This window comes from Haemorhous mexicanus, chromosome 14 (assembly GCF_027477595.1).
Source record: "Haemorhous mexicanus isolate bHaeMex1 chromosome 14, bHaeMex1.pri, whole genome shotgun sequence".
NCBI lineage: Eukaryota > Metazoa > Chordata > Aves > Passeriformes > Fringillidae > Haemorhous > Haemorhous mexicanus.
The window spans coordinates 9,037,674-9,109,762 of NC_082354.1; the positions used below are offsets into that span (position 1 = coordinate 9,037,674).

At 40.3% G+C, this 72,089-nt stretch overlaps 1 protein-coding gene across 3 annotated transcripts; it reads left to right on the plus strand.

The window, feature by feature from the left end:
• The first annotated feature begins 13,840 nt into the window (after window positions 1-13,840).
• On the plus strand, window positions 13,841-52,038 carry CHRDL1 (chordin like 1). 3 transcript variants are annotated; one of them, XM_059859279.1, is made up of 12 exons: window positions 13,841-14,274; window positions 17,081-17,226; window positions 18,907-19,019; window positions 22,912-23,005; window positions 37,622-37,767; window positions 38,527-38,620; window positions 40,696-40,763; window positions 41,461-41,635; window positions 44,881-45,075; window positions 46,798-46,962; window positions 48,068-48,157; window positions 49,425-52,038. In XM_059859279.1, exons 2-12 carry the CDS (start codon window positions 17,121-17,123, stop codon window positions 49,553-49,555), a joined length of 1,377 nt encoding a protein of 458 aa, XP_059715262.1. In that variant the 5' UTR covers window positions 13,841-14,274; window positions 17,081-17,120; the 3' UTR covers window positions 49,556-52,038. The 3 variants fall into 3 exon arrangements, with proteins under 3 accessions (XP_059715262.1, XP_059715261.1, XP_059715260.1); XM_059859278.1 differs by having other exon boundaries at window positions 13,842-14,274; window positions 37,625-37,767; window positions 46,795-46,962; XM_059859277.1 differs by having other exon boundaries at window positions 13,844-14,274; window positions 46,795-46,962.
• Window positions 52,039-72,089: the final 20,051 nt, after the last annotated feature.

Genomic DNA, 72,089 nt, shown 5'->3' on the forward strand with positions numbered 1-72,089 from the left:
TCCTAAGGAAAATTCTCTCTAAAGCTTTGTAAGGATGCACTTAGGAGGGGAGAAGACTGAAGAAAGAGAAAGATCCAGACAAAGCATCCATGTGATTGTTTGGATAAGCTGGGCTCTTCTCCTGAAAAGCCGCAGTGGAGGATTTGGGACAGGTTTTCACCTGAAGGCAATCAAAAGCTCAGTGTGCAAGTTTCACTCTGAATATGCCACTGTGACTGAAGAAAGCTGGGAGTGCAGGAAAAGAGGCTAAAAGCAATAGTGAGGTAGCAGATAGTTCACTACTCACAGGATTAATTCCTTCCTGTCTTTAGAGAGCTACAGAGGAAAATTAATCATGATTATTACACTTACACATTCTGAGCCCCTTTCTGCTCACATGTTGACCTATCTCTATACCAGAAAAATTCTTAGGAGCCAGTCCAGCTTCACCAAATATATCCCAACAGACGGAATCCTGTATATCTAGGATTTAAGAGACAAATCCCCCAAAAGCCCACTGTCTAAGCAGATACAGCCTAGGCAATCGTCAGCAAGCCTCCCAGATCCCTGGCTTACACTGTCTCTGCATGCTGTGCTGGAATAATGGAGCAATGTCAGGCTTTGGGACTCTCAGGAGCAGGTACAAAAAAGGCACATTATATTGCTAGACTCTAGCAGCAGCACTCCCACCAAATGCCCTTTTGTTCATATTCTTGACAATCAGTAATCATGGACCAGGACTGAGACCAAAAAATACTGCTGGCAAAAATAATGTATTGATAGAATGATTTTTTAAAAATCTGAAAGAAGCCATGCAGATAAGTGTGTAAGTAGTCTTACTATCCTTACAAGGCAATTACATCTGTTAAGCTGAACAGATAAATGCAAAAAATGACAAGTCCTCATTTTTAAGTGATAATGAGTTTCTTGCAGGCAAGCTACACAGCTCTGGAGACTGAATCCTCAGGCTATCCATAGACCATGGCTACACAGACAAAAGGGAGCAAGTTTCTCCAGAGCAGTGCCTGAAGCCCAGGAATGCTTTATCCCAAAGGCAGTAAGGAAGCCTGAGTGCCAAGAAGAAAAATTTTGTCTGCCTGTGACAAAATACCTGCCCAAATGCACACCAGCTTTTTTTCATCCACACTAGGAAGTGAAGGTGTTACTTTCTTACAGCATAAGGGTGTCACACAGTGAGCTCAGGACCACTGATGTAAAAGTGAGGCACTCACTGGGGTACAAATTATGTTGGAATCAAGTTTTGTTCTTTTCAGCCTGTTCTGGAAATAAACAAGCTCTGAGTAGTGCTGGCCTTCTCCTTCCAGACTCCATTAGTTTATGTATAATCTCAGCAGATAACCCGAGGCTTTGCACGCCCTGTGCTGGTATTGCCAGCAACAGACATTTACTACAGTGTACACAGTAAGATGAACAAGTAGTTGTGCAGCTATTTCCTAAGCAATACTTCCTCACCACCACTAAGGGACAGTGTTCCCTACATTTCTACTAAAAAGAATGCCAGATCTACAAGTTCAATTTTAATTAGCAATGGTTAATGCTTCCGTTTAGTGCTTGAAGGGTTTTGCATTCTCTGTTAGGTTTGTTTAATAAATTAGTTCTTCACAATGCAGTGAATTACAGGCCCATTTAATGTACTTTCACTACAACTGATACACTGAAAAATAAAATAAAACATATTTAGTGGAGGTAATTCCTCCTATGAGTTCCTAAGCATAAAGAGGATGGCTAGTCTAAAATAAATGGTTAACAGTAAGGTGTCAATTAAAAGGCATAAACAGCTTTGCAAAACACATCCACTTTTGCACATTATTTTTTTCCAAAGACGTAATTTGTGTCTGTGAAAATCTCCTAAACTGTCCTTATCTGTGTTGCCAATGCACATATTGGAAAATCTGTAACATTATGCTCTTTGATAGGTACTGCTTCCTAATCCTTTTACACTAGAGACACTTCTGCCACTGACTTCACTCAGAGTGAAGATAATGTCTACTATATTCAGGGGCAAAACTTCACTATTTCAGTCCCATTTCTCCAGGTATATTTTGTGTTCTGGAAAACAGTTTAATCAGCTTGAAAGACTCTCCTAAATTACCTTCTCTCAGTCTATGTTCCTGAAGAATACTCAGAGAGTCCCACTCTCACCAGAAAGTAATTTAAAAACAGTAAGGCTGTGGCTTATTTACAAAAGGCCAAGTTTTTACAGGACAATACAGCAGAGGTACCTGGTTATCCTTATTTTCACACTCACACAAATAAGAAGTGTCCATGTAGTTGTTACAGTGATAATAAATAACTGTACCAAGCCCAGTGCTGTAAGATTTCAAGAGCACATCCCAATAGCTTTTTTGGTGTCTCAAACACTTAAAGACATTCAAATTTGTTGGCTACAAGATCAAGAGCTGTACACTGAAGCTGGTAGTGTAGCTGTACAACCAAACTTCAATCTCCATTCTCTCTTTAGTGAGAGAAAGCACAAGGCACATCATATCCCATTAATAAAGAACAATTAAAAAAAAAAGAAAACATGAGTCCCATGAACAGAAGGCTTCCCAGATTATGTATTCTTCTGAATAGTACATCTAACCTTATCTGTGCAGATAATCCAGTGCAATTAGCCTTCACTGGTTCTAGCAGGCAACAGTGGCATAGCCAAGAAATAGATATTTTTAGTACCCACCCTCTAACCCTGTCCTGTAATTAACTGCAGAGCCCCACAGATTTCTGCCTGATTAGCTGTTCAACTAATGAGAGGGTCCAGACTCAGCTACCATGAACCTGAATTACCTGCCATTCATGAACAATTCTTTGTGACCCCCAGAGCAAAGCACAGGTGCAGAGCTGTGCTGCAAAAGGGACACAAAGAGGAACAGGGCCCCCATGCAAAGTGTGCACAACTCCTCTGACTCCAGTCACACATATTGAATGTTTTGGATGGTTACACACATGGGAGCTAAACCTGGCAGTTCCTGTATGGTCATTACCCAAGATATAAAATGTTTGGCTTTTAGTTAAGATCTACAATATCAATGTCACAAAATGAGGCTGAAATTACAAGAGCAGAAGCTGATCTGATTGTAAAAAACTCAGCTATTCAATTGAAGGCCAATGCTTGGTCATAACCAGAGAAAAGTTGAGGTCAGGAGTCCAAGTTCAGGAGTGGAGAAAATAAGAAGCTGAAGGAAACATTATATCCTCCAATAATCCTTGCAGGAGATATGATTTCAGCATGAAAGGATGCAGTCCAGCTTTCAAGTCTCTAAGCAAAAATCATTCTACTATAACTCTGCTGTGAGATAAAAGCAGACATGTGATCTAGTAATACTGGCCTTTCCCTGGTGTTTTTATTGGTGCTGCCCTCCATACTAAAGAAAACAAACACTCTGCTTTTAATTTTAAAGACAACTCCAACAGTCTGCTTTAGAGAACTTTTCTGGTTTAATCCATGCCTTGTAATATAGTTAGCCATGTGTAAGTTTGGAAGATGGCCTGTTAAAAAAGTAAGCAGAAGATTGGCTTTTAAAAGACTTCTACCCTGCTTTTGGGGGCTTTGGTTTGAGTGTTACTTTTTTTCAGTATCAGCTGCTTCCCTTTTCTCTTTTAAAGGATCATGGTAGAAGAACAAGTGGTTCTCTGTGATTTCTTAAGTGAGGAAGAGGGAGAAATACCAAAAGCAATGCATAAATACATAAAACAGCATGTTTTTTAATAGAAATATTACTCAGCTGATAGCATACTAGGCCAACACTTGAGACAAGGTCTGTTGTAATTCTGCTCAGAGCTAATGGGTACCTCCACACAAAGCATTACCTCTCACTGTGCCTCAAGTTCACTGTTTCTAAAAAGGATAACCTGAAAAGTCCACAACTCTTAAAGTTTCTTCAGATAAGACTGCAGTATAAGAGCAGTGCCAGCCATGAAATCACTGGATGAGCTAAAGTCTGCTACCCCTCTTGTCAGCAGAGCCTCCGATGAAGCACCTACATTTGGGCAGAGCAATACAGAGCCAAGAGCTGCTGGAAGTCCTGTTCCCTTCTCCCTCTTCATGCCTCTGCATTCAGGTGTGAGGATTGTTAAGGATGCTACAACAATAACAGTTCTGCTCTGTACTTCATTGCTTTACTGTCAGATGGTAATTTTTGTAGAATCATAGAAAGGTTTGGGTTGGAAAGGGCCCTAAAGATCATCTTGTTCCACCACTCTGCCATGAGCAGGGACACCTTTTAGTAAACCAGGTTGCTCAGAACCTCATCCAACCCGGCCTTGAACATTCCCAGGGATGGAGCATCCACAGTTGCTCTGGGCAAACTGTGTCAGGGCCTCATCCCCCTTACAGGGAAGAATTTCTTCGTAAGATCTAATCTGAACCTATTCTGTGTCAGTGTAAAAACATATCCCCTTGTATTATTAATTTTCTTGTACTTAAATCAGATATTGTCAAACATTCCTTAAACCAGTTCTGTCAGGTAGTCAAAAACTGTGGCACAGAAGAACCCAAAAGTGAGTAATTGCTGATGTTAATGAGTTCAAGTAAATTGAACTGGTGCTTTCCTGCCTGCTTCCTCTAGCCATGAATTTGGCCTGCAAAATGTCTCATGATCAATCAGTGGTATAATGTATCTCTGAATGCACAGAATAAGGTGGAACTCTTTGAGGATAGAATCAGGACAGAATTTTCCCCTCACAAAGCCTGAACACACTGACTGGTATGTCACTTTTGTTGCTGGTATAATTCTGCCAAGAGTTTAAGTTATTGAATGTCATTGAACAGAAAACCAGGAAGTCTTGTTAACAATTATGGATGATAGTGTCAGTAGAAGAAAAGAAAGGTGTATTTGCTGAAACCGAAGTTAGAAATATCTTCATTTCTCTTTTTGATGTATGCTTGTCAGCTGCTTGTAACAATGGAAATCACAATTTATATCAATGATGAATCCTTGGATGAGCTGGAGCACAAGACAGGATGCTGTTGTCCGGATCATTTCTGTGACTAAAGTAGGTCACATGTAACTTTGCAACATTAAGGACATCCAGATTCCAGTTTTCCACAATGGAGTCCTCATTACTGCCTGAGGACAGAATTTAACACTATGTATTTACTATCATGACAACAATCTGGGGAGAAGGCAGTTAATTAAAAGTGAAAACACTGAGGAAACCATCTCTTCTTCAGAGTGCCACAGAGTGCCACAGCTGCTGCCCAAACCATATCCTCCTACAGGAGGGGGACAGTGGCCTTGGCAGTTACCCAGACACCAAAACCTTCCTTGGGCACTCCTCCTCCTGAGAGGCACATGCAGATCAGGACAGGCTGTCTAAACACAGCAAGCCTCCTCTCCCTTGCTGGGTTATTTTCTTTCTCCCTAGGGGAGCTCCAGCCAGGGAAAACTATAACAGAGGTGGCTTGGTTTCCTCCCTGTTTTTATAGCAAGAACAAGCTACAAAGGCACCCTTTTGATAATGTCCAGTTCTTCAAAGTCAAGTTCCCTGCAGTACTGAAACATATGAAACTTCAGTTCTGCTTTCACTGCAGTTTTATCTAGCTACTGTATTTCTAACACAGTTGGAACACCAGTACCCCAATTTGAAGTGTAAAGATGTCAAATAGCAAAAGACACCTTATGACTCCAGACTCTCTGCTCATTCCAAGGAAATGCCTAGATCCTCACTCTCACAGCAAATAATGTGTGTTCAACAAGTCAGAGATGCAACATCAGTGGTGACTAGAGACCCAGTCTGGGTTTTCCACCTCTAGGACAGACAGGGACCCAAAGGAATAAAGGTGTCACCTCCTGGGACTTGGGCTCCAAGCAGCTGAACCCCTGCTCACTGCAATTCAGATGCCAGGCCTGAAGGTACTTACAGGGAAATTGTATTGGCATTAAAACCATCAAAATTGGATTATACTTGGACACATGCTGGCAAAGTATTTGCAATGGATTCAGAATAGCTGGAAATTGGCCACATCCACATAATATTCCTAAAGTTGGATAAAATTTAACAGCAGTGAATTAGGAAACTTTGCCAACTCCAAAGCACTACCTCAAACTTGGGCCAAAACGATGCACAGGCACCCAAATGCTCTAGAGGGATTTTTCCCTTCTGCCAAAAACTGTTGATCAGATAAGAGCTGGGCTTTGGACCACGAGGATAGGGATACTGTTTCTCAAGAAGGCTGGGCTTTGGAAAAGAGCCTTTTTGGCAAAAACTAAGGAAGTTACAATCAAAACCCTAAAATATTTGCCGAGCTCTGTGTAGAGGGCAAAGGATTGTGGCTGCTGAGGCATCTGTGTCAGGGAAGAGCCCTCCAGACCATGAATGCTCTCCTTAGTCACCGCTCTTGTGTCTCTCCCTGATGAGTCTACAAAGTAAAATGGAAAACTGAATTGTTACAGTACATAGAAACATTCCTTTCATAGAGATACTTGGAGCACAATGAGAGGTGGGAAGGAGAGGAGAAGACAGAAAGAACAAAAAAGTGTTAAAGGGGTGAGACAAGCTGTTAGTACCACTCTGTTTTGAAACGTCTCAGTTTTAGTGCCTGTCGAGCTGAACTGTGAAATCTGTATTTACATCACAGAACTGGGAAGCTGCTGACAAACAGCAGTGCTCACCCAATGACTTACACAGTGGCCTGCCTGATCCCTGGCACCCCTCAAACCTGGGACACCCTATGCACTCACCCTGGAGAAGCAGCACAGCCTGTGAGAACCCTTCCCTCCACTTCAGGATTGTTCAGTGCAATATTTAAAAGATTCTCCCCATCTCTTAGAAGTGAAGGGGGGAGGATCTGCCTGATTGTATCTGTGACCCTGGCAACTCTTCACAAGCAGAGACAGCTGAGTCACTAATATTTAGAAAAATAACATAATTGACTGTATTCAGGCCTGTGGAGGACCCCTGCTGGGTATTCACAGTTAAGCACTAGCAACTCGGTCATTCCTGGCAGCCTTTGTGAAGGGTTGCCAGGGCTGTGGATTCAATTAGATGACCTCCGACAAACTGATTTCCACTGCAAATATCTTTAAAAAAATACATTAAATCCCCAGTAAATACAGTGAAATTGGAGGAGACAGCCCTTCCTACCTCATTGAATGTCCCAAATCACCCCAGAGCCCCGGCTAGAGGCTTGCTGGGATGTTCTGCATGCCCAGGCTCCATTATCACTGCTGCCTAATGTGATTTAGCCCTGTCTGTGGATTGCACTCTTTAAATCTGAGAATGTGACAATGTCGCGGTTGGATGCAGATTAGGATACAAAATGATGTTGAAAAGGTAAAATATTTTCGTGTATCTTTCTTTTCCTTGTCACTGCGCAGGGGTGACAATTCTATTACCACTAGTTTTTATCTTTAAACAGCTTTTTTCCAGTACTAACCATTGAATTATTTTGATGTAAGGAGAGCTAAGATGAATCAGGTACAGTGTTTTGTACTACCCATTACAATATGCTGCAGTGATACATTACACTGAGCTGGCATATTTTTTTTTTTCTCAGTTATCTATATGAATGGTGATTCATGTACCACTAAGGCATCTAGGAATGAGATTTTTTAATTCTGCCTTATGCACAGACTTTTATGATAAGGCTTACAATAAAACAAACAATGTGGACACTATTTGTTAATACTATCATAATAAAATCAGCTAACACCTAAATTACACTTTGTAGTTGCTTCTCATAATGTCTGCCTCCTCAGAATCCAGGATTTCATTTCAGTCAACATACTCTGCCCTGCTAAATTGCTTCTCAGCCCAACTATTTGTTTGCTTCTTTTCTATCCTAAATAATTCTGAACAACTATCAAACCCTCATCTTTCTTGCACACATGCATATTTGAAGAAATAGAAGGGAACAGAGCAGTGCTGGATTCTCAATATGTCCCTCCAGAGAGAAGTTTAATGAAACAATGCTTTAAAATAATATATCCTATTGTTGGGGTTACAATGAGATATTAATTCAGTAAAAAAAAAAAAAAAGTAACAGGATAACACCTACTATGAAATGGTTATACAGAGAGCCAAGCATTTTCTCACATGGCATTGTAATTATTCTTTCTACATGATGCAAAATATTAAAGTAAGGGTATTTACAGAGAAGAAACTTTTCTTTACATATAATGTAAATTGGTATATGGAACAGAGAACTCATGGAGTGTCATGATTTTTTTTCTCAATGTTCCCTGCTGAGCAGTGCCACAATTAATCAAGCTTTCTAGGTTTTAGTTAATTGCTGGACTCCAATAAATTGGTTTGTACTGGCACTGGTCCAGGTCTGATAATTTCACAGCCTTGCAAACTGCAGCATGTTCACACAAGAACCTTGAAAGCAGGGAGCTGGGATAGAAAAGAATAAAAGAAACTCTTGTTCTGTGACGTTCCATTAATACTTTAAAAGCCAGCCTACTAGCAACAGTGTCTTCACTGTTTGTTTTTCTCCATGTATTTTATACTGATATTTTTAATGATGAAATTAAGTCCCCCCTTTCCTCACTTCAAACTTTATTTTGTAGCTGGCTATTCTCAAAGAGCCATTTCTAATTGCACCATTATCCTCTTGGGCATTTCCACTGTTCCCATCCTCTGTTGAGCAGTCCTTGTGACTTTTTGACACAGCTCAGCTATTTTTTCTGTCTCTGCAATTTTGTTCATGTGAAAGGATTACCATTTTCTGTGAAGGAAAGTTAGGATTGGCTTTATGAACTAGACAAGAGAAAGGAGTGGTGTTCCCCTCTGGCCTAACTCAGTGCTGGTGAGTACCCTCACGGTCAGTCGGACACCGAGGCAGAGCCCGCCTTGGATTTTCCTAAGCCTGCAGTCAGAATCAAGCAGGCTGGCATCACAGTTTAGTGCAAGTCAGCATGTTAGGGTCTGTTACAAGTACACACTATTGTTATTAGAGGGAAAGACAGCTCCACAGCCATTAGTTCATTTTACAACTGAGCTCAGTTACATCAAGGACTTTGTGTCCTCAGCTCTCACTGGTAGCAATGGGATTTGCAAGTCCTCAGGCCCGGGCAGGTTCTGGCTCCATGCTGGCACATATTTGACTTTATTTGAGATCAATCATTTGGCAACTTCAGTTTTACTAATGGGTTTCAAAAGCAATCTCACACCAGCAAATTTCTAAGCAAAAGAATTACATAATGCCCAAGGTGTTCAGAAACTTCGTTATTGTCTTTGGCTTACCAAGGTGAGATTAGCAGCACTAATCACAGTTTATAAAAGTATATTTGAATTGCAATTGGAGCCTCATTCAGCCTGCCTTGACTCCTTCCTGTCATGCATTGGGAGACAGGACTGACTGGGTTTATGTGGTGGATGCCAGCTGCAAAGAAATGTCTCAGCAAGTGGATCTTTATCATGGTATAATTAATCCGTAAGATTTGTTCCAGCATTTTTTCTGCATAGCAGGACTAAGCAAATCACTGGGATTCTTTTAAACTCCTGAAAATTTTTACCAAGTGTGATTCTAGTCAACAATTGCAACAGCAAGAAAGAACTTATGTTGTTTTTATGTGAACTGTGCCACCTTCTGCTGTTTTCAAGAATGTGTGGTAGTGAAAAAACAATGAAGGTGAAGCTGATCCCAGAACTCAGAAATAATCCCTATAATCACTTATACAGATTCTCTGATATTACTTTTCAGTTGCTGAAAATAGCATGTTATATGGATTTACACTTTTCTGGAAGCACTAATTGTGCTGCCCATACAGGAATTATAGATGAAAGTTTGAATTGAAGATTTGAACTTGCTATTCATGCATCTCATAAATGTACCAAAGAAATCTATATTCCCAGAAATTGTCTTAAAGTTTTTATACATGACAGATATGAGAGAGAAATATAGGATCATAATTACAGCTGCACATACACTGTGGTGGTAATAGGTACCTTATAAATATCTGGGATAGATTAGATTAGATTAGATTAGATTAGATTAGATTAGATTAGATTAGAAAAGATGAACACTATGAGGAAATGAGCACATGCAAAATTCAGGAGGGCCTCATCTCTGAGTCCATATATTTATTCTACACATTGGGATTATCAACACCCCACCTAGCAAAGTGTCATTTACTCTAGGATGGAATGAAACACTGTGTGGTTGCCTTCTCCTGCATTTTCATTGCTGTTGGCAGGTTTTGTGAGTCTCTTCTCACTTGTGTATTTGGAACTTAAATTTAAAGAGATATATTTTATTGGCATTTTTTGACAGAACAATGAAAAACTTTCAGCTACTCTTCGGTCCCATCTGAATATATCCACAGCAAGGTAATGAGGAATTGGGCTGCACTTTGACATTTTACATAATGCCTGAATTGAAATTTCAGGCTCACTACATCCATCTGTCTCACTGGCAAATAAAAAAATTAATTTCTAGTGCTAGAGGACTGACAACACACTGTGGATGAAGTCCATGCTACAGAAAAAAACAGGAGGGTGGAGAATGCTCATGACCATCCTATGCCATAATCACAAAATCATGCACATCTGAAGCCCTTTTTGTTGAACAAGTGAAGCCTGCTTGATGAACATCCAGACTGTATTCCCAGTATGATAACTGGAGGGGCTGATCCAAACCACAAAAAGTAATTTAGAGATTTTTATAAAACCCTGGGAATAATTTTTAGCATCTTAAGATACATTTTCCAAAGGGCTTCACTCAATTTATGGGAATGCAGAAATCAAAGGATGCTCATTATTATGCTAAGGATTTCCTTTCATACATTTTTAGAGTGAAAATTTGACCACAGATAAACAGAAGAAAAATAAATAGACAGGAGTATTGTGTCATGTCTCTAATATCTCTCAGAGCTCCATGTCTGTTGCAATTAAGAAAACTCCACATGGTGTGTAAACATGTTAGCATTGGCATGGATCTTTTAGCCTGTTTTTTTTTCCCCTCACAAGAACTGAGAAATAATAGCAGGATACCTTTATGCTGCTCAGTCACTGTGAGGCACAGCACAGGGACATGGATTTCTACTGGCAGTGTCACATTATTTATCTGCTTAATTCCCATTATCTTTAACGAGAATTGCACGGATAAATCTCTGTGCTTATAAAAATTTAGGGCATCCTTCAATCTTTAATGCTCACTATCAGGAGCAATTCTTTCCTGTCTGGACACCAGAATGCAGAGATTTTTCAAGCAGTGAGTTCTGCTTGGCAGCATGAAGCGCAACCACTGTGGATGTGATGCTTCTCCAGAGCTCTCTGTGTCACACATGTGCAGCAGCCCTGAACTCCACAAGCTGCAGTAACAGCCCACTGCTGAGCAAGAGCACAGAGCAAGGGGCTTGCTAAATTGTCAGTGCTGTGTCAGCCCTACCATGGGGTTGTGTTAGATGTGAGACAAGGCAAAGCATAACAGGCTGTGGCGACACACAGAGTAGTGGCTTGTGCTTGTCCTTCTTGGTGAGACTTGGCCGGAGCTGGGAGAAAAGGAACACCTTGGGCATAGGTGAAGCACTCCCAACCTTGCCAGCCCAGAAGGGTCACTCACCAAGAGGCCACCTGTGAACATTCCATTCATGCACAATGTCCAGCATGTGCCACATTCTCCTGTGGCCTGACAACCACAACCCTTGCTGCAGCACTGTGCCGTGGGAAGATGAAGGACAAGAAACAGATGCAGCCATTGTATGTGACCAAGAGAGATGTCAGACTGCATCTTCAGTCAAAGTCCTCAGGGATGTGCCAGCAACTGATGAACAGCTTGAGCAGCAGGACCAGGACTGGGAGTCAGACTAGAGCAGCCTGTCCTTGGAAGTCTGGGTTTCCACCAAGTTGCCAGTTCAGTGAGTCCCAAAACCTCACTTGAAAGAAAGGTTCTTTCAGCCAATTCTCTACAACCTGAATCTGCCAGAATGGATAAAGAACTCCAGTTCAAATATCTTCATACTCAGCAAAGGTCTTGCACCTGAATTAGTATCTCCAGAGACCATCAGACAGCAGCATCTTCTGAAACAGTCTTACAGAGTGCAGTGGAAAGTGCTGGCATCTATAGCAACTTTCCCAAAGCACTCTTCAGGCCAAATAAGGAATTTATTTTCAAAGAATCCCTCTGCAAAAGAATTCAGGTCACACAGTCTATAGAAAATATTTTGCTTCTCATTACTACCACACTGACTAGGCATAAAGAGTACTGCAACAATTACTGTTGTCTTTACACACACCAGACTTTGTATCAGCACAAAGAAAATACATGGAGAAAAAAAATACATAGAGAACACTGACAGAGTTGGGTGGATTGTTCTGAAGGATGTCTCTGCAGTAAAACTGAGCTCTGCCCAGGCCCAAAGCTGTATTTACTAAAGTCATGTAGCTGCTATCAAGCCAAACTATTAAACCTGTCTACAAAGACCTGATTCCTACTCACCAAGATTTGCAGTAGGGTCAGTTCAGTCACACATGTGAGTGTCTGTGTTACTCAGAGGCAATTTATCTCACAGGCTGAGCCTGTACGGTCTAACCCACCACAACACCTAAAGGAAAAACATTCCTACAGCTCCACAATTTAGAAGCACACACATGTGCTTAACTGCTCCATGAGCATGGATATCCCTGTGTGGGACTGGAGCTTGCTCACAGCAGGTTCTCCGCTTTCATGTGCAAGTTACAATCATACTTCTGATTCAGAGTTACCATTTCTTTCTCTGTTTGCCCATCCCTGTTTCATACAGTGGCTGTCCCTAAACTATCAGTCTGCAGCCGTAAGCATCACATTGGGAACTAAGAGCTTTAAGCAATGGTTTTTCCTCAGGAACATGGATTACTGCCTGTGCACAGCAAGACAGAGTGTCAGAGTGACACAGAAGTAGGCATGGAGCAGTGTTTTCAAAATGCTTAGCTCCAGAACTTTCTGTTTTCATTATTTAATATTAGAAGTTATAGAGTTGCATTTGACTGACACACAGCCTTGGCTGCTCATAAAGTCACACTACAAAAGCCTTAGCAAGTCATCTATTCTTTCCTCATGCTAGTATAAGGTTTTACCATACACTGTACTTTCAGTGTTTTGTCCAGCTAAGGTACAATGGAAGAAACGAAAGTTCTGCTCAATTTTCAGCCTTCTGAAAATACCTACTAAGCCTCAGAGGTGTACGACCTCCCAGCAGTGCTTCCCAAACACCCTGGTCCCAAACTAGGGGAAATAGGTTGTAATTTGTTTCTCCACATGATGTCTTTTCATACCTCACCCTTTTTCTCAGATCATTTGTCAAAAGTTCACTGATCTCTTCTTATTAGTTACAGGGGCTACAAGAAGACAGAAAAAGAATGTTTGACCAAGCATATAATGAGTCATGGGTTTAATTTAGTTCCACCAGAATCTCAATGTGACCTTGAAACCTTTTAACACAATAAATCAGACAGAGGGTATCAGCAGAAGGTGTCTGGCAGATCCCAGCGGATGCTAACTCCGTCGGGTCTGCTTCGGGGGGCACCCCGACTAGGAGAAGCCCATTAAAGAACCGTCCCGGTGTGGAGTCCGCTCTCCAAGAAAGCCACCCGTGGAGCTCTGTTCCCGCGGAGGAAAAGTGGCCACGGTCACCCAACCCGCAGCTCGTTTGAAGGCACCGGAGCATGGCCCCACCGCCTGGGCGCGGGTCCCACGGGCCGCAGCTGACTCCGCGGGCGGGAGGGCAGCCCGAAGGGCGGGCTCCGAGCCCCGGCCCCGGTGTCGCCCCTCTCTGCGGCCCCCCATGGCGGAGCGGCTCCACCCCAGCCGTGTCAGTCACGCCGCTGTGCCGGGCGGCGGGCGCGGGACGCGGGCGAGGAGGGGGCCGGGGCGGAGGCGGACGCGGACCTGCTCACCCCGCCTCCCGCCGCCGCTCGCTGCCGGCGGGGCTGCGGGGCAGGACCCGCCGCCGAGCATCCTCCGGACGCGGGGCCTCGCTGCGCTCCTCGCCGGGGCGGCAGGCGGTGGCAGGTGCCCCAGCCCGGGACCTTCCGGAGCGCCCACCCCGCAGCGGCCCGCAGCTCGGGCGTAGCGGGATCCCTCCCTCTCCGCTCCCGTCCATCAGTCGGGGGTCGAGGGTTGGCGGCGGCAGGACCCCGTCCGTCCCCTGCGTGCCCCCCCACTACCCAATCGAAGGAGACACCTAAAAGCCGCGGGAGAAGATTATGGCAACGTGAGTGAGCAGCGGAGCCCTCTGGCCGGAACCCCCCGTACCCGGCGGAGCGGAGCGCGGAGCCGCGCGCTTGCCCCAGCCCGTGCGCTGTTCTCGGCGGTGTCCGAGCGGAGCGGAGCGGCCTCCAGCCCTGCCCCAGGTTTGTGAGCTTTGCCGTCCGAGACGAGGCCCCGGGAAGGCGCGGTCCCGGTGCCGGAGCTACTCCCGAGGCCGCGGCACAGACAGCCCAGCGCGGGGACTCGACGCCTCCCGGGCGTTCCGTCCGTCCCGTTTCGCAGGTCCATGTCCCGTCGCGCCCTCGGGACAGCGCCGGCACCTGGCCCGGCCCCGGGCAGAGGGCAGCCCCGAGCCGAGCTCCCCTCCCGGCCCCGGGCGGGGCGGCGGGCGCTCCCCGGGCCGGCGACCAAGGGGCGGCTGCTCTGTCAGAGCAGCGAGAGCCAGAGCCCGCGGGAGAGCCGCCCGCCTACGGCCACCTCCCGACGGCAGCGGGCGGACGCGCCGCAGGGATAAAGCCTCGGGAAGAGCGGAGGGAGAGGGTTCACGCTGCGGCTGATGGAGGGGAGCGCGGCCGTCGGGACTGAGCTGTCCCCGCCGCTGCATCACCGCAGCCCCGCGCCCCGCAGCCCCTGCCAGCTGCCCACGGCACTGCCATTTTTGGATTTTGCGGGTTTTTTTCAGTAATCGTAAAACGTGGCGAGGCCGGACACCGCCTCTTGTAGTTACCAAGCCGGGCTCTTTGGAGGGAGAGGCGTTAAACAGAGCCCCTTCTGCTTTATTTCACTAAGTAATTAATGTAAGATGTGGATGACTTTAATTGTTTCTACAATGCAGAAAATACACCAATAATTAACAGGTTAATACTAACTGAGATTATTTAAATCCAGGAATATTTTTAGGACATTGCCCTTTGGGGAAATAAAGGGAGTGTCCTAAGAGTGAAAAGTATGTGTTTATATTTGGAGTAACAACAATACAGAAATTAAAGAGAATTAAGAAAGACATCAAAAGTCTCCATCCCATTTCTGTTATTAACTCCTCCATCTCACATTACTGTGCAGCACTTCTAAAAACAAGCAGTCCAAGTTTTGTAATGTTGTTCCTTTTTCAAGACCTGACATTTAAAATGGGTCGATTTCTGAGCCTTTCTATTCCAACTAACCACCCTAGCTAACAGATAAGGTGCTGCACAAAGGATAATTGTGCACCATTTATAATTATTGTTTGCTTAAGCAATGCCTGAGAAGGCTGAAATATTTAAGCATTCACATTTCTGCTAGTCCCAGTGATGTGCTACTGTTGTTCTGAATGCATGCATGATGTCCTGGGACTAAATTATGAGGTTTTAATGTTAAACAGGTTTTTAAAGGATGTTTGGCTTCAAAAATGCCCTATGTGATTTGAATATTGGAAAGGGAAAAATTACTTAAACTCTTCTTCTGAAATTGAAACATTATCCTCAACTTGCAAAATAAATGGAAAGTTATGTTTTGTTACTGAATAGGGACTGTGCTTTAAAGAAGGGGTTTCTTTAAACATTTTCAGAGGCAATTTGCATTGTTTTGATTGAGCTTACTGAGTACAGAGTAGTGGCACAGGTTTAGTTAGTTAAGGAAGATGTCCATTGTGGTTGTGGTTTGGGAATACAGAGAATTTTTGAACAGTGAAGGTAATGAAGCTGCTGATAAAATCAGATCACACACCCTTTGTTACAGTATCCTAGGTCTCAACAGTCTTAACAGGAAGATCTTCATTTTAACAGCTTCTTAACTTACTGTTTAGTTTCTTTAAGTTATCCACCACCTTACTTATGCCTATATAAATTATTATTTTTGCCTTGATTATCTGTAAGTTTGAACATATTTATATACAGTTCTGTTATTTACATGAAATCTGAAGAGGCCAAATTAGTTTACAAAACAGACTGCTCATTTTTCCAATAGTGACTCTTTTTGGGGTTTTTAAGCTTCTGTAAAACTAATAGTGAATCCATATCAAGGCTTTTAAAATCACACCCAAATCTTTCCAACATTTTCAGTTATGGACAAGTGCACTCTGGGAAGATAACACTTTTGTAATGAATGCTTATAAGCATTGGAGCAGCAAAATAGTAGAATCTTAAGTTGGCTGTATTTTAAAAAATCTACTTTAGTTAATGAGTTAATTATTTCTGTAAAATAATTCACTTGTTAAACCCCAGAAAAAGATAAACAGAATTGCACATGCAGCAAGTACAAAGCAGCTCTGCACCACACAGAGAAGAATAAATTAAGCTTTGCCCAACATGCAGGATTTTGACATTAAAGATCTACAGGAATGAAGATGCCAAGTCATTCCCCCCACTCTGCTCTCAGCTATCAAGGCAGCAGAAGGGTTAACTCTAGAAAAATTAATTATACACAGTACCAGAACAATAGTGGTGGGGAGAGGGGCGAAGGGGAAAGCTGAATAGTGCTGGAAGCCTATTAGATGTGGTAAGGAAAACTCCCACTGGCTGCAGCAGGGCCAGTGGCTCACCCTGAACAGGGACTTCCACAGTGCAGGACCTGCACTCCAGGGACACCAAGGTTACTTTAGGACAAAGCAAACAAGTTGCAACTGACACCAAAGATACCTCTAAAAGTGATGCTCTACAAGAACATAGCCCAAACTAGTTTCTTGGGAAGGAGAACTTTTAAGAATTTAGATTGCTTATTTGCCAGATTGCTTTGAAATAAAATAAGGATATTTTTAGAAGGAATATCCAGTTTTCAGCTTTCATGAATAGGAATGTAGCCCCTTTTCCAAAAATTAAGTGATCTGAAGACAAAGCTATTTCCATGAAAGGAAGATGCATGACACAGATTTATTTTTTTATTCTGGCAGTTTAGGAATTCTGTGTGCTGGATGAAATAATTGTGTATCTTACAAAATTTTACTTTAATTAATTTAATTTTTTTTCCCTACAGCTCAACATTCACTTTTTGGAGGTTCTTTCTTTCCCTGTTGATGATAAAGATGGAAAGAAAGTGGATATTGGAGGACTTTCATTTCGTGTTTTTTGGTGTGCTCTGTTTCCTTTTCATAGATGGAGGTAAACTAGAACAAGTAAAACGTAAGTAGACTTCAAACAAAGCTGTCACATTCACCCAAATTGGACATTTTCCTTCTGTTTTCAGATGTGGTTTAGAAAAGAATGTCCTAAACCTTCTAACATTCTTCCTCCTTCTAATCCTGTATTTAGTAGAATCAGGCCACAGCCACACTTGGGGTACATTTTCCTAAAGCTGTACAGGTTATAGTGCATCATAAAGAACATAACACATCAGTTGGAGACTTTGTTTTATTTCAAATATCCTGAGTCAAGAGTGTGCTTAATTCTATTTAGTAACCTCTGTAAACATGTGACAGATTATCTGGATCTGTCCCATGTGTAAGATTATTGTGCTGAAGTTTTCAGCTAGTGTAAAGCTTGTCCTAGACTGTTCTGTTGTGTTGTAAAAACCTCATATGAATTGGATTAGATTCTCAACATCCTTTGAGAAAATTAAGAGTCTCTCTCTTAAAAAACTGTGAAAAACTTGATGAGAAGAATTGAAAAGAATACAAACAAAATAAAGGGAGTATTTCTGCAAAGCCTGTCACCTGTGGGAGATGTTAACATATTTCAGAAATCATGACAAGGAGGAATAGCTACCCAAATAAGTCTAGGAGTTATTGACTGCTTCAGCCTTGTTAGTAGGTCTCTGGCATGCTCTCCCTACCTGCACAGGTTGGGTTTTGGCCTCCTTCTTACAAAAGACATTATTTGCCCTTGAAAATTTTTAGCCCCAGTATCAGCAGGTTCTGCTTCCAAGGAAGATGGGGGGAAACAAAAGAGAGTGAGTTTTAGAAAGACCCTCTGCCCCATTGAACTCACTCACAGAAAAACCATGTGCAGGAGCCTTGTTCAAAGAAAGAACAGTGAGAAATTGCCAAACTCCAGCTGTCTGCTTTTTCACATCCTATGTTCCATTCGTCATGCTCCTGTGTGAAGGGAAAGCAGATCACAGCTTCTACTAACAGTCCCTAGCTCTGGCTACTTTCTCCTGGCCCAGTGAATGTGAAGACTGTCCTGGCTTGGATTAGCACATGGAAGATGGGTATTTTTTTAAGATACTCTGAAGTATCATCTATACTGTGGGTAATGAATTAAACTGAACTTGGATATCATTAAGATAACAGAAAGGAATTCCTACATGGAAACACATGAGAAAATCCTTTTGTTGTAGAGATTTGAGGTTTCAATGTGAAACCATAGTGTGACAGGAAGGGACAGGACAATAATGTCTGACCTGTCTGTGGATTTCTGCAAGTCTGTAACTGCAAGATCAGAAGTGCTTAAAGAACAAAAGATCTTAAAATATTTTGAAAGCTGATGCATAAATTATTTCAATATCTCTCTGTGGTACAACCTGGGATTTTTCCTGAGTTAGACCAATTGCTTTGGTTTTGCAATGAAGAGGTTTTGTTTCCTATAAGCCTGTTTTAGTGATCAGGCATTTAAATTTTCTTACCTAAACAGGTGAAAGGATAAACTCACCTGTGTGAAAGCCATTTAGTCATCATCTCAGGAGTTGCAATTTTGGAAAAATGGGAGGCCATGTCATTTATTTTGGTTTGGAAGTTAAGAAAAAACAGCATGTGTAATTAAGGGTTTTTCTGTTGTGTAATTCTCCAGGAAAAGAAAAAGTAGTTTACAGAAAACTCTGGAAATTTTCATTCATAGCTCTTTCAATTCTTTACTGTTTTACAGATTCAGATACATACTGTGTGTTTCAAGATAAGAAATACCATGTAGGAGAAAGATGGCATCCTTATCTAGAACCGTATGGCCTTGTTTACTGCGTTAATTGTCTTTGCTCAGAGGTAGGACTGCTGAGTTATTGATCCTACAACTCCTGCTTGCTTCATTGACTAGAGTCCTCTCTCATGTAGCTACAATTTGACAAAGCCCAAACCTATTTTCACTCGTGGGTCCTGGTCAGGCTGCAGGAAATAGAGGCAGGTGATCCTAGTGAAAGGAAAATATTAACAGAGAAGGCCAATACTGGCAAAAAATACTTGCATAGCATAGACAAAAACAACTCCTTAATTACCCAGAAGCTTTGTGGATGCTGAGCATCACATCTCAGCTGATCAGGCCCCCCTACCTAAATATAATCCTTGCAATTCCACCAATATGGATGATTATGCTGAACCTGAATTTGGTACTTTGATCTATGTACATTGCCAACATCTTCCAGTCAAAGCATCTGTTGCCCTAAAGTGCTGAAGGAACAGGCTTAGATATCACTGTTAGTAAAAGTCAGTCAAAGAAGAATGAGATGATGAAACATGAGAAAAGGTTGTGGGGAGTAGAGAGAATTGGATAGAACATGAAAGGGCTCCCATCAGTTGATGGCTGATGCAAAAACACAGCAGTCAGAGATCCCCATAGTATGTCATATACAGCTGGGAGGAGGCACAGAAATGAGGGCAGTTTATGTCCGTTAGAGTACTTTAAAATAAACAGTAAGGGATCTTAATCACTAACACATGAGACATTCCAGATGCTAAGTTCTGTCTGCTATATTTAATGAAGAATAAAGTATTCCTAGCTATTTTCCCTCCCTGCAAGTGTAAAATATTGGGCCTCTGTGCAGCATTTGCTCTGAGGGAATCTGCTACTACAGTTAAGTACAGAGATGCACAAACAGTAGTCTTCAAAAGTTTAGCTGCAGAATGCAGCTGTGAGAGAAAAAACAATGTAGTAGGAAGGAAAGGAAAAGTCTTTGTTTAGAGCAAAAAGGAGTTTCCACTCAACTTTTGCTGATGTATATGCCAAGTTGAAAACTCCCTCAAGAGTTTGTGTGGAGTAAAACACTCATTAAATCACTGGAAGAATGTGTCTTGGGTGGGGAAAAAATTAACTGGAAATCCTAGAGATCTGGATACAAATGAATGCTCGATGATTTTTAGAGAGATGTTGGACAGTTTGGAGGGATGGGAAAGTGCCTGGTCAGCTCCTCTAGACAACAACATTGCTGGGACCCAGACACACCCACACACTATGAGCCTCCAAAAAACAGAGTCTGTTTTATTTTTTAACTTGGGTGTGGAAGACAAAGTGATAGTTCAGGGCAGCAGGTTTAGTAAAGAAGGAAACTACTTATGGTACCTTCCAGTACATGCAGCTCAGAAGTGGATTGGACTTTACTCTCTTGTTTGCTATGTTTTACCTTTGGTGTACCATGAGGGTGCAAAATGTAACCTGGGATAATCTCAGCAGTGAGGATGCTGAGGGATCTGTGATGTGATTCTTGTTGTCTAGAAGGAAGATGATTGCAAATAACAACTGTAGCATCCAACCACTCATTTGAGTTTTGTCCTGGCCAAAATCATGCCCTCAGAGCACTGATCTACCATAAAAGCTCCTGAGGCTTCATCAGTTTCATGAAGTTTCCTTCAGGAAACCCTCAACAATTTATAATTTTAGCAAAATAAAGGCATTAGAAAACATACCATGACATAGCACAAGCACAGACCATAAACCTGACACATGACAGTGTAAAAGATGAAAGTAAAGTGTGCCACAGACAGCAAGTCAAAGAGATCTAAGCATAAACCCCATGATTCCCTGGCAGGATCTGTAGAGAGTCTGATGCAGCAACTGATTCCCTTACACTGCAGAGGAAAGCAAAAAAATCCCCAGGGGTCTTTATGTCCAGTGTATCAAAATGAGTTTGCTGGCCACAGGCATTGTGATCCACGTGATGTCTGCACAAAACAAGTCACATCAGCCAGGCAGCAGACAGAGATCTCTGCTCTGTCTCTGAACAGGCTGTCTGTCCATCCCCCCAGCACACACGCTTCTGATGTTTAAGAAAAAGGCAAGGCAAATTAACTAAACAGAGGCCAAGTTATACAGCCTGGCACTAAAAAAAAAAAAAAAAAAGCTTTCCTGTTTTTGTGTGTGTATAGTATTGTATTTTTACAAGTTATAATTTACATACTTAAGCCAGAATAAAACTAAACATGATTCAGTGTTCTCACCCTGTTCCCCCTTCCTTTTACAACCCCTCCTCCCCCCCAGTTCATAGTGGAGCCTGTTGACTGTTACTGTCAAGTAAAATAGAGCACTCACAATTTGTCAGATCATTATTTTACTCCCTAAAATACAGCTTTTTAAAGCAGCTTTTTGCTTGTGTTTTCAGTCATATCTGCAGACCCCAGGCTAAATGGCTGCTCTGCACCCTCAGCACTGCTAGCTCAGCTTTGGGAGAGAGATGATCAACACTTTCTGGTACCTGATGCAGAAATGTGACCTTGGCCCTGGCTTAGAGAGACTGGCCAGCACATGAATCCTACTCTGGTCCTGGGTCTGTTCTCCCAGCTATCACTGTGAATGCAGGTGTAAGATCAGGCTCACTAAGCACAAGATCAGGTAAAATAGCTCTGTCCTGAGGCAGACAGTGGAACCTGGCTGGCAGCATGGAGCAGCAAAGTTGGCCTGCAGAATTTTATCACAGCTGACCATGCACAGCAAGTAAACATTCACCTCAGGAGATTCGACAGGACTTTAAATGAAAAAGAGTGAGGTCACAGAACAGGACAAGTCAGCAGCATGGAGACAGGTCACAGGCAGTGCCAGCCTCTCTCCTACAGCAGTGCTTCACAGGCTCCCAGGTACGCTGGGCAAGCAGCTGTGCCAACCAGGATAGTCCCTGTTCTGTGAAGATCCTACAGTCTAAAATTTGCTCCTCTTCTACAAAATCAGTATATTTCATTTCAGTTCTTATTGGAAACAGATGGTGATAATCATGTTTAGTGTCTCTTTCCAAAGCAGATGCACAACTGTAGTTTGTGGCTAGCAATGATCTAACAGTAGGATTCCAGCCTGTGGTCTGCAGATATTTGTCAATGAATTATTTTGAAAGGGATGAATAGAAAAGCCTATACATCTGCTGTCTAGGGAAGTCTGCACATCCACTGAAAACACTTCAGTGCTCCAGAAAGCATATGAAAATAAAGTGGGTTTAGTCCTGACACCACCTAAAACTACAGTCATAACTTAGTATCAATGTTCATGCTGAAAGATCTTTCTTGTTATAAATATGAGCAACTCAGAGGTAAATTAAGAGGATGAATTATAGATGGGAAATGGGAATTTGAAATGGATACTCTTTTCTGGTTACAGACACTGGAGAATGAAAATTCCCTGTGTTTTAATTATAAATCAAACTTAGATGTGGTCAAATAGAATATTATGTTAATGACATGAATAATGAACCCTATTCCCAAGACTTAACTCATGTTTCTTAGAAAAATGGCTACTTACCATCTGGGGTTTTTTGTCTACTGGGAAAGCAATAAAAGGAAAACAAAAGACTCTCCACAGTTTTCAGGAACAATTATAGATGCTATTGTCTCTTGTGGTCTTGAACTAACCCTCAGTAAGGGATATCTCAGAGGTCTACCATTTATCCATGTCTTAGTTTTGGAAATGCAATTCCTAAGGATAATCTGCTCAAAAGAAAAAGACAAATGGATAGAAAAAGAGAAATGGAGATCGTTGCTATCCGTTTTAAGACACTTCCTCTGATTTTAAGGTTTTTAAGGTTTCTGACCTCCAGCATAAATTGAAAGGCAGTGGAAGTATCTAGGCATATCTCAGTGTGAGTGAAACCAGAATGTTGTAAAAAGGCTTTTTAAAGAGAACACAGAAATTTCTAAGACAGTGCATTTCATTAAAATACTATGTATTATGTTCCATCTGCAGAATGGAAATGTTTTGTGCAGCAGAATAAGATGCCCAAGTCTACACTGTGCTTCCCCTGTGCATGTACCACAGCTGTGCTGCCCACGATGCCCAGGTAATTCCTATTAGTGAAAAATAGTCCTTTCTGAAATAGTTATTTAATATGCTGAGTAACAACAAAATTAAATATTTGTGCTGGAAGACTGTGAAGTAAACATCCTCCTGTATCCATTCAGGTCATGAGAGGCTTGTCCTACAGTAAGTTACAGTATTTCCCATGGTGTTTTCTGTTTAGGAAATCAGAAATATAGATTTGTGAAGGGATCAGGGAAGCTACCAAGTCCAACCCCTTACAATACAGGCAGAAAGCAGCAGTCCTTTCATTGACTGTCCATTCCAGACTCCTTATCTCTAAACTCTATCACAATAAAACACCATCCCACATTTCCTAGGTTTCTGGGTTTGGTGTTTTTCATAAGAGCAGACCAAAAAATATGGTTATTTGCAATGGCTGTCTGTTAACAAGCAATTCAAAATTGCTTTGGCAAGTGTGCATTTGTATAGTGTCACTGTACAACCAGTCTGGTAACATTTACCTTTTACATCTCGGGTCCAGGCATAGCTTCATAATTAGTAGAGACTGTTGTAAATCATAGAAGCAGTGCTGTAGAAGTTTATGACTATATAAATCCAATTGGATACTGTATAGTAAATTCTCCAGACTGTACATTTATTATATGCTCATTATTAAGAGCCACTGTATGAAAGAGACTAAGCAGGATCTTTCACGAGCCTGTTCCAGCATTCCCGACATGGCCTAACGGCGGGGAGATTGACTGGGGCTTTCCCCTAAATGCCTGTCTTAGTGGCACCCCACATTTCCATTTATAAAAGAGTATTCATGCAGCATCATAGAAAGGGGTTTTATTTGGCTTTTTCCAGAGAGTTTAATTGTCTGAGGAAAGCAGCTATTCCCTGAGCACCACCTGTCAGCAGGAGGCAGTAAGTGCACAATGGCAGACGGACCTGAGTGCACAAAAGGTTGCTGTTCAGGTGGGATTGATGTGTTCACTGCACTTGGTGGATAATAAATGGTATCCACATATCATACAATGGTATCCAGACATCAGTTTTGGGTTGGATTCATCTGCCCTGACAATTGTATACTCTCTCTATCAGATATGTGTATCAATATCTGATCTAGGTATCTAGAATCCTTCTTTTAGCCAGTGACAAGGAAGAACCATTTCAAGCTTATAACTCATCTGATGCTGTGATGCTGCTTTTGTGTCTTAGGATGATATTGAGCCCATTGAACTTTAACTACAATTCTTTGAAGTTGGAACATCCAGTGGAATTTTCTTAAAGCATCCACTGGAGTTTTCTCTATAATGGTCTACTATGTAAGAAAGAAAATTTTTAAGGCAAAATGCTTTCTTTGGCAAACTAGAACTTAGTAAAATAGTAAGGTGCTGGGAGCACAAATCCCTCTTTTGTTTCCAGATCAAAAGAAGGACTGGTGTGCTGGTGTGCCCAAAAATCTGGTCTGTTTTTCCAGCTAATCTAAGCTTCAGTTGGGAAGACAATAATCTAGATACCCTTTACAGCAGCTGGAAAAATGAGGGTGATTCATCCTGTCGCCCAGAATGAGAAGACTTTTTTCCCTGGAGATGCCTGTCACTCTCCACTGAATATTGAGGGAACACAGGAAAACTGGATGCTTACTTTTTGACAGTTTAAGTTAAATCACAGAAGTCCTACTCAATAATTGGCATTTGCAATCAGGAACTTTTTCTATTATTTTTTAGTTTCTCTTTATTGTATTTACTATAGAAACATAAATGCTTCTAGATTGATTGGTTTTGCTTCAAGTGCTCCTTGGCAATGAACTGTTCTGGCTTTTTTCTGTTCATGATACCTGATGAAGATTTTAAAACATTCTACAATGATCTAGTAAGGAAGAGTAAGGCCCCATGTAAACTCTCATATCCATTTTATCAAGTTAAGTTCTTCCTATTCATAGTCTTCAGCTGGAATTTTGTACTCCTTGTGTAAACTGATAAGTATGGAAAATTATCAGAATGAGCCTTTCTTGAATTGTGGTCTATTATCTTCTCTTAGCTGTTCATAAAATCTATTTTTTATCAATCTGCTACAAATGATGGGCCATTATATTGCTAAGTGTGCACTATCTCATTAAAAATGTGAGTCCCACTAAGGTCTGTTTTTCCCCTGATTTAATCTGTAACAATGTTAGGTAAAAGAGAACCAGGAGTCTCCTGTGACTTCAGGGGTTATTTACATTCTGCTTTCTGCAGTGATTTTGTGTATAATATTTGGTGCTCTATCTTCAGTGGTATTTATTCATGCCTGATCTGAATAGGTATCTCAAGCATTCTTGCAGATCATGTGCCAACTTTCCATTCCTATGTGGCTGGCATACAATGTCTTTTGTGCAACATCCCATGATATACAGGAAATTCACTTCCTAGTTATTTTTTAATGAAATGTGTGAGAACTCTGGCCATTGGCCATCCATGTGAATTTCTTTCATAAATGCTCGTTATATTCTGTCACATATGTTTCCCCTCCATTTCTCAAGCTGGATTACAGAAATGAGTAATGCTAGTCAGAATGACCTGGGGCTCTTCTCTTGCCTCTCTGCAGGCCTTCTAGAGTGCAACTGCACAAATCACTGTCTCCTTATTTAATGAAGCAGAGGTAATGCCAGGAGGCAGCATCTTTCATTGGACATTGAACTTCTTAGCTACCTAAGTGAAGGAGCTGTTGAAAGGATTCCTTTGAGAAAAGTTGGCACTGCTCTCCCCCTGGAATTAATGTCTTCTGCATCCATAGTGACACTGGACTCACTGACACAAAGAGATGCAGTGTTTGTATCCTGTCTCCCTGGCACCAGACATCATGAGTCTTAAGTAGTTTTCAGACATTTGTTATGAAGCATCTTCTACTTCCATCAGTGGTTCACCAGCTTCTACCACAGATTCCCTGCTAACCTTTCTTTTTTTAAATGTATTCTTTCTAGCATTGGCAAAATCCGCACCTTGTTTCCTATACAGATCTAGATATTCCTTCCTTTTGCAGCTCTGAAAAGTATTTTGCCATCTGAACTGTATTCTTCTTACCATCACACATACGTAACCAAAACCTAGGGTCACAGGAATTGAGACTCTTTTTACACAATAGTGAGACTCAAAGGACATCACATGCTTCTGAGCTTGATCTTCTTCCTTCCACCTCAGGATGCTCCAGACATCATCAGAGGAGAGGGAATTTGTAGTCAGGGAGAGAATTCACCATCATTCTCAGATCTGGATCAGCTCATGACCTAAAGAGGACTTTAGAGCTTCTGCCTCCTGTCATGAAAATAAACTTCATGTACAAATTCTTTGAGCATTTAGCTGTGGCTGAATTTTATGGCACTTCTAAGGACAGTGCCTTCAAAGCTGGAACATTTATTGTAGATTGTATAATTTCTACATTCAACAATTATAAATCAAAGTATTTAGAGTCTAGTTAAAGATCAAATATGTAAACCTAAGAAAAGCTTAAATCAGAAGCAAAAATTCACAATTGCAGGATTCAGAAAGAGTTTCCACATTCCACTTGCTGGTTTGATTTCTCAGCAGATAAGGCTGCATGCTGATGTATGAATCAGCCCATCTGGCTCCAGTGTTTTCTAAGCCTGCTGCCCTGACTAAACACACTGCCTTCCAAGAACATTCAGTATTGGTAACATGTTTAAGTTTAAGCTCCTTTGGTACTATGGTTTTTCTTTATCAAATTCAAACCACTTTTCTGATGTACTTTTGTTCCTCTTTAGACACAGAAATGCCAGGTGTCACCTATATACACAGCAGGTCTAAAGATGTACCAGATGAGGTATCTCACAACAGTGGGCTGAGAACATCACCTAAAAATGAGTGAGGCTCTGTCTGCATGGTAGACAGAAGGATGGCCCAGTAATACCTGAATCTTTGAACTAGCTATTTTAGATCCTGGGACAGTGCAGAACTCACTGCAGAACTCGCTGAAGAAGCAGGAAAAATGTGCCTGCCATGAGCTCAGTGCTACCTTCAGCCAGTGACTGAGCTGGTCCAGGTGACAGCCTGCACTCTGCAGTGTAGTCAAAGACTCAACATTGCAAGGTGCAGGGCATGTACAGCACCTGTTGACCTGACAGACATTTTGTAAGTAAATGCAGAACATGTGTGTAGTGCAGCACATCTTGAACTGAATTACAACCAAAATCTTCAGCCCTGTCTGTTGGAATGCTCTAGTGGAGTGATTTTTCCATTGCAGAATGCACATACATTAAACCATTTGGTGAAGAAGCTTTGGGTTCTACCCACCTCACACACCAGAGCTCCCAGGCTTTCAGTTCTAGTCTTCTTACTCTTCTATTTAAGAACATTTTTGGGATGGAGGAAGGGATACTGTACCAAGGTCTTCCATTCTCTATGTAACTCTTCTTACTACACCGACCCTTCTCATATCAGCAAGTAAGAGTCCTAACAAGGGCTAGTTGTCAGATAGTTAAAATTTACTTCTATTTGGAAGTAAATTTGTTTTAAAATGTAATGGTATAGGCATTCCAGGGAGATGTCTTTTTCTTCTTGATATGTGCTTAGATAATTTTATTTGGTTTGTGATTTGCCTGTCACTACCTTCACAAGGAATGTTTGCTATCACAGCCAGATTGAGGTTGTTGCTGGTTTCCATTCTGCTTTTTAGACCATAAAATTTTTTAAAAATCTATCTGTATATCAGCATCCAAAATGTATGTGAAAAAATACGTATCTTCCCACATGGATGACAGAACTTCAATTCTTCGGACTGACATGATAGGATAGGATAAGCTGCTCAGAATTTTTCCAAGATAACTTCCAAGACCTTCAAAGAGACTTCAGAGAGGATTCAGAATGCACCAAAGCTTCATTTAATTTGTTTCCTCAGTGGTAGAGAGATTGGTGGATTCATGTAATATTTTAGCTTGAGAGCAGGAATTAAACTAGAGCAACCTAGAAAGTGTTTTATGAGCCCTTCAGAGTTTCTGGGCAATTGATAGGCAATTTTTTATGCAACTATAAAAGAAAACACAGGAAATTAATCTGCAGAAAATATATTAAAATGATGTGAAGAGCTTGACTTTAGCCCTAGAAAGCTAAAACACAAGCAACAGCCTTTTGAATGTTTGAACTGAAACTACATCTTTGCCTTGAATCTGGATGGAAGTTCATAGTGTCTAGATAAGGTGCTACTAGTTCCTTCAAGCAATGAATTTCATACACTTTCTACAGTCTGACCGTATTAAAGACTAGCTCTGGTGATTAACTCCAAATTACCCTGAAGTTTTTAGAGCTTAACCTGGTCCTTAAAGTTATTTTAATGTAAAGCATTTTGTGGCTTAATATCGTTGACACCTGCACCTCCAAGAGGCACATATGGATTTTATTTAGAGCTGGTGTTTGCAGTTTTTGGATAGTGAACAACTTTTCCATCCACATTTATTGTCTGCCTCTGCCACTACTTGAAAGACAACATCATTGCACAGCTTTGGTTGTTTTTTAAAGGAACCTGAACACATCATTTTAATTTGTGATACTACAAATTTACAAAACAGATTCGTAATAATTTGTATTGTGATGCATGACTGAGGGAAAAGGCAAAATGCACATGGACTGAGGCTTGATCCACTTTCTACTGTAGTAAATCAACAGATTTCTATTAACTTTGATGGTTTTTGGACTCAGTCTTCTCTGAGAACAGATGCAGTTACTGACAATGATATGGTCTTTCTCTCTAGAAATCCTAAGGAATATGGTGGAAATATGAGACAGAAGATGAAAGGGGAAACTGCCTTTTTGCTGTGCCACACAGAGTAGGTGTTTGGGCCAGGTTCCAAATCTATTTAGTTCAATGGACTTCAGATCAGACCTCGAGGTGACACATTCGTGTAGAGTGGAAACAAAAGCAGAGGGAAGAAATTAGGCAAAAGAATTTTTAGTAGGAAAGAAATTCATTTGGTCTCATATGCTGTGCTACAATTCCCCAAGGATCTCCAACCACAAAGATTGTTTAAAATAATCCTAGCTGACCCCTAGAACCTAACCCTGCACTGAAACAGTGTAACAAGTTTTCTCTCTCTGGTTCCTGTATTTTCATGAAATGGTCAATCAGGACTTAGTTCTGGTGATGAAGTAGCTATAGAATATTTGAGTTTTACCCTACTTGATGTGACAGTGGTAAAAATTTTTTTACCTCTGTAAAAAAGTCTCCTTTCAGCAGCTGGTGGTTTTGACCTTGAAACAGTCAATTTGCAATAGCAATTTATTCCCCCATGTGCTGCTGCTCTCTGGGCTCAGTTTAGATATCCAGCCCTGAAGCTGCACTAGGAGCAAGTCTAGAGTACATAGAACTGAGTTAAAGGTGCTGACAGGTTTCCTGCCTTTCCAAGGCAAAGGGATGCAAGAGGCTTTTACAGATACTGAGGAAAGTTTGGTAGATAGGAAAATTTCTGGAAAAAATGGAGCACATTTTATCGCAGGTCACCGTGAAACTTGTGTTCCACAATGTCCCTCATTGCCTGTAAGACAGAGATTCCCTATCTACTCTATTTTCTTTAGCACCTCTGCATTTGGCCCCTCTCACCAAGTAGCCCCAGCACAGAACGTCATACCCAAGTGGCCAAAATATGGTCATGGAACATTTCCTGCACTGAAGGTCTTTTTGGGGATGTGAACCTCAGTGGCAGAATGAGGAAATCCAAGTTTCCAGCTATCTGCTTTTTTGCACTGGCCTTTCTGGTACAAATGGGTCAGCAGACAAACATTAATTGGATCTCTGAGTACAAAGCAAACCTACTGTTCTTACTGTACCTTAGTTTCACTGGAACTGCAGGAAAATAGGCAAGTGCTCTGTGTTATATAAAGTACTGCTATTTCTGCATGAAATGCATTGCATAAACACAGAAGAATATAATTTATGGGATTCTTTTCCATATACACATAAGGATCATTTTTAAAAGAATACTTTAAAAATACAGTTTGGTTTGCACACATAGCATCAAGGTTAGCTCAATCAACAGAGTTTTTCCAGATTTATTCAACATAACTATGATGAAAATCTCACTGTCACTCTCCTAGCAAGCTGCATAATCTCTGCAGGATGCTTCCCTCACCTCTTTTAAGTCTTGGGCTGCTCTGTTTTGAATTTGTAAGGATCAGATTATAAACACATATTTATTCCTCCATTCCAAATATGTCTCATACTGAATAGCTGTTTCTTATATACAATAACCATATTCTGTTGTCTTGTGTGTAGGAGAGGGAACAGCCTAACATAGAGGATTTTTGCCTGGAGGCAGGCTTCTTTATCTTTTACTTGGAATGTTACTAGCACTTGTATTTCTCCAGGACTGGGAAGAGCTTTGGCTGAAGAAGTCAAAGGACTCATCACCACTTTTTCAAAGCTCTGATTCCTTAGGTGGAAGAAGGCTAATTGAGACATTGTTAATCTGAGCAGCTCAACAACTGTTCACATCTTTACACGCTTATCTAGCTGTCAAAATGGCTGTTCCAGCAACCAGAAGAGGCACATAGCATTTTAAAATCTGGAGAGAGGAGTTTCCCCTGGTCCCCTCACAAAGTGAATTTTGAAGTCCTTCGATTTACTCTGTGTTTTCCTCTTGGACGTCAGGGTGGCAGAGGATCCAAGCATGTTTCACCTTTCTGTGCAATCAAAAGTAACGAGAAAAGTAAATTAATAGAATCATAGAATGGTTTGGGTTAGAAGGAACCTTAAAGGTCTTCCAACACCCTGCCATGGGCAGGGACACCTTCCACTAGACCAGGCTGCAAAAAGATCTCTCCAGCCTGACCTTGAACAGTCCCAGGGATGGGCAGGCACAGCTTCTCTGGGCAACCTGTTCCAGGGCTTTATCACCTCCACAGGAATTAATTTCTTCCTAATACCTCATCTAAACCAACTCTCTTTCAGTTTGAATCCATTTGCCATTCAGATTCTGCACATGAATAAATTATCTCATTACTGTTATTCCAGACTACTTCAGTATTTTGGGGCCTCCTAGAATTAATCATGCTTCACTTTTGCAGTGGAGCATGAAGCCTATTTTGTGAGCCTTTAACACTGCTATGAAAACCACTGAGAGACTTAGTACACAAAAATAATCCCTATATCTGCCTAAGCTGATTCAGGTTTCACAGAATTTTCAATATGCAAAATAGGAAGAAGTACTTTGATACTCAAATCCTCTTCCCCTCTGGCATTAGAAATGCTTGTGGTCTGCACATTTCCAAGAATTGTGTTTTATTTCATAATTGCTCTTTATGTGTGGCTTCTGAATGGGTAACCTGTAATTCTTAGGCAAATTTTAAGTTACAAGGAAAGTAATGCAGCCTTGCATGATGCTTGTTACAACTTGAGGGGTACAGAAAGCAGCATGTGAGATCACCAGTCAGCTGGTGTCCAAGGACAGTTTCCTGCACCAGGATACAGCCCAGAGAGCTCTGAGTCCCTGTTGAAACTAACCTGACGCTTCCAATTGCATACATTAAGTAGCAGAGCTCACTGGGCATTCTAGGAAATGTGCAGAAGAGATGTCAGTGCAAAGAGTTGTCCCAGAGTTACAGCAGAATCCAATTGCTGCTCTACTGAATATGGTTCCAAAACAATCCCGAGTCTCTTGGTCTGTACATGCTTATGCTCTGTGTTGATTCAGAAAACATGTTTCATAAAATCCTCTCTGTATTCAAATTCATAATCTATCATCTGTCTGCTTTAAAAAAACCCCAACAGACTATCTGCAAAACAGTTCCCAGTATGGTAAGTTTCTTAAGGCATTAGACCTTGTGATTAATTTCATATTGTTTAGCACTAGATTGTTTTTATAAGGGTGGTTAATAAAATAGACAAACTGTAAAACCTAAGGCAGGCTGGGCACCCAGCCTTTCTGCTGGACACTAAAAGCATATCTTTTTCATTAAATGACACTAGGTGATTCTGAATGTTGCAGTTTAAAAATAGTTTCTAAGTCAGCAAGCCAAGAGTCTGTAGAACTTTTAAAAAATGTTCTTTGCCAGATGTTCTGATACTAAAATAAGCAATAGTGAGAGTGTGAAGTACTAACACAACGGACAGAATACTGTAGGAGAAAGCACCTCATAGAGATGCAATAAACCCCCACAGACCCTTGCTGAGGTGCTGGTGCAGGGTCCCAGCAGTCCCTGCTGAGGGTTAGGAGTGGCATGAGCTTTGCTTGTGCCTTCATTGGCCAGTGAGTGCAGTCTCCATTTCAGGAGGACACTCACTTCAACCTGCCACTGGCTGCAGGTCAGTACAGCTAAGCACAATGACTGTCACAAAGCCAAGATGTCTCCTTGTCCCCAGTGGCAAGGAGTGCCCAAAAGCAGCTGATTTTTTTTGTCTTTCAGATGTCACATCATAAACACTTTACTGATTGCCATACCATGACTGTACTGATTCTAAGGTGGTTTTCCCAGTTTGTTGGGTAGTGTCCTAAATTGTTCATTAGTAATTATACCTGTACCTCTTGTCTTTATCCGGAAGGATACAAGTTCAGCACTTAATTGATTGTAGTAAGGCCTGAATCCTAAAGCTGTTCCTCAAATAAGTCATCTCCCATTTCCCAAAAGGTTAGATTGCTCATAGCTGATTACTGCTTTTCACTCTGCACATAAATACTTTTGCAGAAATTACCAATGTTTTAAACATCAGGAACTGCCCATGGAATGTGCTTAAGCCATTCAAGGGATTAGTAGCAAATAACTGATGCTCTTCTGCTTCATATCCAAGTAAGGGTAAAGCATCTCAGGACCAAGTTTTTATAACAATCCAGGAAGGAACAGAACTGTAAACATAAAAAGCTGAAAGTTGGTGTTTCCAAAACTGACTGCGATCCATGTGATACACAATCTGTTTCTCCCAGAAGACTGGAAAGTCGGGTATGAGTACATTTTTGACTCTTCCCTCAAACCTTAGCCCTTGGACACCTCAAGTATGGGCAGAGCATCAGGTACCCAGGCAGGCTTCCTGAAAAAATATGTGATTGGAGCAGATTCCATTGAACCATAAAATTTCCATAAAATTTCTGTGGTTTATGAAATTCATGTCCAACACTGTTTTGTCAGACTATCAGGAAAGCACTGGTGCTGCAGATCACACTGAGGTAGCGTCCCTTCATGGCAAAATTTTTGCCATACTGTTTCTTTGCAGTATGCTCTGTCAAATGAACCACAGTTCATGAAATCTGTGAACTATACCTGTATACACTTCTAGTTCATAGCTGACTTTCACATCAAGGTTTTCTACAGGTCTTAGTTGATACAAATCCTGTTTGTATAGATCAACAGTTCTGCACAGTACAAGCATCAGTCTCAGAAAAGCAGCATTCAAGCAAATATGTTGGCTGAATCCTGAAGGAAACCTTTCTATTGGCTTCATCAAGCCTGGAATTTACCCTGTGTGTATGGGGCATCAGTGAAAAATAGCCCAGGCAGACAAAAGAAGCTGGACAGAATCCCATGTTTGGAAGAGAGGAATGTTTGGATACGAGGATTCAGGCATAGCCACTGTATTCTCCAGTTGCTTTTTAAAAAAGAATTGTTTTGAATATAATCCATTTTTGATACAGTTGTATTCTGTTGTCTGTTTGTAAAATCTGAAGGATTTCTTCAGCCAGATTTAATCTCTAAAGTCACTTACAGGATAAATTCAAATTCATATCAGGTCATGTGAAGCCCAGGTTGTACCTCTTGGCTCCTGCCATTACCTCATGCTAATGTTGGTGATAAAGCACTGCTATCCATACTGCAGACTCATGGTCTTATCTTGATCACACTAAAATTGAAGGCAAATATAAGCATGACCTCTCAACTTCTGTACAGAAGTCTGAGCCCTTACAGAATAAATGCCATCCACAGAAACAGAGATATTTCCTTTACAATGATGCTATAACATCTTTACCCTACACATTGTATGTTGCTTCCACTGACATGCTAAGAATGCCAGGAAAAACCCTTAGATTGAACCCAGTTAATTAAAAGGATTCACACAGATGGTTTGCCTGGTACTTTACAGAGGCAGCTAATTAAAGCAATGTTAGTCAGCACCATTAAAATGCCAGATAAAGCTTTGGGAACAGTACTGATTAGGAAGCAAGGTTTACAAATAGAGCTTTGAGCAATGCAATATATTTGCAGTTAATTAATCTGATTCTAACCTGTCTTTTCTAAGGCACAGAATAATGTATGCTGATATCAGTATTATTGACAAAATTTTTCAAAGCTCAAACGTAGCACTTATTAAAGCAATCCACAATGACTCTAATTTCACATTCTAGAGGAGAATATGATATCATGGGGGAGTCTGAACTTCTCTAATTACCCATGATTTAAAAAGCATTAGAAAAGAAACCAAGACTGAGTTAAGAAAATCAGTCACACATCAGCAAAGTTAGACAGAGAGAGAAACTGCACCAGACAGAAATTATATTTGGACACAAAAAAATAAACAAATCTTCCTTGCAGCTCCAGGCAAATGCTGTGTTTGGAGAGGATCAGTTGTGCTCTTCAATATGCCATCTCCAATATATGACTATATATATTTTTTTGCAATAACAAGTAATGTGATCTTGATCTGAAGACTTTTTAAGACCTGACTCTGTGCAATAATGAAATATGTCCAGTCACCTAATGTGCTAAAAGATAACCATATGGACAGGTCTGTGCATAGGACTTAAATCATGGTCTTATGTCCTGTAATTGAAACTGACTTTTCTTACAATTATTTAATCAAATAAGACTTCAGTTCCCTGAAAGGAGGCTGTAGTGAGATGGGTGTCAGTTTCATCTCCCAGGTAACAAGTGACAGGATGAGAGGAAATGGCCTCAAGTTGCATTAGGGCAGGTTTACATTAGGTATGTTTAGAATGTTTTGACAGACAGGGTTGTCAAGCATTGGAACAGACTGCCCAGGGAAGTGGTGGCAGCCTCATCCCTGGAAGTGGTCAAAAAACATGTGGGTATGGCACTTGAGGACATGGTTTAGTGGTGAACATGGTGGTGGTACTAAGTTGAAAGTTGGACTTGACTATCTTAATGGTCCTTTCCAACCTTAATGATCCTGTGATTCTCTGGTTTAAAATAGCCATAGAATTTCATCCCAAATTCCAGACAGGCAGATGTACATGTGTTTTGGGCTGCATGTTATGATTGAGCTGTCACAGGCCCACCTCTGTGATGGATTAAAAGAAATACAGATTAAAACAACTACTTAGTGCAACTCTCTCTGCCATCATTTTCCAAGCAATAAAAGTTTCACTGTCCTCCTTCCTTATTTAGAAGCCACAGTTTAAGGGCATTTGGTGATTTCCTACAGAACTGAGTGATGTGGCATATACCGAGATAAATCTGCAGTAAAATTTTCTCTCTTCATCCAACACTCTGAAGAGTCATGGTGAGTCATTCAGGTATTGGTCTTAGTAAATGTCAGACCACAAGCCACACACTTTTGGACAGGCATCCCACATGGGCACAGCAATGTCCTGCAGAGGCTCTGTGAACAGGGCCTTGTCTCCAGTCAAGGATCATCTTTGTTATCCCTTCATTTCTCCTTCCATTGTAATTTCTTTCCTGTCTTGTGCTCTTCCAGTTGCTCAAGGGGCAAGGAGATAACTCAAGGTTTGTCAGTCTTTCCTCCTGCTTTCCATAGATGACTCTCAGAAAACCCAAGAAAGAGATTTAAGTTTTGGGAGGCATCAGAGTCCTGAAAAGTGCCTCTTTATCCATGTTTTCCAATATTTGTGCCTAAATAGTAGCTGAATTTGTCAATTGAATCTTTTGCTGATGACTTTTGAGGGATTTCTTAATTAGAGCATACATCTTGCCATTCCAGACTGTGCATTACTAGCAAACCATACAGTAAGTGCCAAAAGCAATGCATTTCTGTGCCAAACACAGATGTTGTCAGGACACTGTACTCTTGATAAGATTTTGGAAAGGTGTCATTCAACACTCTTGATTGCTTTGAAATAATGATGAATCCAGTGCTTCAACTGTGGAAGTACAAATACCAAGTGTGTCAGGCAATGAAATGTCAGGCAAGGAACCCTGACTAGCTGACTTCTGCCAGTCTCCTACAGAATGGACTTTGCTGACCCCATACACTCTCAAATACTGTAGTACATGTATGTTCCACAGACAGATTTGACATTTCCCATTTAAAGTATTAATATTTGATGGACCAATGTAATTAATATATGCTTTTATGGAAAACTAAATGACTAAAAAACTTATTAGCAGTGCGTACCAGCAGAGAACTGCTTTTCCACTTGAGCTCACAGCTGAAAAATGTACATTCAGTGGTGTCATTCTTTCAAAAAAAAAAATATCTCCAGGTTTATCTGATAGGTAATGAAAGGGACTATAGGAAAACCTGAATATTCAGGTCAGGTTTCTTTTACATGAAAGCCCAAACCCACTGATTGAAATTTCAGCTGCATTCCTTGAAATTTGCTGTGATTTGGGCTCCAGAGAACAAACACTCCACTGTTACTTCCACAGAGCCCTTGTTTGAAATGTCTTTTCCCATGCTGAGATGCTAAATTAATGTGAATATAAATATGTAGTGCCAGGTTCACTGCCCAAGCAGTATCAAGTAACTTACATTTCATGGGTAAAGTGTACTCCCTTTGCACAGTTTATCAACTGCTAATAGCTAAACAATCTAGGGGATGTTTTTGCATAAGGTATGGATAGCTTTATGTCTTAGAAAAACATTTAACCCATGTGGTGCCAGAACTCCATATGATCCTGAGTTGAAGCAGGAGGTTTCAGAGTTGAATTGATGCTGCCATATGAGGCACTTTGTCATATGCATCAAATTCTGCAAACAAAGTTTCCTCCTCTGCACATCTGACATTAAAATGAGAGTGCATCAGTGCATGTCAGGGAAAAATCAACTTTTGGTTAGCTTTTGACATCTGCCTTTGACAAATTTTGCCCGTTTTGAAAACAGCAGCAGCAATGAATTGTGAAAGCCTCTAGGAACAAACAGTACACAGCTCTCTCTTGGCAGTCCCATCATCATTACTGCTGCTCCTCTACCAAAAGATTTGTGCCTGTGGATGGCAGGGAATGATCCATGCCCTGTGTCTCAACTTGCTAATCTGCAATTAAGTGCCCTCTGGGCTATAACACTAGAAATCATTTTTAAAAACCAGTATCAGTAGCCAGTACTAAGAAGGGGGAAACCCTGCTAGAGCAGTGCTGTTGATAGTGGGATTCTGTGTGCATGCAGTACCTAATGCCTTTTACATTAAAGCATGAAAGAGCCACGTGCATGTAGCAAGTAGGCACATAACCACACCCCTCTGTCCTAATACCAAATGCTACAGAACAAGGGAAAACACTGCAGCCTGAGACAGGGCCAGTAGTGCTGGCATTGCAGTTGGTTGTCAGCATCCTAGGATTAACTGGGACAGTCACCTCAAAGTGTCATTTACCAAAGTTCAGCAAAATAGTAGCGTATCACTTGTACTTTGCAGCATTACAGAACTTCTCCTTTCATAATAAAGAAAAATGAGGGAGAAGGGAAGTTTTTCCTCCCCTGTATTTATGACATTGTGAATTTTCAAGAACATTTGCATGAAATATTCCTTTCCCCTTGCTTCCAGAAGACTCCCTTTTCTCAGTAAGCAGCAAAATCACTGGGAAATCCTGTGAATACAATGGCACCACCTACCACCACGGAGAAATGTTTGTGGCTGAGGGGCTTTTCCAAAACAGGCAAGCAAACCAGTGTGCCCAGTGCAGCTGCTCAGTAAGTAACATGATTTGACAGATCCCTGCTCTGTCTATGCTCCAGTTCTCCTTTCTAGATGATTTGACACTGAAATATAAGCAATGCATAGCAAAGGCTGGGAATTGAGAATTAATGATGAAACTCATGAGAGTGCTCAGAGCTGGTGAGAGTGTGCAGTACCTGGTAAATAAATGCCAGATGACCTCTTAAACACAGTGCACAATGCATATACCCTGCATCTGCTGTGACTGAGCTTACAGAGCACAGGCAGCAGGTGAAATATTGCTGCTTAGCATATATGGAATATTTCCCTTCAACCTAACTGGAAAATATAGCACTAAACCAATGACTGATTTCATTTAGATTGAGCTTATAAGTAAAGAGCCCCAAGGCTGGGAGGGGACAACATTGAGCTGGCACTGAGCCACAGAGCCATTCCTGAGATGTCACAATTCAAATCCAGTATATTTGAGCAGTCACCCAGTGATTCTTCAGAGTGTGTCTGAACCAAAGCATCCCTCTCAATCCAACCAGCTCTTCAGTATAAATTACTGGCAGCTCTCTACTTCCTCTCATAAAATTGTCATCATATTCTTTATGAACTAATAATTTAATATTTCATAGGCCAAGCACTGAACAGACTGTTCTAATATTCTGCTTTTTGCATAGAGTGGCATTTATGTAAACAAAGATTTAAGCATGTCCATAAAAAAAACAATATACAGTATCCGACAATCAACAACTCCTTCTAAATTCCCCTTTGTATTTTACTGGCAGGAAGGAAATGTGTACTGTGGATTGAAGACTTGTCCCAAGTTAACTTGCTCTTTCCCAGTTTCTGTTCCGGAGTCCTGCTGTCCAGTTTGCAGAGGTACGTTCAAGCCCAGTCACAGAAGGACAGGCTCTGAATTTATTCTTCCCCTTTCAGAGTCTTGTCTGTGCACCAGCACTGTCACTCAGGACACTTTCTCCAAGTTTCCCATTTAATTACAATCCCGTGCATGCTGGGAAATCACTGTGTGAGTGCCAGCAAGGTAACATTGCTGCCTTTGTTTTCCTAAATTGAAACAAGGTGAGAATGCTCTGGTGATAAAGTTGCATCCCCTTAATGAGGTAAATCAAGGCTTCAAATGTTGTATTGAAGTAGCTGCTCTACTCTGGGTAGAGAAGCTTTGTAATAAAAGATGAGCTTCTATCTGACAAGTTAGCAGACCTCCTCAAGTTGTGCAAGACATGAGAAATTCAATTCAGAGGCAAGGGCAATTACTCCAATTTAAATCAGGTGTCAGACAATACTCCGGTGACTTCAGTATTTTACTAGCAATTGCATTTTAGATCTTGTACCCACAGGACACTTGATTCTAGGGGCCTTCCCAGCCTCTCTGAATGTCTAAACCTAACTGTCTGTCTAAAAGCCCAAAATGTCTGAGAATTTCTAAATGTATTTTATCTCACTATTAGTATTATGGCACTTGAACCACCACTTTCAGGGTATCTAAGCATCTATGGCCTGTTCTCAAAGATGCAGATATGCACTTAAAGGTACCTGTGCTTTTCAGAAGTGCCACTCAAAATATCAATGATGCCAGGATGCTTTGAAAATCTCCCCTGCTTGCACCTTTGTGCTGTTGCATTCTTTTGATATTCTGCTTGTTTGAACTCAGTACAATTGCATGGTAAGAATAAGGAGTATTATCTAGTTGGTTCTATAATTTTCCCTATGGTGCAAGAGCTGTGAAACACAAACCAGCATAGTCCCACAGCCCCTGACCTGAGGGGTTGGCTGAGTGCACAAACTGAACCAAAAGCTCTGAGCAGTGGAGGGCTGAGCCAGCAGGAAGGTACTTGAGAGTGCCTCAGTGCTAATAAAGCAGCAGGATGCAGAGAGAGCCCTGTGCAATTTGAAGGAATGAGTCTTGCACAGAAGCTGTGTAGTCCTGTCAGTGCAGCAGGGCGACAAAGGTACTTCCTCTGGGGACCATGCAGTGGTAATTGACTTATGTGTGGCACCATGGAGGACCTGAGCTGATCTCTCAGGAGGGCAGTGCTCTGTGCTGCATGAACACGTCACCTCAGGCAGAACAAGGATGAGGATCTCTCGGCAGTTCCCCTTTGCACAGAGATTGTTCCTCATTTTTTGCTGCTTTGCCATGTTACTCCACAGTATCTTTACAAATCTTGAAACTTTTTCCCAGACAATCTGCTTGTGTAGCCACCTGATCTCAAACAAGCAAAGTGATGGTTCTATTCCCAGGAAGAAACACAGTGATATACTGTTTTAAATGTAATACACTGACAGTTGATTAAAGAAAATCCTTGTTAATTGCCTGATGTCAGTTACCAGGCAGTTATTTGAGCTGTATCTGAAACCAGCCTCTTCCAGTTACAAAAATCTACCTGACTTTTAAAGTATCAAACATAGCTATGCAGTAAACCAGCCTTACACTGGAGAAATCAGTCACTTCAGACACAGTCACTAATGAGAAACCAGTTCATTAGCATTTCCACAGCAGAGGTGAGATTACATCAGATTATGCACTAGAAGTGACCCACTGTCTGCAGTGATCCAGGGCTTTTTTAATGTATTCTCCTGTCTACTGCTCTTATTTAAAAATGGTAAAATGATCATTTATCTCATAATCTACCTTGTCCTTTTCAATATGACAGAAGGTTTTACCTCACCGCTGTGTTTTCCATGAAATGCAACCTAAACAAAATATTTGCAAAGATCTAGCACAGCTCAGGGGGAGGAAACTGTGAGTCACTTTCTGGTCCCTGCATGGCCAAGTATGTTACTATCAAAATTTGCTGATATTCATATTCATTCCTCTGCTCCTGACTAGACCCTAAGACAGCTGTAAAGCCAGGTGAGGCTTTTCCCCTCTGTATCTCCCAAGGTGTTGCACAGTTACTCCTCTAATGGATACTGTTCTGCTTCATGTACAGGAGATGGAGAATTATCGTGGGAACATTCTGATGGAGACATATTCCGGCAGCCAGCCAACAGGGAAGCTGTAAGTGGGACCTACAGTTTAAACACCTATTTCTTGCTCTGCTGTGCAAGGCAGTACATTGGGAAAAAAGAGAAAAGGATGATAATGGGTCTGAATACCTACTGCCTCATTCTGGCTTCTGTTAATCTAGCCCAAAACAAGTTTCTTTGACTCAACCTGAATTCATGAATAATGCTGAATTAGAGCAGGAGCTCCTAAAGTCTCTGGATTTGTTTTTTCTGTATATGCTCTATAAGAATAAAATTTGACAGTATTGGTTTGCTATGCAAGAATTGTTTTTAAATAATAATTGCAAATACTTGCTTCCCAGTTCACATACACACATATATTTACTATAGGGCTTCACTCTCTTTGGTGGTAAAAGTATCCATTAACAACTAACTGCTCAAGAGATTATTTTTGTGACAGCATTTGGAGAGAATCTGAAGGGCTTTTAAGCATTAGGTGCACTACTTAAATACATGAACCAGCAGATCTTTGGGTGAGTGTGAAGAATCATGTCTATAAATGGCTGTAATATGAAACCTTCAGGTCCATGGGAATTTTGGAAAATGATTCTCTGAAAAGAAGCAGTGTTTTTAGAAAACACGCTATGCACTACTATACGTACTTTTAGTCGAGCAGTTCTCATTCCCTACTCGTACCCCTCGTTCATTGGAATGAGACATTTACTCTCCTGCTCTCTCTCTGTCTCCAGAGGCACTCATACCATCGCTCCCATTACGACCTGTCCCCCAGCTCTGGCAGGCAGGCAGTGAACGTGCCCCGATTCCCCAGTGCCAGGAGTAACCGCGGAGTCCTGCCGGACCCCCAGCAGGCCTCCGGAACCATCGTACAAATCGTCATCAACAACAAGCACAGGCACGGACGAGGTAAAGACAAGAACTTCTTCCACTATTGCTCTGGGTCAGGATCAGTCACCTAGACCTCAAAAAGACCTCTCAAAATATAAAGCAGAATCTTGAAAATTCGCATGGTATTGAGAAATCCAATGCAAATGAGGGAGGCAAAAGCAATAAGCTATGGAGGATATGAAATTCCTTCTTGACTGACATCAGGTCTGCCTATATGTACAACATTGCATTTCACTCTGCAAAAGCAGTGTTGCTCTCTGAGTTACTTTGTGGGATTGTGGCCTCTAATTCTGAGAGTTTATGTGGTGGCTGCCAGGGAAGTCAGTGCTTTGTGCCACAAAGGACATCAAAATGCCTTTAGATTCACTAACTTTTTCACACAGTGACTTGTCCTGGAGGAAATTGTTTGTGGCTATTTTCTTTACACTCTCTCCTATTTTGTAACTTTTATAGCTGCAAACAGTTTATATTTCAACTGCCCTGCAAATCTCAGACCATACATCTTTGCCACAGTATCGGGAGGTTTTCTGCCTCCAAGACTTAGCAAATTATTCTTATGGAAAGACAGTCTTGTGTCTTCCCCCACCTTAAACAAGTTTCCTGAGACAGTGGGATAAAAGGGATATCCCCCTCCCTTGTAGACAATTAGCCTACACTAGATGCCTAAGCTGTAGAGAGGCAAATTGAACCAATGTAATGATTCTCACTGTAAAGAATCTTTTAGTGCCTTCTGCTAATAGAATATAGGACATGCTATGTTTTGGGGACAGCAGAATTTTAAGCCCATGTGGCAAACCATATTCAAGTCATATTCCTCATGCACTACAGGAAGGACAAAAATAAAGGGATACCAGTTCACCAGTTAGTGGGATAGCAGGTTTTGTACAGTAAAAAGGGTGGAATGCTCAGTTCCCACAGGGGTTGTACTTCTGTGAACAGTGGTCTGCAGGAACAGACCTAGGAAGCTATAAAAGAAATAGCTGTAAAAACACATGCTCAGAAGAGCATCTATCCATAAATACCAGTCAGCATACTTAGAAACTACCACAAAGAGTTAAAATCCCTTGTATTAGGACCAACTAATCTTTTACGGTATTAACTAACAGAAGGAATGTTGGCTATAGGATCTTTATTATCCACCTGAACAAGCATGAAAAAGCATTCAGATCATGCCAGTGTTTTATGGTGAATCTAGGAGCAGGAATCTCCACACAGTGCAATATCTTTGACATGTAATTTGCACATGAAGACATCATCAAAGCAGTTTCTAACTGACTTGTTTCAGCAAATAAAGGACATACAGACGAGCAGCTTATTTCTGGATGCAGTATAACTTCAGACATTCACTGCCTGGAGAGTGTCTGAGAGATCCCCATGATGGAAACAGGAATGCTGACCATGTGTTTTCTTTTGTTCCTGTGCAATTAACAAGTGTTTTAGTAATTAATGCACATGTCCCTTGAGACACATTTCAACAAGTTAAAGAACAAACTCAAGCTCTTCTGACATGCAAATACTGTGTGGTTGTGTGGATACAGATTTCTCATTCTGAGCATGAAGAGCACTAAAAACAGGGTAACTAGAAGTTATTTGCCAGTATTTGGCTTCTACTAGAGTCTTCATCTCCTGCCTCAGAGTATTTATTTAATTGTTCTGTGGCAAAAAACCTTTAAAAGACAGAGCATATGTATCTGTACAATGTCATGTATTATCCCTTCACCTGTCAGGGAGAACTCAGGAAGTATTTATGTCCATAAAAGATCTGGAGAACTCTGACTGGGGGAAAAGAAGTCCATGGAAGCATACAAATTAGCAATATTATGCTATTTAAGCATGTAAGAGGCCTGCTGAGCAGCTGAGTACTTACCAGTTTTTTCATTTATAGTTCTTTCTCCCATGTTCTTAGTTTACAGATAAAACTTTACTTTTATTTGAGAAACAAAACTGTTTCCTATCTCTAAAAAAAATCCCATGTCTTAAAAAGAGAGCTAAAAAGTAGCAAATTACTAATGAAATGATAGCATAAGCTCATGAAAGATATTGCAAAAAACACTCCCCATAAATCTCAGTAACTCACTAAAATATATAAAGCAGTTGGTTACATCTGTTACTAGTTAGATATAAATTTCAGATTACAGATAAAATTTAAATTGCTTTTGAAAGTTACAGGCAAAATAGGAACATATTTTACAAATAAAAAACATTAATAAAAATGATGGCATATTAGAAGAATTGGAAATATTTACAACATATCCCAGCTTCACTTTTGTTGCTTTTAGAAATCAGGCAGTGCCCTTTCTTTCACCTTGTTAGGATTAGTTTGCATTTTTCTTTGTGTTTATAAAATATTTAAAAAGAAAGAAGTAGGATTTATAGGACAAATGGAAACATGGTGTAAAGTGATTTAATTCCCATCAACTGCTGGGTGACCCAAAGTGGCTTCTACCAGGCATGGATTTTTCCACTCTCTTTGTGTCAGCTGTATTTCTCTGACTCCCAGGGCCTCTGATGAATAAATATTCTGAAGTTCTTAGAAGCTTTTGGAATGAAATTTCAGTCCCTAATGAATCTGTTCAAGTTTTCTTTTGATTCCAAAAGCCAAATGAATTTATATACCTGTTGACATACAAATTTCCACAAAGGAATTAAACTTCATTTTGCAAGTATTCTGTGTTTTTTTTCTATGTGCTACGTAGCAGAAGTCTCATGTACAAGCAATAAAAGGCCCAGGTATCACTAATCCAGCCAGCTGACAGCATTGCTCTCACTGCAAAGGCTGTGTTCAGCAAATGGCTGGAGATGTGCAGATGACTCAAATGACATGAACCTGTCATCTCCAAATTCAATTCAAATGCAGCCAAAGCCACTGTAGCAGGCTGTGTCCTTTGTGTGGACAGAGAATATGAGGGGAAGGAGTGAGTTTTCTAAGCTGGTTAATGCGTAACTGAAATGCATGAACTGGAGTGGGGGGAGCTTGTCAGACACATGACCTTCACTGTTTTCCTCAAAACTTAATGGACATCAGCAGAGTTGGCATCAAGGAAAAACTGCTCAGAAAAGGGTGACCATGGGCTCAGACTCATTTTAAATAAAGGAACTACAAGTTAAAATTAAAAACCAGAGAAATGGGCCTGAGATGCTAACAGATGACGCAGAGACACTACTTTAAACAATGTGCATGAATTAAATGAATATTTATAAACAGGTAGGAAGTGAACATACCTTTTCCACTTGAACTTCTTCTTTTTTCTTTTCTTCTGTAGTTTGTGTTTCAAATGGCAAAACTTACTCGCATGGTGAATCTTGGCATCCCAATCTCCGGGCCTTTGGAGTCGTAGAGTGTGTGTTGTGCACCTGCAACATCACCAAACAAGAATGTAAGAAAATTCACTGTCCAGAACAATATCCCTGCAAATACCCTCAGAAAGTAGAAGGAAAATGCTGTAAAGTCTGTCCAGGTAAAACAAAGTTGATCACAGACCGCCTTTTTGCTGTGCATGTTAAAGGGCTTGGCTCAAGCCTCCTGACCACAGGCTCTGATGTGAACAGCAGCAGCTGTGCCATGTTCCAGCGTGTGCAGAGGCCTCAGTGGGAGGCAGGCAGAGCTGCCTGGCCACCTCTCCTCTTGCTGCTGCTCCTCACACAGGGGATGTGCTGCTGGCACATGTCCCTAGCAGTCACTGCCTTTCTCTCTGCTGTTAACACAACTTCCTGATGCTCATTTTCAGAGTATTACAGAAATGTATACAGAAAGTTCATTACTGCCAAAAGACTCCCATCCTTCCCCCACTACAGTGCCAACAGAACCTTCAAATATTTTCTAGCTTCTAAAATCCACATGGAGATAACATAATTTCTGCTTTTTAAAATGTACCAGAAGGATTCATATCTCTGATTGGTGTCAGTTACATAACTTAATCCTTAAAATAAATACTAACTTATCACAGATTTAGCATTGTGTCTATGCTGCACTAATGATAAAACTTATGTAGACATTACTAAAATAAATGCTTACAGCTAGTGAAAAATCTCCTAAAAGGATTCTGCTGATGGTTTGCCAAATGTAAAGTCATGTTTCATGTAATACAAAAGGTAAAGGACTGTCCAGTTCCCTTCAAACAGTTCCCTTATGTACCCATTTATGTGTTTGTTTGGTGATGCACTGGGCAAGAATGCTCTGAGGAATTGAGCTGATCAGCCACTGTAGAAACATTTGAAGAATGCACACTTCCCATCTTCTCCTGCCAGTCTTGCTTACTGGGAAAAAGCAAGTATCCAAAAGACCTGAATACACACCTCCTGCCTGCTGACTGCCACTGCGTCGTGGCAGTAGGCAGGCAGGAGGTGTGTGTCTAGGTCTTTGGATACTTGTGAAGCAGAGATCCACAGATTTCATTGGAAGAACAGCCAACAAAGCCTGGCTGATAGGCTTCAATAGAAAAATTAATGGCAAAAAGGAGGTTACTGCCTTGTTTTTTGAGATCCTATGTACCCATTTTTAAGAAACCTGAACCTTTTCCTGCAGCCTGTCTTGTACATGTGGAGATGTATTAATTGTTAGGTGTTTCCACAAAAAGTGGTCTGAGCCTCTAAGGTGCATCATCTTTCTTATATTCCTGCCCAACTTTCAATTGCAAACAGAATAATTACAATTTCTACTTATGCTCTATAACTTTACCAGGTGGGCAAGAGATAATGTGTGCTGTGGCTGGCTCAGGCTTGCACTGGCCAAGCTGCTGCCAAGCAAAATGCAAACCTCAAAGATTCTTTTCCTCAGCAAAACATTAATTTGGGTCTCTTCACTCTAACCAACCACCAATTTTCATTTAGTTCTTTTACTACCCTGAGATTTTTAACATAATTTCAAATATGCTTGAAAAGTAGACAACAGGTTCAAGACTTGTGAGGAGTCTCCCAGACCACATTGTTGTACACAGCTCATTCCCTTAGGAAACTGGATTACAAGTATAAATACTGTCTTATCACCATGGACAGGCTACCAGAACCTGGCAGAACACTGTTAAGTGTCTGTTAACAGCTGGAGATGGATTTGTATGGGCATACAAAAGAACATTCTACTTTCAAACTAACCATTCTTGGCTATTGATGCCAAGCAGATTCTGCAGGACTTGATTATAGCTGTAGTATGTGCTCTGTCCTTTTTGTTTTTTAAACAGAAGATGTGCCAAGTCAAGCCTTTGACAACAAAGATTACTTCTGTGGGAAAGAGACATTTCCTGTCTATGAATCCATTTTCACAGAGGAAGGAGAAACCATCAGGAAAATTGCAATAGAGATTGAAAAGCCACCTCAAATGGAAATACATGTGTGGACAATTAGAAAAGGTGAGTTGAGAAAGTTCCTTCTTTAAACAGTGCATCATCTTCCATTAAAATCCCAGGACAGTTTACAGATCCAAGCATTTTGCTGTTCATTTGGCTCTTTAGGATATCACTATTACAGCCACTTACAACACAATTGAGTTTTCCTGTACAAAACTCATTAGAAACACACAAAGCTGTAGTTCTGCTAACTCCTACCCTTCATTGGGAGTAAAAGCACAATGACAAACAGGTTTTCAGTATTACTCTGTGTAATTTATTGCAGATAAATGGGTAGTAGGGTTTGAAACAAGTGCCTGGGGGCTCTTACTTAGGATGGACCAAAAAGCTTTCCATTGAAATTGGTCTGCCCTGTCTGCCATGTGATGATACACCCATGATGGTGCATACAGAATATGGGCAAAAAATGTGTTTAGGATGGAAACAATATCTTTTACTAGACTAACTGGTAAAATTAGAACAAAATAGAGAAGCATTCAGAAGCCCAAGCACTACTGCAAATCATGAACTTTCAGTGTAATAAAAATTATCTCCAGCCTCATAAAAATCATCTCTTATCTACTTTAAGCAAAAAGTATATGATCCTCATGGGAAGCCCTCACACAGTGCACCTTTTTGCATGGAAATGACACATCTCTCGATGCTTAAAAGGAGAAAGCCAGGGCCAAAGTGGGAGCAGAAAAGAAATCACAGAGCATTGGGTGGTTCACAATTACCCTGTGTGTTAAAAAGCCACAAAGCCTAATAATGATTTGACAGTCATGTTGCCTGCTGGCTCAAAATGGTATCTGACTGCGGAATTATGCTGTTTTTCTCCAAGATACTGGGACTTTTGGCTTCTGTTGTAATCTTACATTTCCTCACAATTAGGAAGGATTCAATGTTTTGAAAAAGAATTGGCTAATTCTCACCCCCCTCACAAACTCGCTGCAATCCCAGTTTCACAGGAGAATAGTTTTACAGGGGAATAGCAAAAAACCAGAGGGATGGAGAAACAGAATTTTAAAAAGAATAGACTGAAAATTTTACAAAAAGACAGGAGAGCATCCCAGGTTTAGAACAATGAGCACATTTCCAGTAACATGCATTTCTCATTTCTTTGCTAAAGGGATTCTGCATCACTTCTATGTTGAAAAATTGTCCAAGAGAGAATTTGAAGGACTTCCTTACTTCAAGTTGATAACAAGGACAACCCTTAGTAAGTAAAATTCTGATCTCTTGAGGTTTCTACTCTCCATATAATCATAGCCCTGAAAAACATTCTCTGTTACTCATCCCAGTCAAATGGATGTACTGAATTTTCCTCTAGTATGTAAGCACAATATTTGATAAGTTGAGATTTAAGTAATCAAAGTACAGCAATTAAAAATATAGATACATATAACAGTAGTTCATGTACATGCTGTCTTAGTCTCTTGTGTTTTGATAAAGTACAGTATAGGATCTTTTCTGCCCATGCTAGCCTAAGTCTGAAATATGACTAATGTCAGCACAGCTGCAGAATTTGGATTTATTTATGTAACATGTCAAGTTACCCCAGTGTTTCAGAAAGTAATTTAGAAGGGAAAAAAAAATCAGATATTTTTAAAGGATTCTACATGCCCTTATGTTGTATTTGAAAGATTACTTTCTATATTCTTAACAACACCTTCATTATTAGAATGTGTTTTATGAAAGGACATGTACTACTTTTACCACTGTTGATTCAATTTGGTTTTTGCATTTCATCCGGTTTGGGATTGTGGCAGTAGTTAACAATTACTAAACCAGGTAATTTGCAAACTGAAATAGGATATAGATATTTTTAATTCCTAGTTCTTTCGTATTACAACTTGACATTTTTTCTATAACTTTTTTTCCTAGTTAAAAAGTCTTTTTCCCAGAAATAATATATTCTTAATTGTTACAGACCTCTTGAAATACAGATATGTTTTCATATAAAATTTCCCTAGTTTTTTGCTGTCAGCCTTCCATAAGCTTGTCATTGTTATCTGTAATGTATTCTAGTAGCCAGTAGTATTCTAGTTATCAGGACAGCATGCATTTCTATTACCACTATCATAAATGTGTAGAAATATTATTTTCCATCACACTTTGTATTAGGCACAGGTAAGAGTTCACAGCATATGAAACGTTTAGCTGTGTTGCTTCCCAGGTTTTAAATTCTTTGGTTTACCAGGGTATCCAGTGTCATAAAATGGTTGAATAAATAGAGCCAACTTACAGGACTACTTAATTAAAGAAAATATTAATATCTGATCTATATTTATTTTTTTTTAACAAAGTTATTTTGCATGGAATATGTTACATGGTTGTAAGATGCTTTGAATATTTTCCATGGGAGTATTGGACATTCCCTCTGACCATTGTGAATCAGTGGGTTTGCAGATTGCTTGTAAATGTCTTCAAAGTCCTTGTGCCCTTTTCTAAGTCAATATCTGTCTCCTTTGTGTTTTTATTTTCAGGCCAGTGGAAAATATTTAGCGAGGGAGAAGCTCAGATCAGCCAAATGTGTGAAAGCAGAGTGTGCAGGACTGAGCTCGAGGATTTGGTAAAGGTTTTGTACCTTGAAAAGTCTGAAAAGGGTCACTGTTAAGGGAGACAGCACTGGAGGGAAAAACACAAGAAAACTTCTGAAAACTTGGATCTGCAGCTGGACTGCAGGCTTATTTTGCTTAAGTCAGCAGTTGCCCTAAACCCCAAAACTAAAATGCAGTAATTATTCACATCATGCACAGCAAATTTGCTGCTTTATGTGTAGTGGTCTGTGTCAACTGTTCAAATATCTCCTCCAAAAGACTAGAAGGCTCTGTGTTACTGGTGGGGGAGGGAGAAAGACTGTGCTTTCCTAGAGTTGCATTTCTTTACAAGTTAAAAAGAGAAAACAGAACATTTTTACTGTTATTATTTGGCAATTTATTCAAACTAATGAAAAGAAGGACACCTAATAAATGTGCAGGAGCTATGGAGAGCATTATATCCTGTCCTGAATTTATACCATTTCTGGTGAAATGACTCATGGATTTCTTGTAGTAGTGGAGGAAAAATAGGAGTGATACAATATTCATGTTGGAGATATAAAAACCCGATTTAAACTAACAGACTCCTTAGCAGCCTGCCTTTGGGATGATGTCTTGTAGTAGAGCAAACAAAGTCCATAAATGAACAGCAGGTGTTAGTAGCAATCAATATATTTTTGTAGCAATTGGAGCAAATGTTGGCTTTCAAGTGGTTTTCACTATTTCTTCCACCCACTTCTCTAAAAGTGTTAGCTCCCTATCATAACCCTAATAACTTCATTCTTCTGGGCCCTATTTACACATGCTCTTGGCTGGTAAACCACTTTCTAAAGTGACGTGGCAGAAGGTGAAGTACTTGCAGTATTTTCAAAACACTTAAAGCATTTAAACTCACGATTAATAATGCCTTAAAAGTTGTGACAGAACTTAATTTATTTGTTCTGATTTGTTACAAACATAATCTTCATTTTTCTGAGGGTGACCTCTCAATTCTCATGAGTCAAGAATAGCTCTCTCCCATGACAAACAACAAACAGCTATAGGCTTGTAGAGCACAACAAGCAGCTGCTTGTTGTGACCACTGTTATCTTCAGGAAAAAAACCACGAATCTGAGAGAGTCTGTTAAATTTATTATAGCACATCTACAGTGTGTTTAAGAGAAGTGGTCTTCATCTGCAGAGTAATTACAACAATTTGAAAACTGTTTTCACCAAAATCCTGCACTGCCCTGTGGCTGCAATATTGGATTAAATCCCAAGATGCAAGTGACTCTGCCTGCTTTTGCTCCCATTTTCTACTCCACAAGCAGACAGGAATAGTGCTGTTCAAACACAAGCTAGGAAACAAAGCTTTATGGAAATGGCCTGAGCCAGGGGCTGGGGCTTCACAGGGAGTGAAATCAACAGTGACAGGAAGGATTTTGAGGTTTGTCATTCTGCCAGTGACAGCACTCAAGGGAGTCCACATTCCTAAAGGGATGAAGTTGTGGGAGAGGCTGGTGCTGAATGCCAAAAGGCCATTCAGGCAGAGCTTCACCATGGTGAGGGGATCCTTGGCTTGGGCAGCAGGCCCTGGCAGTCTCCATGAGCACTGCAGACCCCAGGACCAGGCTTCTCTATGGCACCTGGGGCCTGGCCATGCTGCCTGAGCCTCAGGAGGAATGGGATGCAGGGCTTCTCAACAAAGAGGGGCAGGTGCGGAGAACAGACATGAAGGTGAAAGAAAGGCTGAAGGAAATTAGAAGAAAACATACAGAGTGATGTCAGGACCACCCTGCTGACATTAGGCCTGGACAGAGAACAGATGAGATTTGGGCATACAGGCCATTTGAAAGTGCAGCAAGTTTAAATGCAGGAACACCTGGCTAAGAGAAATCCTCTATCACTGTTCATGAAAAGGAGAACTAAATGAACTGTCCTGCCACCTTTCCAGGGGACTGTAGCTTCCATAAGTCCTGTCCTGGTGTTGGAAAGGGGCGCAGCATATCTAAACAAAGGCCCTAAGATCTCACTGCACCAGAGCTGCAGTGTAACTGTAGTAGAAGCAGTCTGGCATGAGAAGCAGTGATTACATATGGCAACTACTGGGTTGAAATGTGCTGCAGGACTGTAAAATTGTATTATAAATCTTTAGGAAGAGGTTCTGAGTAATTGTAGTGTTCTGGTTTCTGATTTCTCACCTAACAGGCGTCGTCTGTTTGTAGCAGTAGGTGGTGGCAAAAGACTAAGTGGAAAGTGTACAGTGTTTGTAATTTTTTTTATGAGGATGGCAACCTGCTTTTTTGGATTTGTGACAGGACTGGTGGAATCCAGATTGTGTATTTATTTTATAATAAACACTTCTTAAGAAAAGCAAAAAAAAACCCATAAGCATCATTTAGTAAAATGCAGTGTTGCGTTTTTCCGGTTTCTGGTCACTAAAGACAACAGAATACACAGTGTCATGTTTTGCATTCTCTTCATGAGATGTATGTCTGTTACAGTACTTATTTATGTACTTGTTGTATCACTTTGACCTGGTTTGATAAATTAATAAACTCTGAAGTTGATAATAAAATAAGATGGTTTGCCTAGGGTGCTGTTGTTCAAGATGTTTGGTTTCAGCTCCCTGTTTGCAGGTGGCTGCTAGCACCTCAGACAAAGTCTGAAGCCATGTGCCCCACTGGGTGCAGTGCAGGACTGCCTGCTGTGAAATCAATACTGAGATATGGAAGAGTCAGACGAGAAAATACCCAATTAAATTCAGCTTTCAACTACCCAGCAAGATTAAAGCATTGACATCCATATATGGAAAACAACCTAAGAAGAAATCAAACATTGCCAACTGAGAGAATAGTACAGGACTTCTGCTTTCTGAGCAAAACATATTCTGAAGCTCAAAATAATTGGGGGAATGTTGATGGAATCAAATCTGTGCTAATGCCTCAAAATGAGATGGTTTTCAGAAACATAAGGGAAAAAAGTGTAACTCATACATGGCCAGTAGTGTTAACTAAAATGGAGAATATCAGCCTTGGCAAAGATGAGCGTTCAAAGTAAATCACTTTGAATCAGTAGGTACATCAAATCTGAAATCCAGAATATCTCTGGAAATTTCTAATGAAATTCATTGTTGTTATTTCATCACACCTTGTATATTCATTTTGGCCATCTTTTCATTTTAGAAGTCTGTTAGGACAATCCTTTCCATGAGAACACACTCCAGGCACATGGGCCTCCTCTGCTCTCCTAACTCCTTCAGGGGCATTCACCTTCCTACTAGCTGAAGACTGAGAGTCAACAACTGTCAGGGTTGCACAGCTGCATCCCCATTGAATGTATTCTCTTGATTTCATAACATCCAAATGCTTTTTAGCAGCACACTAAATTTTATTGCTGACCTCTATCCCCTTCTCATGTACCAGGGTCATCTCTGGCTCCACATGACTCCACAGGTCAGGAGGGCCTGGGTATGGAGGCAGGAGCCCTATTCACTGCTGTGTTCTTCTGAATACTTTGAAATAAACCCACACAAGTACAAGAGAAACAATGTGTCAGCCTAACTAACACTCTCCTCTTCCTACACTATTCATTTAAAAAAAAGGTCAAAGCATTTCACAATTCAGATGATGACTCCTTCCAAAATAATTGATAGCACATGAAGTATTTGCGTAATGTTGGTGTGCTCTAGTGCCTATTGTGTTATCCATCTAAGATAAAAGCCAAGATTTTAGTGATTTATTGAGGGAGGGGTGAAAATTGACAAAGTTAATTCTTATTTCCATTTATTGCTTTTGTTAGAGGCTTAAAAATGTCTTCATCTTTTGATCTGAGGTTTTGGACTGTTTTACTTTTTGGGTAAAGTATGTCTGCAACTACATGAGTATATGAGTCTGAAGCCACAACCCTCCCTTCTCACATAACACCAACCCAACCGTGAGCAAGAATGCAAAGCATCCAAAGCAAAAACAAGTAATTGATCTTAACCCTGCAAAAGAGTTTTTAATGTAGGCACACTGGATGATAGTTCATTCAGTAAATGCAGTGAGCCTGATTGCACTACCACTTAAAGTAAAAACTCCCAGTCTGTCCTCAAGTGACCTCAGCTCAAGAGACAGACAGTACATCACACTAACCATAACATGTATAGTTAAAGACTACAAACAGCACCCATAGCTAGTCATCTCTCCACCAAGATCAAATCTATCTCCTATAGATTTACATTCCTCTTTCTCTCTGCTTTGTTCCAGGATCACACCACCACAAAAATCAGGTGTGTTAATGCCACAATAAATTAAAACTGTATTCTATTCCCACTGATGCAAACAGCAAAAATCCCAGTCTCTTTTAAAAGGGGTCAGAGAGATACATACTGTACTGGCATTAAACTCACTGTAGTATACTCTAGAAATTAATGTGTACCAAAGGTACATTTTATATTTTTCACTGATTCCCAGTCACTTCATGTTCCCTAGACAGAACTGTTGCTCTAGCCTGGTTCTCCCCATCTCAGTTCTCTCCTCCACCAACAGCTAGGAGGGGACAATGAATTTGAGTTCTAATTACAGAGGTATAAATAGAAGTCTAGTGCTGCTTAAGGTTTATGTACTGGGGTATTTCTGTTCCACATCTCTAAAGGGGAAGAGCCAGACTTCCCAGCTAACACATCGAGCTTGACATTAACATGGCATTTATTTTCATTTCCTGTACTGAAGTACTGGCCAGTGTGGCCAGCTTTTATGTTGCTTAATGCAGTTCGTGGTAGCTGCAGTTCAATAGAGACTGGAATAGTTTCTACACAAACTTTTCGTACAAGAAAAGTGAGCTCTTGGGCCAGCTTTTTCCTTAGTGAAATAAAAAGACATTATGTAGAAGTATTTATAGTTATGGCTGGATAGCTATCCATAACCTAATGGACAACAGTCACCAACTAATCAATCTTCACAAAGTTCTCTCTAGAAAAGGAAGATTAGACTTTAAATGTGGTTATTTAGTTAACCAAAAAAATATTCTTAGAGACACATATACTACTCCAAATGATGATATGTTCCAGAAAGCTGAGTTTTCATATCTGAGATCATGTTTTCAATTCTGTGCTATTAGAAAATATTTCCTTGCTTTGAGTGCCATATTATAAATCCACATAAGCCAACTCTCACAAAATCTTTGGGTTTAGATCTAGCCAGGCAGTGGCGTCCTTTCAAAAATGGTCCAATGACAACATTAAAAAGCATTAGGGGATGTTTACAATCAGAGCTGATTATCCACTAAGTTTAACTTCATTTATATTAATGCAAACCAGGTGTAAAATTATGCAACCCAATCCTACCAGTAGCCCTTCTCACTCACTTCACACTATGTAAATTATGATAAGAAAGTAAAAAAAAAAATTAAAAAAAAAAGTGATTTTGAGCTTCAGCAAATGTGCCAGAATTCTGGAAAGAAAACTCCTGCTGCTGTTTTGTTTGAAAGACTAAGTTTATAAATTATGGATTGTTTTCACAAACAAAACTAAAAGAAAAGCAGGTTTTCTTATTAATTTGGCCCACAGTCTCTTTTATTTTGCAATCATAAGCAACTGAAAGATTCTATTGATAATAATGGTCAAAGCCCACAGAGACTTAAGAACTTACACCAGCTTTTCCCACCCTGATTTTTCTTCTAACTTCAAAGTCAGATGTCTTTTAGAGGCCTTTATAAACTGATGAGTCCCTGCTGAAGAGACTAGGCTCTTCCCATGACATCAGCCTATAACAAGCTCCCAATGTCTTTAAAGTCTGCATGTGTTGGGAATTATTTACCCCATCTAAATGATGTCCATGATGAGATCATTCTTATTAAGACAAAACTATCATAACCACTGTGTTCATGATGATTGCAGCTCACATTAATGCATTGAGTGTCTAGGAAAATATACTTTTCAAGCAAGAAGAAGTTAAGCAAACCCCAGAGAAACTGAGGAGCAGAGAAACTTCTGACAGCTGCAAAAATGCATTTGAATACTGAACATTGCAAACTGCAGGTCATTTTCCTGGTCTCTCCACCAAGTAGTGCATTTCTTAAGAGACATTTTTTTTTTGCTGTGATTAAAATATCGGAAGGAGCTTCTGCTGGAGCAGAACCTTTAGAATAAAGTTCCAGGAAAATCTATCTGCTGGAAGACTTTCAAAGCCAAGAATTCACTAAAAGGCAAATGGGGTTTCCAATTCTTAGATTACGCAGCTCAAATATATCATGAACTCACTGCCTGTCACTGTTCCCTTAAAATACATTTCTCCATAAATCTACATAATAGTCTCTGAAGGTTCTTGTGACATTCAAGTAGAAAAAGATACATCAAGTAGTATTTAAAAGGAAATTATTAGATCAAATTCTGTGCAAATCTCTTTGCACATTAGGGGGACATCTGACCCAACAAAGGAAGGAGCACTTCAATCTGGATAGAAGGCACAAAAAATTAGGGAAAATGACATTGTCTGTTATAAATGTAAAGGAGAAAAACTTTTCTCATCTTCTCGTTTTCATTTTTAACTGCAGTTTTCAGAAACATTGCAAATCATTAATTGCTACTCCTGAGGTTGCTGAACAACTTGTGAAATCTTAATAGATTTCCAAACAGAGGTTCCCAGGGGACTGCTTAGCCCAGAGGATTAGTAAAGAGGAGTAGAGCAGTTGTCACTTTGAGTTTTACTTCAGGGCAGTGGGCTGAACCCAGCAGACTAACTTTTATTTATATCTCAGAAATCACATCCAAAGACCTTGCTTGTACAAAAAGATTGCTCTGGTCTAGTACCTGAAAGGCAGCCAAGGTGAACCCCAGGATCTCTTCCGGGGCTGTCTCCATCAACCTTAAAGCCACTTCTACTCTTCTATAATATGTTGCCTAACATATTTTCACAACAACAAAAAAAAATTAGTCAAAAACTCTAGACTGCTCCCTGGCATCAAAATAACCTGATTTCTACGAGGTGTCACCTCTCTACCGGATTCCCTCCAGTCCCAGAGCTAGGGACACCTATTCTACCGTGAAAAAATTCTGGTAAATCAAGATTTTGTGACCCAAAGAAGCAGAAGGGCCAAAATCTGCTTCCTAAGAACTTTTGGTGACCTTGCTTGGAGAAACTCTGTAAAATTCCATCTCTGCTGCCCGGGAACTCACAAAGGATCCTAGCCCATTTCTAAAAAAGCTTGTGAAAAGTCAGTCTGCCCCTGCCAACAGCATAACTGTTATTGTCAGTAATTGCCATCTGAGAGAGAATCCCAAAAGAAAGCTGGCAATTAATATTAGGAGAGCTCAGAATGATGTAATGTTTGACAATAAGCTTTTGACTTAAAACAGGTAGTCCAATAAGTTGAAAGTGCATTCAAATAAAACATTTTATAGATCAAAGGGTTTTTCTTTCTGACAAACTTTCAGGTGCCTCATAAGCTTTTCAATTTGAAGATTTGACTGCTGCATAAGAGATAGCAAACTTGGGGAGGAAATGAGAAAATTTGACATAACCCCTTCAAAATGAACTTTTAAGTAAGTTAAAACAGATTTTGTGCTCTTTTTTTCACCTTTAATTCTGTCCTATAAGCTAACTACTTTGGATATGCTTAGATCTTTTTTCTCCATTATAAAATCTCAGTAATTCCTCACTGGAAAAACGTAATCTTCCTCTATCCTAATACAACTTATTTTTCCAAAATAATAAATAAAATAGGGTAAAATCAAGCTTAAGGTAGTGATGGAACTCTTTTATGAAGTGAATAGGTGCTATCTGTGCCAATTCTGTCTGTTTAATCACAGCCTAACATTTTAATTATGTATATAGCTAAGGATTTGCTTGCATTGGCTTAATTATTCTGCATGATAATATGAACAAAGGGCCTCTGTTAAAGTAATCAACAAGAATTTTAGCTGGCTGAGTTTCCTCAAATGTTCCAAGAGCAATGAAAGATCTGATCATTAAGCATTTACTGCCCCTGAGAGCTATTTTAAACCTGTTCCCTTCATATCACAGCTGGCCTCGAATTCTTTTTATCTGAAAGCCCTAGTGAGACAGAACAAAAGAATGTTTCTCATTTGGAGTGAGCTGTCTGTGTCATCTGTGTGATGTTCACTAGCAGGAGATGTCTATCTTAATGAGCTTTTGGCCAGGAACAGCGCTGCCACTTTCTAACTTTTGTCCAGTTCACAGGGCTCCTGATGCAGGGTGCTCTGGATGTGTTAGAATTGTAAATGAGCCCCAGAAGTGCACATTGCCCAGGGATCCCACAGTGACAATTAAGCAATAGTCTCTGCTCTTGGGGGCCTCTCCTGCTAGATAATTGACCCCCCAGATAATTGACCCCGACAGGAGCTATGCAGAGAACCCACGCTGAAGGTAAGGATGCAGAACAGAAGTGAAGGATCATTATCTTTCAATGAAAGGCAAGTTAGCACCAACAGCAACTGGGTTTTAAAGGACCAAAGGGTCAAAGCTTTCACTTTTTGAAGAATTTACCATTAATTTCTCCTTTGGCCAACAGAACCTGACTGTTTTGAAATACACCCTATTTCAGTGGGTCCCAGGATAAATGGTAGCCAAGTAAACACTCCAAGCCTACCCACGCATATGGAAAAAGAGAGCCCTAGAATCCTAAAAATTGTACAGAATAAGACACGATAATAGTAATGACACATGTCTTAGTTTAAAAGCTAAACATTCTGCTACTATAAAAGCTTTCCATGTAAAATCTGGAAGCACAGGAAGAAAACCAACAGTCAATGTATTACATCAGGAGAGGATCTCTGTTGTACCCTGCGAGAGCTGAAGTCCAAGAACTTTCTGATCCTGCTTCCCTCTGTAAGTCTCCACCATCAGATCACCTTGCCCATCACACAGAACCTGCTCTCACAGAGATGACACACTACAGAAGCACCTGTCCATGCCACATCTGAAAGATTCAGCTCACCTGCCTCACCGAGATCAGGGATGGGGGAAAGAGAACTACAAAAGTCATCCAATACCATGGTGGACATTTATGTAATTTCTATGTTGAGTTTTTATTCACACATTCCTTTTGTCAATGAAAAAGGAACGTTCTTACCAAAATAAACCAAAATGTTTGTGATAAATCCAACAAGAATGACTTTAAGAAATTCTAAAAATCTGTTAACTTATTATATGAGAGGTAGATGTACCAGGGGGAATAGGGGACTACTGCACTTGAAGGCAGCCCTGTGGAGGACATGTTTCATCCATGTGACTTAGCCGAGGCTGTAGCACTATAGAATCCCCATGTGTCCTAGGGTGACTTTATGATGCTGGTATCCCCAATCATCTCTTCACTTTCTGCTGGATATTAAGTTCTGCAGCTTTCAGACCAGTTCTGAGAGTGAAGGGGGGCAGAAGCAGTGCACAGTTTATCTGCAGAAACTGTAGCACTTGCTCTCACAAGTTCCTGCTCCTGGACTCTGTTGTCTGCAGCATGGACAGACAGTGGGACAGAGCTCTCCTTTACTTTTTAGTTAGGCTTTTTTAGCTAGCTGAGGCAGAGAAGTTCCCCAAACTGTGACTTTTCTCATTCTTGGAACTGTTCAACCCTGTTCTGGACTGAAAACCCAGGAAAACACTGGGAGTTCACACCTGGGGGCCACCAGGGCCTGGGATGAGGCATTTGCCAGCACAGAAGGGACTGATAAGGGACTGAGCGAGCCGAGCTACTCCCTATGACAAGGACTTTCTGAATTTGCCATCTCTTCAGAACAGTGAGAGGTTTTATTGTTTAATTTTTTTTTTTTTTAATGCTTGTGAATACTTTGCTAGTTAAATAAAGAGGTTTCTTCCACTTTTCTCCAAGGAAATCTTTTCCTGAACCACTTGGGGGAGGCACAGCTTGAATCTGCTTTCTAGAGAGACCCCTTTGGAAGTTTCCTCCAGAATTTGCCCTAAACCAGGACACCATGTCACCACTACAGCTAATTCAATCTCACGTCACTGTGGATCAATTTGATATTTCTCCTATTCACTACAGATTGCTCCTGAATCTGTGTTCTTGCTTGGCACTCAGCCTGTTGTGCTGCCCAGCAGCCTCAGCCCCATACTATTCGCCTTCATTCCCTGCCCTATCACTCCTGCTAACAGGCCTTATCATTTTCCCTGGGTTTATCATTCCTCCTTGCTTTTCAGTTCCTCTGCCCCTCAGACTAGAATGCACATTCCTTTTCAAGCATCTTATTTATGCAGTTCATCATTTCAGTGAAAAGGCAGTGATGATGGATGGCCTTTTTGAATAAACTTGTGCCAAAAAGAATGAGCATAGCTGAAGGGAGAAAGTGTGGTGTCACACTGTACAGTGGGGAGGCACTGTACAGTGCCTGTCCTGCTGTTCAGGAAAGTGGCTCGAGGTGACAGTTATATTGTTAACAAGTTTTGTCATTAAATGAGTGATAGTAAATATGTATTTTTCAATTCCCACTCATTAAAAAAGTCAAAGCATTTCCAGAGCTGACTATTCCCAGGATCCTACTTGCTTCATCTATATTCTAGTCCAGTCCCTGAAGGTTTTCCCTTACCTAATCTGCATTTTTCCTCATTATTTTCTCCTTCCACAAATTCAATTAGTTTTGGCCACCAACTCAGAAATGCCAAAGGCTATAGGAGAACAGTGTGGGGTTTTTTGTCTCATCTGATTGGCAAGGGCTGCTGTTAAAAAGCCTGAAAAATAAAAGGAGAAATAAAATGAGGCAAAACAATGACTGAAACTCCGACAATGCACCTGTGGTTTTAGAGAGCTGGCTGTTTGTAAGTGGTTGATCTGCTTTCCTCAAATCTGCCCTTTTGAGACATTAACATTCACTCCTGATAGGAGATGGTGAGAAGTAAGGAAGCAAAACGTTTACAGTTGTGCAGATGGCAAATATGAGGGAAGGCTTTCTAATGGAAAAGAAAAAGTAAAAAACTACCACACTGGCCTTGTCTTGTGTCTTGCTGCACAGGTATGGTTGATTTACTTTGCAAATTCTTGACCAGTTTCCTGTGCAGCACTTTGTTGCTTGCTTTCATGCAAGCTGGGGTCTTAGCTCCCACGTTTGGCACAGTTCCTCTGTAGCATGAACCTGATTTCCAAACATACTTCCCCCACCACAGCCATTAGAGTGGACTGTGAAATAGTCACAGCCGCACAGCTGGTCACAACAGAAAAAACTATTCCCTAAACTGTTCACAAATGCCAATATATGTGGCATAGTAATGGAATGATGGCTTGGGGACAAGGGCAGATATCTGCCAGTCCTACCATAAGAGCTATACTGGGCCAAACCCCAGCTTTCACAGCTCACATTTCACTGTTGTCAAGCATATGATACCCAGCACATGCTGAAAAAAAAACAAACAAGATGTCTCAAACCTCATTGTGGTCTCCATAAATGCAAATCCCAGAATCTATCTGGATCATTGGATTTCATTTGGGGATCCAAAATTATCTATGGAGGTCTGTAATCACCAGAACATCACCAGAAAATGCACAGAGAAATATTTTCTCATGCCATCCATTTCTCTGGCTTTCAAATTTTAAAAAAATTTGGCTAAAGAAAGAGTTTTCCCACTGAAGGTATTTTTATGCAATTCACAATCATTTATTAATCCTGGCATCTGAAAATACAGCTCTGTATTAGATATGTTCTTAGATATTAGATACATACAGCTCTGCATTAGATATGTTATTAGATTTTCATTTGGAAACAATTATAGAATTAATCACCTCTGATTTGGGAGGAAGAACAATTCCAGTTCTCTATAGTATGGATTTGCCTCAGTACACAGCAAAAGTCAGCAAGAGAATCCCCGGGACAACAGGTATGGATGTGATGTAAGCATCTCCCTATGTTCAAGTCAAACACTTACCACCAGGAGGTATGTACACCCCGAGATCCCAACAAAACCGTGCCTTTCTCCTTCCTTGATCTAGAGAACAGCAGCAAATTCAAAACTGCTAAAAAAGAAAATCTCTTCTGCCAGCAGTCTTCAAAACCACTATGGCAGGAGACCACACACAGGAATCCAGAGTGTTAAAAATAGATTAGAAACTTATGTGAATAAAAAAAATCAATATTTAAACTCCTAATCATTTTTATAATGTCACAGCAAGAAAGAAGAAAATCTGAACTGATTTCTGGCACTATCCAGTGTTAGCATTCTGGCATCAGTTTCCATACACAGATCGACCAGAATAGAAACAACTACCATTAAAACAGTTTAAAAAAAAATAAACTTGCTTTCACTACAGATAATAACACTTCTCCCCACCCTGAAAAAACATCCTTTTATTTGTCAAGTCAGGAAAAAAGGTCATGATAGTTTTCATAAAATTTGGACGATTTTCAGCCCAGCTCCAATGACAAATGACAGCTGAGAGCCTTAAAGTTCTTAAAGTGTAGGAGGAAGGGAAAGCTCTACACTGAGGGATTCATGCTTTCCTGTATGTGCATTTCTGTATTATTTCTATTTTACATGTTTATAAAAGAATTTATACATCTAGATCTCCATTCCTTAATTTATGCAGTTTTAAGGAAAGTTATATCTCTGTCTCTCCTGCCTGCCCTTCCAGTTCTCTCTTAATGCCTTGACCATCTGTGTCAATTTCTGAAAAAGCCCCAACTGCAGTTTTCTGACAAGAAAAAAGAAAAAAAAATATGGTTTTGAGAAATATTATATTCATTCTGCCTTTCTCCACTTAGCCCTCTTCTCTTCCTGCACTGGTTTTGGCTGGAGTAGAGTTAATTTTCTCCATAGTAGCTGGTATGAAGCTGTGGCTTGGATTTCTGCTGGAAACAATGTTGATAATTCAGGGATGTTTTCCTTATTGCTGAGCAGTGCTGACACACAGTCAAGGCCTTTTCTGTTCCACACCAGCAAGAGGCTGGGTGTGCACAAGGAGCTGGGAGAAGACAGGGCTGGGGCAGCTGCCCCTAACTGATCCAACGGATATTCCAGACCAAATAGCACCGTACAAACTGGGGGGAAGAAGTAAGGGGGGCAAAACACACCCACACCTGAGCTGCCTTCTTGTGTGTAATGCTAACAGACTAATGGACTCTGGGCAGCAATGACCTGCAAGAAGCCAATTATTTGGCAAAGTTTTGAACATATCTCCCAGTGCAAAATGCAGCCCCTTCTGATGGAGCATGTTGAGTAGCACAAGACAGAAGCACTGCCTGCCATGCATATAAGCAGGATCCTTTCTGGCCAAATGGTTTTTTTCAGAGTTGAAAGATGGTGGCTAAACAGTTCATTTACTCACTGTTGGAATAGCTGCTCAATCTAGCTGTGAGATTCTACCAACAATTTCCTCCTAAGTGAGGAGAAGGTCTCCATCAAGCATGGTTAGATCCACTCCATCCAGCCTTAACAAAGCTCAAGAGCAGAGTAAGCCAGAACAATGTTTGCAGGGATTTTGTCCTACACTTTCAAACAGGGATCTGGTTGTGCTACACTTTCAAACTGGGATCTGGTTGTGCAGATTCAGTCACCTGGAAGAAATCTCAGAGTACCTGTTCTTTAAAAAGTAAAACTGGACACCCAAAGAATAAAAAAATCTGCAGCACTAATATTCAGCTTCCTAATTTCACTAGTAGCAGCTTTTGCAAGGATAATTTAATTCTTCTGTTTCATCTAGGACTGCAGCTTGTAAACTCCTTTGAGGATCCCTACCAGGAATTCATCAGCATGAAGGATATATACTTAGAAGATCATAATCAAGTCAATCAAGGGGAGAAATTCAAAAGCTTTGCCACTAAAGGAGTCAAACATAAAAGCCTCCCTGAGGGGGGTAGAAGTTTATGTACCATGCCTGGCCTATGTTAAGAAAATTAAAACTTGTTTCACAACATAAAAGAACCAAAGTGTCAAGTCACTAAAACCAGTTTCCAGTACAGATGCCCTGTTTGAGACTGATTTATGAGGGAAATACAAATTTATAATGCATTTAAAGAAACACAACTGACAAAAACATAACTAAGGGATATATACAAGGCAGACAGCATTTAACATAAATTAAACAAGGACAATTTAAATGCAATTTAGCAGCCATCCATGTTGTTATAACGAAGAACACTTCTATTTATATCCATGGCAAACTTCTTACTTTTTTCAAAGGAAATGTTTGCAGAGCGGATTCTTCTAAATATCTGTCTAACATAAGAGTTGAGGTTTGCTCTTATTATTTCCCAGAATCTTTTCAGATAGAGAAGCAGCGCTTGAGAAAGGGAATCCAGACTCCTTCTGGGAATGTGTGTCAATGAATGGAAAATGGGTTTGGGTTTGCTGCTTTTTGGTTCTGTTGCATAAGGTGATTCTCCTCTTCCCTCCCACTCACTCAGCAATTTTGTTTTGAAAGCCTGCATATTTAAGGTGACACGTGTTCTAAATACATCATTCAGAGAAAGATGGAAAGAAATCAGTTTTCTGAAGAAGGCTGTCGGTGTTCTCCAGGACAGAACAGGTTATAAACTGATTGTTACAAGGCACAATTCAAAAAACAAGGTATCATTTTTCCTTGCATGCAAAAATGAAAATCCACTAATCCCTTTGAAACTGTGTCATTTAGAGGATCCAGTAGAAATGAAACAGAAATGTGGCTGTATATCTAGGCAAACATTTTGTTGCCTCCAAGAAGAGCCATAAAGAATCTGGTGGGTATTTTTCAAAGCTGCCTTAGGGAAAGGATGTCTAATCCCCATTAAAATTAACAGAAACCGGCTCCTCAAACCCAGTCAGTGGCTTTGAAGAATGAGCTCTGTGGGGGTGATACATAGTATCAAAGAGCAGGGATGAGTTGTGTGGCTCCCTCCATCACATGGGAGTCACCTGTAGGTTGGTCTGAATGAAAAGGAAGTGGGGGAAAGGAAGACAAAACCAACAGCAATAGTAACAGTAACAATAACAACAGCAATAATAAATAGAGATTGAACTAAAAAGCCAGATAGAATTTCCCAATGGACTTTAATAAATTCAAACATTGTGGAAGGTTTTATAATGGTAACTGGAATTGTCTGACTGAACTCAAGACTCAGATCTGTTTTGGTATGATGATACAATTTTGCAAATCATTATGGGAAGAACAGTTACCTATTTTAAAATTTGCTCATTTTCTTGAATCTCTTAAGGTTAAAGACAAGCTATTAGACAGTCATTAGAAAGAAAAACATTAAAATCTGAGTGTAAAAGGTGAGAACTTCCAGCTATCCAAATGACAGACACATTAAGGTCCTTTCCAATCCAACCCATTCTATGACTCAATAACAAAACTTAGAGATAGCAACTTAAAAAATTATAAAAGGAAAACATTTAATGCAGAACAATCGCCAGAACTTACAGGCACAGGACATATTTGAAAAAAGGTAAATTTGATTTACTGAAATAATAAATAAGTGAATAAAAATATAAACAAATAAAAAATATCAACAGTTCCATAAGATTGGATCAACAGTTACCATTTAGGAACTGTGTCATCATTTATTTAGGTGGGATTCCCAAAAAATACACTGATAATGGGCATCACATTTGCCTCTCTCCCTGAATCCACCTGCAGCAGCCTTTGGCAGTGCTGAGAAAAACAGGACTGGATTGAAAAAACTTCAGCACTGCTGCAGCCAGCTCTCTCAGCCCCACGGAGAGATTTAACATGAACTCAAATTTAAAAATCACATGCTCTTACTTTTTTTTATGGTAAAAAACTCTCCTCTGGAAAGACTCCCACAACAAAAGAAAAAATGGCTTGCTTTGAGATTATGTACAAAATCTTTTTCTTTTAGCCTCTTTCAGTATTTGGAGGTGGTGTTTGTTGCAATGCAGAAAAACACACAGGAATTGAAATGAGAACTTTGACATTAAGTTTTCCTTTCAACTAAACAGCTCCTGCCTTCCAGACAACTCACACTTGGTTAGGAGTTTTTCACTCAGCTTTTCTCCTGACCTCTGGCTTAAGGGGTTATATTTCTACTGAGTAAAATGAGAGTGGGTCCATTCTTAGGTGCCAAATTGGGGTGAAAATCACCACAAAAACATCAATAATGCTCAACATTACCAGAAGTAAATTAAGTCTAACTAAACAAGCCATGGCAAACAGAGTAAACTCACACTCTAAGGCTGAGTTTCACACAGAAGGCAGCTATAAACTGAGTGTGGCCTGCAAATCGATCAGCCCCCTGCCTCTACCTAATGAGACTCCTTTCTTTATTGCATTTTTATAGACTTATAAAAGCAGCATAGGATGGATTATATGGGCTGTCTGTCTACCCTGTCCATCTGTGGCTCTACTGGTGTTCACTCCCATAGACCAGGATAGTACATGGCAGGGGCTGGAACTTAAAGAAATACAGAGGTGGTTGAGAGACTTCTAAAAAAACTACAAAACAACGACAGACATACAGCCACTTCCCCAGTAAAACACTGATTCCAACAATACCAGTTTGTAACAAGGACTGTAAAATCAAAATGAGTCAACAGGAAAATTTCTCTACAAATGCAGCACAACACTTCAATAGCCTTTGTGTGAGATCCATGTGAATGTCAGTCCTAATTCACGTTAAAAACACAGACAATTTCTCAGAACTCTAAATGGAACATAATTATTTTAAAAAAACAGGTCATGTCTATTTGGCTAGACTTATTTCAAAGTTCTAGGATAATGACTTCATTTAATATGCATTACACAAGACATTTTTGGAGCTATTCCCATAGAATCAAAGCCTTCCTGTTCACGTAACTCAATTTTGCGATTCTTTATTTTGTCAGTGTTGCTGTAAACAATGTGCTGCCCATGGCAGGGAGGAGAGAGGAGAGATTTCTTTAAGAAAAATAGTCATCCCTGCTCAGAATTCTGTAGTTACATTTACCAGCTGCATAAGTGTTCTGATAAACTGCCAAAAAAGGTCACTATAAAGCAACATTCCTTTAAAGTTTTAATCCTTATTAAAGGAAATTATCTGGACTCTCTCCAGAAACATTTTGAGGGGGAGAAAGGGGCAAAAGCTTCCGCAGAAGATCAAATGTTGTTGATTATAAATTCATTACCAGCATAACTGCTAACTTCAGTAAATTAACAAGGAACTTTTATTATATCCAATCAAGCCCTTGTTAAAGATAACAAGTTCTTTTCATTCCTCATATATTTGTATAACAGTCACTTTTCTGGAACTCATCAAAGTTTGTTGCAAATCCATGTGAAAGTACCACTCTCTCTTTTAACTCCTTAAAAATAATAATGAAACCTTATGATCACAGTGAAAATGCACAGGTTACATTAAAACATTTCAAAATAAAAGACTGGGAATTACAGAGAAATCTGCCACAACACCAGCAAAGAGACTGATATTCCACAGCAGAAGAGTCCTAAAATGATAAGTATTTCACACTTGTTTTTTATTGTTTTGTTTGCAAAGAAGAAGTTTAGTTAAACGGTCTTTTTAGGAAATCTGGTAGGGCAACAAAGATCCATTATGGTTTCATTTTAGAGAAGGCATTCACTCAAATATTAATTGCTAAAAAGTTATTTTACATAATCAGTTCAACCATATCATTATGTTAAGAATCCTGTCTTTATCAAATAACTAAAAGTGGGAGGAAAGAGTGCTTTGCTTTGAAGCTTTTCACTAATAACACATTTTACAGCAAGTTAAGTATTTTCTAAAAAAATAACTACTTCAAAAGCAAATATCTTGGTGACAGGCTGTTGCACTGAGATCCCTTTCTTACATGCCATGCTCTAAATACATATTTTTCATCCATTTCATTTGTCTGCTGTCCAAATTTACCAGTGATGAAAGAAACCTCTCTGGAAACTATTTAAGAAAGTACCAATGCCCACTGAAATCAATGTCTAGACTGGATTAGTCTAATATGAGAAGTTTTCCTAAAAACTTACAATTATCCCTGCAATTAAACATGATAAAAGCACAGAAAATTGATGAGAATAATTTTTTAAAAAGGCAATGCAAACCAGTTTTTCTTAGCCCCTCTCCGCTAGCAGTACTAAAAGGAAAAAAAAAAAAACCTAATGCACAAACCATGCATTTTTACACAGGTCAGCTAAAAATCTGCCTAATTCACAGTAATGTATTTCCACAATTATAAACGTTGATGGTGGAGTCACCAGCCCTGGTGGTGCTCAAAAAATGACTAGACTTAGTGCCATGATCTACAGGACAGAGTTAGAGTCTGTGATCTCAGAGGTCCTTTCCAACCTCACTGACTCAGTGATTCTGTGATTCATGAGCAACCCAAGCTGTCTACTTGGACAATAAAAGGTACAAGGGTAATTCACCTTGGTACAGGAGTAGATAAAAGTCCTGGGTACAATGCAGGATTTAAGAGGTGAAAACTGGTGTCCCACATACACCCTAGTGTCCCACATTTTTTACTGAACTGGAAAATCCTAGCTCAAACTGAACTGAGCTATATTGTCCCAGCATCTCTGGAAAATGTAGCTTCCTTGCAGAACCAGGATACAATGTGCTGCTCTGTCACCACAGCACTGGTTTTCTCCTACAACTGAGAGATTCTCTGCAAAATACACCAAGGCAATACCTGTATCCACTAAGTGCATCCCTCCCCATGTGTCCTAGGGTGACTTTATGATGCTGGTATCCCCAATCATCTCTTCACTTTCTGCTGGATATTAAGTTCTGCAGCTTTCAGACCAGTTCTGAGAGTGAAGGGGGGCAGAAGAAGCATGCAGTTTATCTGCAGAAACTGTAGCTCTTGCTCTCACAAGTTCCTGCTCCTGGACTCTGTTGTCTGCAGCACAGACAGACAGTGGAACAGAGCTCTCCTTTACTTTTTAGTTAGGCTTTTTTAGCTAGCTGAGGCAGAGAAGTTCCCCAAACTGTGACTTTTCTCATTCTTGGAACTGTTCAACCCTGTTCTGGACTGAAAACCCAGAAAAACACTGGGAGTTCACACCTGGGGGCCACCAGGGCCTGGGATGAGGCATTTGCCAACCCAGAAGGGACTGATAAGGGACTGGGCAAGCCAAGCTACACCCTATGACAAGGACTTTCTGAATTTGCCATCTCTTCAGAACAGTGAGAGGTTTTATTGTTTAATTTTTTTTTTTTTTATGCTTGTGAATACTTTGCTTGTTAAGTAAAGAGGTTTCTTCCACTTTTCTCCAAGGAAATCTTTTCCCGAACCCCTTGGGGGAGGCACAGCTTGAATCTGCTTTCTAGAGAGACCCCTTTGGAAGTTTCCTCCCGAATTTGCCCTAATCCAGGACACCACCCAAGGATGCACAGTCACAGTAAGATCTAGGAAGGAGGAAAACAGCAGATACCTAAGAAAAGACAAAGGAATTGTCTTTTCAAAAGAAAAGAAGCTGTCCAGAAAAGATGAAGGATTGATGATGCAAGAGAAATTGTAGAGAAAGAAGACAAAGCGGACTTGGTTCACAAAAATCTCTCATAAACAATCACAACAATAAATTGGCTCTGTGTGCCAGAAACTGCCACAAATGATTCTTCTTTATCTGTGTTTAAACAAATCAGCTGTAATCTAAGTTTGATGGTACATGATCTGCAACACCAAGAAAATTCAGTCAGCTTTCCCTTTGAAAGCAGACTCTTGCTCTTGCGGCAGCCTAGGCTCCCAGGTGTTCTCCTCAGGATGGGGACTCTTCCATTCTTTGAAGCAAGCAAAATGTCAGGAAAGCTACTCTGCCACAGTTAGGACATAAAGAAATACCTTGAAGATTTTTCTCACAGCAGCAGGCAGAAAGAAACCTAACAATATCTGGGCAATTCCCCAAACAAAAGACACCATAAATATTTGCTTGTGTATTAAAAACTTTAAAATGCAACAGCCTATGAACAGAAAACATAAAACAATTAGTTATATATAAGATAGGTAACAACACCCATACATACATTTTTCTTCTTTGGACCACAGATTTATTTGCTGATGCAGGTTGCACGTGTATTCTACACCTTGTACTATTCAGAAGCAACAATCTCTGCCAATTAAATTTACCATGTGTTCAAATGATGATTGAAATTTGAATATTTAAAACTGCAAAATGACCTTAATAGGTAGGGGAAAATGCTTCATTCTAGTACAAACAGCAATTACACATCATTAGATATAAGCTAAAGCTTCTAAATTTTTTTTTCTCTTGTCTTTGTTTCTGCACTTTCATCCCATTAAATTCACTGGCCAAACTAGTCACTGCTATCTGTTTTGATAATAATTTCATAATTAACCAAATGGAAAAAGTCCACCAAACCAAAATGTTTCCAATTCCCTGAAACCCAGGTCTTACCCACCCACTCCAACATCTGCAGATGGTAAGCACAGTCTGTCTCTTTAATATCAATAATGTTAGCTGCTAATATGTACCTTACAATAATCTTTTGACCTATACTGAGACTACTTATCTGGCCCAGTTCTGCACTCATTGCTCAGGCAAAGCTAACCCTTGAATCAAAGAGAACTTAGTTCAATTAAAGGCTAAAGGAAAGAGTTTTTCCTTTGCTCTTGGCAGTGAGTGCACTGGAAGAATCCCATAAAACACAGCAGTGTTATGGGGATATTTGCCTTTGCATTCAGCAGCTGCAAGAAGGTGTCTCAATTCTGTGAGTCAGCCCTGCTTCAGTGGAGCAACTCATGGAAATATATGAACAGATTTTTTTGTGGAGCCAACAGGTTTTAGTAGGAACTGGTTACATTCTGCTAGAATTACAGCATCTCTTACAGTTTTAGAATTCAGAAAGGACAAAATTAAGCAGCAATTAAGTATGAGAGATACTAAGGACTTTCAGTATCAAGCATTTAAAAAACAAGTCAAATTCAAATACACTTTTTCATTGACCTCGGATTTTTAAAACAGATTTGAAGTCTTTGAGGTTTGTGTTTCTGAGTTTTTCTCACAAGGTGCTAGAGACCATTTTTTTGAAAACCAAGATGCTTGCAGAATCAAATTATTCTAGGAGCTAAGGCTCTAGGAAAAAAATTACTGAAAATCATCAAAAAGCCATTAGCTATTTCTGTTGGGTAGGTAGTTTAGTGACCTAGTTCCCTCCCAAATGTTCTTTTGAGGAATGTTGCTGCAATCATTCCAGACAAAAGAGATGCAAGAAAATGTGCGGTTTTGTGACCAGAGTGGTGATTGCACACATGCACTGAAGGCTGAACAGACTGTATTTCACCAGTTGATGGTTATTCCCAGGACATGCAATTAAAATGCAGCTGTTCATTAGGAAAATGATACATTATTCTTGCATAACTAAGGTGTGTTGTGAGCAAATAAAGGGGTCATTTTTGGTCCAAAGCCAGTATCTGAATAAATGCTGGGTAGGAGATTTGATATACGATTTGACAATAAGTAATAAAGAGGCACGACTTAAACCAAGAGCAACAACAAGCCTTTGAAAGTTGAAAACATGACTTGGAAAACATCTTCAAAAATACTTTCAACAGACAAGAAGAATCAACACTAGCAAAACTTATAGTGAATTTATCTAGTTAAAGCATCACATAATTCTAGGAACTTTTCTTTCTTGAAATAAATACCAGCCCAAATGGCGGCTGATCTGGTTGTTAACTAAAATAGGAAAAGAAAGCCACTTCTTGCTATCCTCTTTATTCATCTTATTCATCACTGACTCACATTCCTCCAAGTACCTGGGGGAAAGACATCCATGTTTGTAGTCTGGTATTAGCAAATTCTGAAAGAGTGCTATATAATCAAAATTTCACAAAACCTGGTCATGCAGAATACTCTATTCAGGGGACACAAGTGGCCATTCTCCTAAGATCTGTGGATTTATCCACAAGTTAGCCCTTTCCAGTCTGGGCTCCCTCACCAAGGTAACAGGTGTGTTTTTGCATTCCTCATTAAAACTTTTTTTGACTCTGTAATTCAAATATCCATCAGTATGTTTAGAGAGGAAAGACTGTTCAATACACCCTCTTACAGTCTGTGATAACCACAACTCACATGCTACAATGAAATCCATTTGAAGGCATCAAAACAAAAACCTGACTTTAGAAACCATCAGTCACCTGCATCTTACATTGACTTCAGTATATTTTGCAGGCACTCATTTCAAATAAAGACTTTCTTCAGTGTACACAACTCCAGTCAGCCAGAGTGCCTTCTCTTTTGAGTGCTTTTGAAAAAAACACATTGAAAAAGCATGTTCCTTCCTCCTTTACAGTGAATGGATTCTTTGAGGAAATGGGAGTATTAACTGTGATACAGCTACCCTTTTGTCAAATTCTTTCACAAGGAGATCACTGCTTCTGGGACCCACAGGCCCACATATTATTCACAGACCACACACTGGGAGGAGATGCATTGACCTCAGGTCTGTTACATCACCATTAGTGTTACTCCACCCAGGATCTGAATAGTTCATTTGGATGAAGTGTCAGAAGTTATCAAGAGCAGCCATGAACTTGGGCTGGTTCAGTTTTGAAAGCCTAAACAGTGCTCAAGGAGCCAGAGAGGCCAAATTTTCCATAGTTCTTCTAGTGCTTTGGTGGTATTGTTTTGTTTTTTTAATTAGTATTACAGATTCCCTACTTTATTGCTCAGTCCCAAAGAAACAAGAGAAAACTTTCATCTGTACTCATTTATCTTCTCTGTCATTTAGGAGAATCATACAAACAT

What these genes read in the sequence shown, in the direction of transcription:
- CHRDL1 (XM_059859277.1), top strand. Translation starts at nt 17,121, where the DNA reads ATGATAAAGATGGAAAGAAAGTGGATATTGGAGGACTTTCATTTCGTG. An exon ending in TAAACTAGAACAAGTAAAAC is followed by an intron (nt 17,227 to 18,906) that starts GTAAGTAGACTT and finishes ACTGTTTTACAG; the next exon opens with ATTCAGATACATACTGTGTG. An exon ending in GTGCTGCCCACGATGCCCAG is followed by an intron (nt 23,006 to 37,621) that starts GTAATTCCTATT and finishes CCTTGCTTCCAG; the next exon opens with AAGACTCCCTTTTCTCAGTA.